Below are 72,089 nucleotides of genomic sequence, written 5' to 3'. Positions count from 1 at the left end.
AAATGATTGGCAATTTCAAAATATTGTCAACGACCCTTATTCCTTTTTTCCACAATTTGATCCAGAACCCCTACCTAATCCACCAATGAGTAACGAAAATATGGCGGAACTTCGTCATTATGGTGAAGAATTGATGGATGCAGGAAATAGAATCAGGGAGATAGGGGGACAAATTGCCTGGAAATATGATGAAAGGGAAATGCGTTTTTAGAACGACAAGTGGCGAGAGATAGGAAGGTGGTAAAACTATAGTTGTGTAATAGTAAAAGTAAATAGTAAAATCAGTCTGTAACATAACTACGAATAAAACCCTGTAAAATATTTGTGTGTAGTGATGCATACTATAACCGATATAAAATGGAATCGAGAAATCGATAGTTTTGACTATACGTGTATTGTAAATTGTCTGATTGTTTGTGTATAATTGCTATTTATCAAATACTAATAAAAATTATATATATATTATCAGATGGCAAATATTGGTAATGAACCAGTAAATGAGGTTAATCAATCAGAGCAACATCCAGGGGATCAATATATGACTAGACAAGATATTGAAAATATTGTTGCTCAAGGGATAGCCAATGCTATTACAGCATTCGTTGCTGCTGTAAAAAGTCCAATCGAACCGCAACATATCGTTCCTAGTAAACGTACTTCTGAAGATAACTTCAGTAATAGTATAAACGGGGGCAATAATCATGTTAATCATGATAATGAATCCCAGCACACGCCGCTCCCTAAGAAACAGAAAACTGCAACACCTGGTTGCACTTTCAAAGAATTCCTTGCTTGTAAACCCACTGAATTTGCAGGCAATGAAGGGGCAACTGCATCACTGCGTTGGTTAGAGAAAGCCGAAGCAGTAATTGCAATCAGTAAGTGTGCCAAAGATGATCAGGTCATGTACGCATCAAATCTGTTTAAAGAAGGAGCACTCGAATGGTGGAACACAGTGCTACAAGCAAAAGGAAGAAGGGTGGCCTATACGATGAAATGGGAAGAATTTAAGAATCTTGTCGAAAGAAAATTCTGTCCCGAATACGAAAAGGAACAAATGGCAAACAAGTTCCTGAGTCATCGTATGATAGGCGTCGACTGTCGAGAATATACTTCGACATTCTTTGAATATGCTAGAGTGGTACCAACACTGGCTTCGCCAGAACCGGTACTCATTTCTCGCTATATTTGGGGATTAATTAGCGAAATTCGCAATATCGTTAAGGCTGCGAGACCTCGCACTATTGACGATGCTGTAGAATTAGCTAACACCCTGACTGATGAATTGATACGCACAAGAGATGAAGACAGGAAGAAAGAACTAGCTCAGAAAATTACCCAAGGATTTAGGGTGGGTAATAATAGTAATTTCAAGAAAAGAGGAGCAGGGCAATCTTCAACTTTGCCATTCTGCAAAATTTGCAAAAAGAAACATTTTGGAAAATGTAACAAACTTTGCAATTTTTGCAAAACGATAGGACATCGTGAAGAGAACTGCAGAAAGAAATCCATAATTTGTTACAATTGTGGAGAAGCCGGACATTTCAAAACAGAATGTCCTAAGTTAGTTAAACCAGTAGACAACAAAACCAAGGCGACCGAAGGAGCTACTAAGAAGAATGCCAGAGCATTCCAGCTAACCACTCAAGAAGCAGAGCTCATCCCGGATGTGATAGCCGGTACGTTTTTAGTTCACGACATTTATGCAAAAGTATTGTTTGACTCTGGTGCAAACCAAAGTTTTATAAATACTTCATTCTGCCAAGCTCTTAAGTTACCCTTAACTACCATTAGGCAGATTTTTACAGTTGAAACCGCAGATGGGAATTCAGTAAAAAATCAATCAGGTTTTGCAAAAAGTAGGAATAGAACTTGCAGGTCATAAATTTGTTGCAAACCTATTACCTATGAAATTAGCTGAATTTGATGTTGTGTTAGGAATGGATTGGTTAATAGCCAACCATGCTCAAATCATTTGTGATAAAAACTCTATAGAAATTCAATCATCTACTGGAGAAGTAATCATGATTACAGGAGATAAACCTCGAAAGCCACTAAAGTTCATATCAGTAATGAAAGTTGCTAATTATGAACGAAAACAAGGAATAGTATATATGATTTCAGTAATCATTAGTACTAAAAGTAAAGAACTTAAGGAAATTCCTGTAGTCTCAGAATACCCAGATATATTTCCAGAAGATTTACCTGGGTTACCACCAGATAGGGAGGTAGAATTTAGGATTCATCTAATTCCAGGAACTACACCGATAGCCAAGGCACCCTATCGATTAGCTCCTACCGAAATGCTAGAATTGAAAAAGCAATTAGATGAATTACTAAGCAAAGGATTTATACAACCTAGTTCATCCCCTTGGGGTGCACCAGTGTTGTTTGTGAAAAAGAAAGATGGATCGATGAGAATGTGTATCGATTATAGAGAGCTAAATAAGGTTACAATTAAGAATCGATACCCATTACCTAGGATTGATGATCTTTTTGATCAATTACAAGGCGCTAGGTACTTTTCTAAGATAGACTTGCGCTCCGGATATCATCAATTAAAGGTTCAAGAAGAAGACATACCTAAAACTGCTTTTAGAACTAGGTATGGACACTATGAGTTTACAGTCATGCCCTTTGGGTTAACTAATGCACCTGCAGCATTCATGGACATGATGAACAGGATCTGTAAACCATATTTGGATAAATTTGTAATTGTTTTCATAGACGATATACTTATTTATTCAAAAAGTCAGGACGAACGTTGTCGGCACTTGCATGCACTCTTAACTTTGTTAAGAAAAGAGAAATTGTATGCCAAATTTTCAAAGTGTGAATTTTGGCTACAAGAAGTGCAATTCTTAGGACACATGGTGAATCATGAAGGTATTCACGTAGATCCTGCTAAGATAGAAGCAATTACCAATTGGAAGGTTCCACAAACCGCAATGGAAATTAGAAGTTTTATAGGTTTAGCCGGATATTATAGACGGTTTATTAAGGATTTTTCCAAAATAGCTGTACCATTAACTAAGCTAACCTGTAAAGCCATTAAGTTTGAATGGGGACCTAAACAAGAAGAAGCCTTTAGAATCTTGAAGCAAAAATTAACCAATGCACCAATCTTAGCCTTACCAAAAGGAACAGAAGATTTTGAAGTATATTGTGATGCTTCAAAATTAGGATTTGGATGTGTGTTAATGCAACGCAAGAAGGTAATTGCATATGCTTCCAGACAATTGAAGAAGCACGAGGAAAACTATACGACTCATGATTTAGAATTAGGAGCTATAGTTTTTGCCCTTAAGATATGGAGACATTATCTGTATGGAAGTAAGTTTACTGTTTATACAGATCATAAAAGTTTAAGGTATATATTTGGGCAAAAAGAGTTAAATATGAGGCAAAGAAGATGGATGGAAATCCTGAGTGATTACGACTGTGATATTCAATATCACGAAGGAAAGGCAAACGTAGTCGCAGATGCCTTAAGTCGTAAGGATCATGAGAAGCAAAGGCGAGTCCGTGCTCTTAGAATAAATCTACAAGTAGATTTAATGGAACAATTGAAGGAAATTCAGGAAACGGAAATCAAGGACGATGCCGAAGGAATGAAAGGTTACCTAAAAGAATTGGAACAAGGAAATGATGGAATTTGGAAATTCCACAAAAGCAGAATTTGGGTACCTAAACAGGGAAATTTAAGATCAAAGATTTTAGAAGAAGCTCATAAATCTAGGTATACTGTACATCCAGGAAACAATAAGATGTACCAAGATTTAAGAAAGAATTTCTGGTGGATAGGAATGAAAAAGGATATAGCCGAATACGTATCTAAATGTCTAACTTGTTCACAAGTTAAAGCCGAACACCAGAAACCTTCAGGTCTACTACGACAATTGGAAATGCCTGTATGGAAATGGGAACTCATAACAATGGACTTTGTTACTAAGTTACCCAAAACCAGAAAAGGTAATGATGCTATTTGGGTAATTGTGGATCGATTAACCAAATCTGCTCATTTTCTACCTATGAAAGAAACTTTTAGCATGGAAAGGTTAGCCAAGCTGTATGTGGATGAAATAGTATCCTTGCATGGAGTCCCACTCTCCATTGTATCGGATAGAGATAGTCGTTTCACTTCCCGTTTCTGGACAAGCTTCCAAGAAGCAATGGGAACCCGACTCAATCTAAGTACTGCATATCATCCACAAACAGACGGACAAAGTGAAAGGACGATCCAAACTCTAGAAGACATGCTCCGAGCATGTGTAATTGACTTTGGTGGTAATTGGGATAACCATTTACCATTAATCGAATTCTCCTATAACAATAGTTATCACTCAAGCATCGAAGCCGCTCCATTCGAAGCACTGTATGGACGCAAGTGCAGAACTCCCGTATGTTGGGCAGAAATAGGAGAAAGTCAATTATCAGGTCCAGAAATCGTGCAAGAAACCACAGACAAGATAAGGAAAGATTGAAAACAGCTAGAGATCGTCAGAAAAGCTATGCAGACAATCGCCGCAAGCCACTAGAATTCCAGATAGGAGACAAAGTACTTTTGAAAGTATCTCCTTGGAAAGGAGTAGTACGATTCGGTAAGAAAGGAAAACTGAGTCCAAGATATGTTGGACCATTCCCAGTAATCCAACGAATAGGACCAGTAGCTTATCGCTTACAACTACCAGAAGAACTAGCTGGAGTACATGATGTATTTCATGTATCTAATCTCAAGAAATGTCTATCAGACGAATCCCTGGTAGTACCTCTTCAAGATGTAGAGGTAAATGAAAAGCTGAAATTCATAGAGAAACCTTTACAAATAGAAGACCGGAAGGTCAAGTTTCTTAAACACAAGCGACTAGTACTGGTAAAAGTCAAATGGAATTCGAAGAGGGGACCAGAATATACTTGGGAACTGGAGTCAGAAATGAAGCGGAAATACCCTCATCTATTTTCATGAATCTCGAGGACGAGATTTTTCTTAAGCTGGGGAGGATGTAACAATTCTCATTAAAATCCATAAATTAGGATGATAATTAGTCAATAAGGAAACCCTAATTAAGACACCCAAGTAATTCTGCACTAACCCTAAAAATTTTCAGAACAATCGGAATCAGGATCAGGGTCCCTAAAACTCAAGGGGAGTAAACCCTAGTGATAATTATCCTTATGTCTCGTTGTACAGATTGAATTTCGAATTTAGAGTGAGTCATACAAGCTAGTCCCGAACCCAGCTAGTCTATGTAATTAGACTGCACCCTTTACGGACCGTAAAGGGAAAAGCCATACGGTCCGTAAGCCAGTCTCAAAAATAACTATAAATAGCAGACATTGGCACTAGCTTACAGAAGTTGAAACGACGCAAAAATACTCTCTGTACGTCGAATTGGAGCTATAATATTACAATTAAACACACACAAGTATCAAAGTGCTGCCGCAAAACAGGGTAATCACTCGATCGCTATTACGATTCATTTTCCGACTGATCAATATATCCAATGGATGTTTAAGTGCCGCCCACATAGGGTTATACTTTGTCGTTCGTCGTTAAATCGATGGATGTTTAAGTATTGCACTTTGTCGTTCGTTGTGAGAATTTGATCTCGTGAGTTATCGTAACTGCTGTATTGGTCACTAACCCGGTTTTGTGTGCATTATTATTTAAATTAGGTTCACAAGGCTAATCCATATTCTGTCCGTGTTAAACCTGCAATGTGAGTCATTCTCTTTTTATCAAATGTTTTACAATACTCCAAATTATTTTCAGAATTATAATTACAGTGATTAAGTTTATGTAATCACCAAATTACAGGCAGTATGTGGGGTATTGTGCACATTACTACTGTTTTAATCACATTAGGTGGGCGAACCTAAAAATAAGTGATATACGTCATTCATTGGGGCAGCCAATGGTGATATGACCATAGTCACAGATCCGGTCGAGTGACAAATACTGTGGGTAGTTGGTAGATACCAGAAACATATGTAAAAACTCTTAATACTGTAAATTATAATAAATTAGTCATTTTAGTAAACTGAATGATTCACTCAGTATTTCCCCGCTGACAAAACCTTTTTCAAACATGTTTCAGGTGATCTATTGTAATTCAGGAAAAGTGTTGGGGAGCATTTCAAGCTTAAGAAAGTGGCTCATTATAAAATAAAGAAATATGTTTTGTAAAAAATAAAGATTTCTCAGTAAAATCTTGTTATTATAAATTATCGGGGTTTTATCCCGAGTTGTGAAATAAAATAATCGGGAAAAGTTTTTAGCTTTAAAACGATCCTGACGATAAAAAAATTCCGCTGCTAAAATCACATAAATAAATATCACGGGATTTCTGTCCCGCGGCTCCTGAAACGGGTCAAACCGGGTCGGGGGCCGTGACAGAAATGGACCTTTCATGAAACAACCATCCACACCCAGCAACGGTCTTCCAATCATCTTAAATCCTCTCATCATAGAGGCAAAACAAACATAAATCCTTCGAAACTGCCTTGTAGGACTACCTGAGTTCCCACATGGCTCCACATCAATTTTAATTGTACTACATGGGTTGGATTTTAGAAGTTCATCACAGTATGACCTTAGCAGGCCATACTGTTATTGGTAATCACCATAAATTCTCGTAGTTGCTATCCTCTTGGCTCTGAAGACCTTATGTAGTGATATTTCTAGCTGATGCTTCTGAAGCAGTTGACTTGAATTGCATGAATTGGCATGTCTGGATTGCTTTCAATCATAGGTTGGATCTCTCTGGCAATCGAACTCATTGTGTACAAAGAAACGACCCTTGTTGTCAAACAATTATGTTGATTATGAATGGTCTTCACACACCACTTATCCTTGGCTGTATGCCTTGAGATGTGAACTGCCCAAGGGCAGGTGGGCTTGGTATGCCTTTTAAGGTGCTTGTATTTTTGCCCTACTTTGCTGCATTTACTATTTTGCCCCTCATCTCCTTTTTTTTACAGGACCAAGTAGTGGTGGATTACTTCCAAAACATACTACCCTATACCTTAACAATTCGTTTTTTAGAATAAACACATCCCCCCTTGCCATAAGAGCATAATCTTTCACCATCTGATTCATCTTATTTTTGTCATCAATAAGCTGACCAACAAAGAATGGCAGATCATTTGGTCCTTTTAAACCACCCTTGTTTCTCCTCTTTATCTTCCTGGCAACCTTATCTCTAAGGCTTGAATTGCCATCACACCCACTTTCAAAGTCCTCCAGATCTACAGGCAGATGACCTTCTTCGCTTCTCTCATCATCATGTCCCCATCACTTGAACCATCCAGTTCTTCCCTAGTAAATTCAACATTAGCCCTGAACCTCTGCATATCCACCTCTATTTCATAAACCAAATTATCTTCCTCAATATACTCATAATCATGATCACTTTCTTCACTCTCTTCATTATGTTCTTCAATTTCTCCCTCATCTTCATTCAGACTATGATTCTGATTATTTATTATAAATGATGCTAGAACAATTGCTTTACATGGCCCTACAGGAACTTCACTTGACTCAATCAAGATTGTTGACCTCTGGTGTTCAACATACATGTCTATCATGTGTACTCCTTGACGCACATGATCAAAGATAGGCTCTAAGTCAACATCACATTTTAATGTCCTAAGACCAAAATCCAAAGAACAGTAGGGTTCCTTGTAATGAATGCAGAAAAAGAGACCATCATTGTATCCTAATTTCTTAACCATCTCCTCTAAAACATCCGTATTCAACACTCGAAAATCTACATGATCAATGTAGTTCATCTTCCCACCAAAGTATTTTCTATTTGGGTTTTCTACAAAATTACCTCCATGGTGAAATTTTATGGTAAATTGAGTTTGGGTTTCACCTGTAAACAATCATTAATAACAAATTAACACAGAAGAGGTTCAAATTTTACCTAATTCAGACCCTGTGAGCTTGCATGTCACTTACGGTACATTTCATCCGGTTTGAAATACTGATCTTCAGCTCTAACCTTCCATAATCGAAGATCCATGCTCGTAACAGAGTTCCAATCGACTGTAATTCTTCAAGAATGCCTGATCGCCAAAGAACAGCTCTTGATTTTAGAGGTAGGTTAAGTTGAGGGTTTCAAAGTGATGAAATGGGGATTATATGAGGTTGTAGGTCAAGATTATAGTGATTTTACCTTTCCGCCCTTTGACCATTAAAAGAAAACGTTGATATGTGACGGAAACATGGTCCAGGGGGTAAAAGTGCGACATAATATCAACGTTGGGGGGGGGGAGGGAAATTGCAACTATTTCGTTAGGGGGTCAGAGTGCCAATTGGCCTAAACCCCAGGGGGTAAAATTGCAGTTTACTCTAATAATAATAATAATAATAATAATAATAAGGCAAATTGGATTTAAATAATCCTAACTCACTGTTATTGGCCAATAATAATCCCAACTCATTTAACCACCAATAATAATCCGAACTATTCACTTTTGTTTGTAAAATACTCCCAGTTAAAAAACACTAACTAGGTTAAAAAATTGCTGACGTGGCATGCCACGTCAGCAATTTTGCTGACGTGACAGTTGATGTGGCATTTTTGATGACGTGGCAGCTGACGTGGCTGTCTATATGGCATTTTTGATGACGTGGCATGGCATGCCACATAAGCAATTTTTTAACCTAGTTAGTGTTTTTTTAACTAGGATTATTTTACAAACAAAAGTGAATAGTTCGGATTATTATTGGTGATTAAATGAGTTGGGATTATTATTGGCCAATAACAGTGAGTTGGGATTATTTAAATCCAATTTGCCTAATAATAATAATAATAATAATAATAATAATAATAATTAATAATTAAAGATGTACGTTACATTGTTTTTGAGACCTGGGCGGCTGGGCAACATATATTTTTTTGAATGGCAACAAGAAGGAAAAAGGAAACAACAAACCCAAACAAAACAAGTTAAAAAAAACTACGAAACAATCAAACATTACAATCAAAATATCTCCAATCGTTCCATTTCGGCACCTCGATATTTGATCTACCTTTCATCCACTGGTACGAAATTTCTTTGACGTCTTTGATAACCTTGTGTACCACACCATTCTTGTTATTAAAAAGTTTTGCGTTCCGCGCTTGCCATATTAGCCATATCATGAGAAGATAAATAGCATGAGACAACCTTTTCTTTTTCGTCGACCAAGGAGCATCATTTACACTGTGAAGCATCTCCCTCACTTAGCCCGCACTTGAACATCCTTGAATCTTCAGCCATCTATGAACTTGCTCCCAAATATCCCTTGCAAACTAACAATTCACTAAATGATGGTCCGAAGTCTCATCCACCAAACCGGCGATCTTACACGTTACAGATTGAGAACAACACCTCTAGCTCTTAATGCAACATATTAAACATAAAGATTTCTGTGTTTTATTGATATGAATTAGCAGAATACATAAGGAGTATAAATAGAGATAATTACAGGTAAATATGGAAATCTCTATTCTAAAGCTAAGCATAAATCTTGGCTAACGTTATTCTAATTATCATAAGTCTCAGCTGATTGTTAGGGCTGATTATTAGTCTAATATCCCCCGCAAGTTGAGGGCGGGGAACGACTTGCAACTTGGACCGTAAGAACTGGAACCACTGAGAAGATAACGGCTTGGTGAAGACGTCAGCGATCTGATCATTAGTAGTTATGAATTTGACATGCAGATTACCCTGAGCCACCTGTTCACGAACAAAGTGATAGTCCACTTCAACATGTTTTGTGCGAGCATGAAAAACTGGATTAGCCGAAAGGTAGGTGGCTCCTAAGTTGTCACACCAAAGAGTGGGGGAGTAATTTTTAGCAATACCAAGTTCATGAAGAAGGGCCTTTAACCAAATCAATTCTGCAACTGTATCAGCAAGGGCTTTGTATTCTGATTCAGTAGATGAGCGAGACACAAGGTGTCACACCCCCAAAATCCACCCGCGGAGTACCACCGCTTGGAGGCGTGACATGACCAGGATCAAGCCACCAATCATATCGAACACAGCGTTTAATATTAAAAGTAGTTAATGTAATTCATCACGACATGATTGATGTTCAACAAAACGTAAATTAAGTAGCGGAAGCATATTATGAAAACCCAAAGTAATGTTCAAGTGTTTAAACGTTCAACGCGGCATTCACGAATCTTTGCCCACAACGACCTGCTCCTCCCTGTGCAAGCTCCATAAGTACCTAAGGTCCTGCAAGGCATGCAGCAGAGAGTCAACAACTAGTTGAGCGAGTTCACAGTAAACAGTTCAGTAATAGTAATAGGAAAGTAAGCCTTTTGTTCGTTTGTTAAGTCATGTATCGTATTAGTTCATATCGCGGCCCTCTAGGCATGTGTGCGATGACTGGGGAAAGTTCCCAAGTATTCTAGACTAGGTATGTTTGTATCGCGGCCACCCTGGCATGTATGCGAAGTTTAGAGTATAGTTCGCGGCCTTCCTAGGCATGTGTGCGAAGATTAGTCATATTATCGCGGCCAACCCTGGCGTGTGTGCGAAGATCAGTTCAATTTAGTACCATTAGTCTAGTTGTATCTTATCAATAACCCTTCCTCACCCGAGGACCATATAACTAAGTTCCATGTGCTAGGTAATCACAAATAAATAATCCAACCCATTCCCACCCTGGGAACCCATGCCTTGGCTGTGTGAACTCACCTTGGTTTGCTCGGCAGATATTTCACTTGTTAAAAATTCTTTAGTCAATCACGTCCTATTATAGTTACCATGTTTCGTTAGGTTCGTATACGAGTATTTCACATATTGGCACACATTACAGATCAAACAACATACAAGGTACCACACATCACATAAGTACATGTATTTAACACATGGCATATAACTCGTAACATCACATATAAGTACATGGACCGTTTATAATTTATAACATAGTAATATATATTACAATCTAATCACATATTCCATGTGTGCGGTCCAATCAATATAACCTACAATTCGGACTCAGGAGTGTTCGGTCCGTGCAGCCCAATAATAGTGTGCTACTCAATAAAAAATGGTTCAAACAATTCGATCAAGGCACAAACACTTATTTTTAGTATCCTAAATAAATCAACCAAATATGAAACAGTTTGTTTTGAGGGCATTCTTAAAACTCGATCAAACATGTGTTTGTATTTTTCATCAAAACAGACCATCGGCCTTAATATTAAATGATATATTACTATATCTTTTATCCGTTCATAAACACCAATGTAAACAAGCAGCACTCACAATCATCTAGAAAATAAGGAATACCAAGGCATTTACTACATCTTTTAAGTGTATACAGCAACAACTTTCATGTCCTAAACAACCAAATAAACAATGGCAAGTATGCACCCAAGATTAATGACACCATCATTTTAACAATTCACGTCAAATAATATCCTAAATTTTACAACAGTTAATCCAAGATATATCATCATACATATACGTCTATCAATAGTTTCCGGATAACCACTTAATCGCGGCACATGAGCATTCATACTCGATTTACTTATAATATTAAACTTAGTTCACATTTAACCGTTTTCATATACACACAACCACATACTCATACCGAAACACGAAATCGAACCGGAATTTGCATGTATCGCTGTACATGTTTGGCTATTAATAGTTGCATGAAAAACACTCAATTATAGACACATAAACATTCATAGTTCGTTCATATATGCTCAGCGCCGTTAATCCGTTTCATGCCTACACCTACATGAAATCTACGGCTATGTTTACACGTATAATCCGATCAACAAGTTCATATAGTTTCATATATATGTCAATATGTCATCGAACATGTGTAGTTTATATGCATATCATTGTATAAATAACAATCAACAGTTTCACATAGTTTTCATATGTTCACTAAAACATAAGCATAAAACGACTAAGATCTGACCGAAACCGAGACAACGCATTCGAAAACGAAGTGACGAATTTGTGGGACTTACCGGCGATCGGTGACGGAGGAGTGTGGCGGAGGAGTGGTGATGATCTCCGGTTGCCGAGGGAGGGAGAGAGACGTTCGTGAAGGTGAAGGAAGCTACCGTCGATCGCCGTAGGGTTTGCGTGTTATCCATGAAGGTGACTCTTATGAACATATATACATATCATATTCAACCGTCGCTCGCTCGGTGATTGTGATCGACTAAAAGAAAAAAGAATGGCAGATCCCAATTATATGGACTAGGGTTTGTGATAAGAAGTATTATATAATAATACATATGCAAGTTACGTAAAGCCTTAATAGGATTTAGTGGGGTTGGGCCAATAATAGAAAAGAAAAAAATAGATAAAGGAATTGTGGGCTTGGGGTTAAGGGCCGTAAATGGCTGTTCACAAAACACAAAACAAGTGTAGTCAAAGATTTGCTTTGCTGTGACTTTCATTAATATTTTTATATTATGTTTTTCTTTTTTTTAATTAACTAATAATAAGAATATAATTAATGCACTAATAGTAAAATATAATTAATCAACTAATATAATGTATAATGATCATGCTCTGGTTCGGGACTCATAAGTTCCGGGTTACATGAGTTATGCCATGGTTCAAACGGTTCGAGTCGGTTCAACACGATAGGAATTTGGTTTCGACTATTCGTTTGCACATTATAAATTAAATAAGTACAAAAAAAATTTCATCGAATGAGATCATTATATAAATTGAAATATAAATGCAAAACTAATGTTTTTTTTTCCTCGAGAATTCGGGTTGTCACATCATCCCAAAGTTGAAAGAAATTTCGTCCCGAAATTCAGCACGTAGTTACTGAGGAAGCTAGTTAGGTTGTGTGGTTTTTCCTGGGGTGTCACATCATCCCCTACTTGAAAGAATTTTCGTCCCGAAAATTGTTCTAAAATAATGGCTTGAAGTGAGTTCCGACGAACTCGATCTATAGATACCTTACAACGCTTGGGGGGGGGCTAATATTGTGATCGGTGGAAATCATGGTATGGTTGTTAGCGTTTTGTTATATCAGTTGCCAATCAAAGAAACAGAGAATTAATGAGGTTTGTACGAGGAATCGAGCGAAAACAGGGGTCCATTAATAACCGAAGGATTCGACCAGCTAATCTATTCTCTAGAAATAATTTCCAGTAGTGGTGCATGGCGGCATGGCACAACAGGGAAGTTCGTTACATCGCGGTCGCGCGAGTGTATCATTTGTCCAAAACAGAGTTTGGTGGGTAAGGTTGCGAGTTGCAAAACGACGAACGCGTGTAACTGTGACTGCTTTGTTTCTGGTGACGACGACCGTCGAAGATGATAAGGTTCGTCAACAGGGATGCATGGGTATAGTCCTACTAAACCCGAGTTCGTTTGAGCAAGGTCTGGTCTTCGTGAATGTTGACGTACAATCCGAATATACGGAGGGTCAGATGGCGACGTCATTTCGAGATAAGCGTATGAATAGATAGAACACCTAAACAATGGTCGTAGTGGGGTGACGAGGGAACAGAAAAGAATTTACCACCACTTGTCAAATTTCAAATAAACATTCGGGTGTCATATAGAACGCATCAGGGTTAATAGACCGCATGCTACCATGCTACATAAACATAAACAACATATCATGCAAAAGTAATCTAGCAAGTAGGCAATATAAACTTAAATCATACCACCTAAAGTGTTAAGCCTTGCACGTGGAGTGAAGCGTCGTTGTGGATCGTTGAGCACTGTACAGGTTATAGTCTGGTTTTATATCAAAAAGATTTTTCCCCTTTTTTAAAACCAAGTTCACTATAACCAATGGCTCTGATACCAATCTGTCACACCCCCAAAATCCACCCGCGGAGTACCACCGCTTGGAGGCGTGACATGACCAGGATCAAGCCACCAATCATATCGAACACAGCGTTTAATATTAAAAGTAGTTAATGTAATTCATCACGACATGATTGATGTTCAACAAAACGTAAATTAAGTAGCGGAAGCATATTATGAAAACCCAAAGTAATGTTCAAGTGTTTAAACGTTCAACGCGGCATTCACGAATCTTTGCCCACAACGACCTGCTCCTCCCTGTGCAAGCTCCATAAGTACCTAAGGTCCTGCAAGGCATGCAGCAGAGAGTCAACAACTAGTTGAGCGAGTTCACAGTAAACAGTTCAGTAATAGTAATAGGAAAGTAAGCCTTTTGTTCGTTTGTTAAGTCATGTATCGTATTAGTTCATATCGCGGCCCTCTAGGCATGTGTGCGATGACTGGGGAAAGTTCCCAAGTATTCTAGACTAGGTATGTTTGTATCGCGGCCACCCTGGCATGTATGCGAAGTTTAGAGTATAGTTCGCGGCCTTCCTAGGCATGTGTGCGAAGATTAGTCATATTATCGCGGCCAACCCTGGCGTGTGTGCGAAGATCAGTTCAATTTAGTACCATTAGTCTAGTTGTATCTTATCAATAACCCTTCCTCACCCGAGGACCATATAACTAAGTTCCATGTGCTAGGTAATCACAAATAAATAATCCAACCCATTCCCACCCTGGGAACCCATGCCTTGGCTGTGTGAACTCACCTTGGTTTGCTCGGCAGATATTTCACTTGTTAAAAATTCTTTAGTCAATCACGTCCTATTATAGTTACCATGTTTCGTTAGGTTCGTATACGAGTATTTCACATATTGGCACACATTACAGATCAAACAACATACAAGGTACCACACATCACATAAGTACATGTATTTAACACATGGCATATAACTCGTAACATCACATATAAGTACATGGACCGTTTATAATTTATAACATAGTAATATATATTACAATCTAATCACATATTCCATGTGTGCGGTCCAATCAATATAACCTACAATTCGGACTCAGGAGTGTTCGGTCCGTGCAGCCCAATAATAGTGTGCTACTCAATAAAAAATGGTTCAAACAATTCGATCAAGGCACAAACACTTATTTTTAGTATCCTAAATAAATCAACCAAATATGAAACAGTTTGTTTTGAGGGCATTCTTAAAACTCGATCAAACATGTGTTTGTATTTTTCATCAAAACAGACCATCGGCCTTAATATTAAATGATATATTACTATATCTTTTATCCGTTCATAAACACCAATGTAAACAAGCAGCACTCACAATCATCTAGAAAATAAGGAATACCAAGGCATTTACTACATCTTTTAAGTGTATACAGCAACAACTTTCATGTCCTAAACAACCAAATAAACAATGGCAAGTATGCACCCAAGATTAATGACACCATCATTTTAACAATTCACGTCAAATAATATCCTAAATTTTACAACAGTTAATCCAAGATATATCATCATACATATACGTCTATCAATAGTTTCCGGATAACCACTTAATCGCGGCACATGAGCATTCATACTCGATTTACTTATAATATTAAACTTAGTTCACATTTAACCGTTTTCATATACACACAACCACATACTCATACCGAAACACGAAATCGAACCGGAATTTGCATGTATCGCTGTACATGTTTGGCTATTAATAGTTGCATGAAAAACACTCAATTATAGACACATAAACATTCATAGTTCGTTCATATATGCTCAGCGCCGTTAATCCGTTTCATGCCTACACCTACATGAAATCTACGGCTATGTTTACACGTATAATCCGATCAACAAGTTCATATAGTTTCATATATATGTCAATATGTCATCGAACATGTGTAGTTTATATGCATATCATTGTATAAATAACAATCAACAGTTTCACATAGTTTTCATATGTTCACTAAAACATAAGCATAAAACGACTAAGATCTGACCGAAACCGAGACAACGCATTCGAAAACGAAGTGACGAATTTGTGGGACTTACCGGCGATCGGTGACGGAGGAGTGTGGCGGAGGAGTGGTGATGATCTCCGGTTGCCGAGGGAGGGAGAGAGACGTTCGTGAAGGTGAAGGAAGCTACCGTCGATCGCCGTAGGGTTTGCGTGTTATCCATGAAGGTGACTCTTATGAACATATATACATATCATATTCAACCGTCGCTCGCTCGGTGATTGTGATCGACTAAAAGAAAAAAGAATGGCAGATCCCAATTATATGGACTAGGGTTTGTGATAAGAAGTATTATATAATAATACATATGCAAGTTACGTAAAGCCTTAATAGGATTTAGTGGGGTTGGGCCAATAATAGAAAAGAAAAAAATAGATAAAGGAATTGTGGGCTTGGGGTTAAGGGCCGTAAATGGCTGTTCACAAAACACAAAACAAGTGTAGTCAAAGATTTGCTTTGCTGTGACTTTCATTAATATTTTTATATTATGTTTTTCTTTTTTTTAATTAACTAATAATAAGAATATAATTAATGCACTAATAGTAAAATATAATTAATCAACTAATATAATGTATAATGATCATGCTCTGGTTCGGGACTCATAAGTTCCGGGTTACATGAGTTATGCCATGGTTCAAACGGTTCGAGTCGGTTCAACACGATAGGAATTTGGTTTCGACTATTCGTTTGCACATTATAAATTAAATAAGTACAAAAAAATTTCATCGAATGAGATCATTATATAAATTGAAATATAAATGCAAAACTAATGTTTTTTTTTCCTCGAGAATTCGGGTTGTCACATCATCCCAAAGTTGAAAGAAATTTCGTCCCGAAATTCAGCACGTAGTTACTGAGGAAGCTAGTTAGGTTGTGTGGTTTTTCCTGGGGTGTCACACAAGGCGTTGTTTTCGGGCTATCCAGGAAACAAGATTCGATCAAAGATAGATAGCAAACCCCCCCCCCCCCCCGTGGACCGACGGTCAACGGGACACCCGGGCCAATCAGAGTCAGAATATGCATGTACCGAGTTGGTCCAGTGAACATCAGTAAAGGCATGAAGAATAGAGCCCGAGTCGTGACGAATACGTAAACCCAAGTCAGTGGTCCCCTTTAGGTATCTCAGGATTCGTTTGACTGCTGTCCAATGGTTCTCAGTGGGTGCATGCATAAACTGGCAGACTTTGTTGACAGAGAAGGCAATATCAGGACGGGTCAAAGTAGCATACTGCAAGGCTCCAACAACCTGACGATACTTGGTCGGGTCAGGCATCAAGGGACTGTCATCAGGCATAAGAACCTGAGATGTACTCATAGGTGAATTGACCGGTTTGCAGTCAGATAACCATGAACGCTGTAAAGTATCCCAGATGTATTTCTTTTGAGATAGGATAAGATCAAGACCATGGTGAATGACTTCAATGCCCCAAAAATAATGAAGAGAGCCCAAATCTTTTACAGCGAACGAAGAGCTTAGACTCTGAATGATGTGATCAATGGCCTGGTTGTTGTTCCCAGTGATAATGATATCATCAACATAGACCAAAACATAAATAATTGTACCTATGGAACCAGGCCCGAGGAGCTTGTTTGAGTCCGTATAGAGACTTATAAAGGAGACAAACATGACGTGGCTTGGAGGGATCAACAAAGCCCTGTGGCTGTCTCATGTAAACCGTTTCTTGAAGATCACCATGCAGGAATGCATTCTGAACATCCAATTGGCATAGGGCCCATTTGTGAGTGACATCCAGAGATAAAACAACTCGAATGGTAGTAGCCTTAACTACTGGACTGAAAGTCTCATGATAGTCAACCCAGCCTGTTGATGAAACCCTTTGGCTACAAGACGAGCTTTGTAGCCACTCACTTTGCCTTGTGCATCCCTCTTTAACCTGTACACCCACTTACAATCAACCACATTAGAATTATCAACATAAGGAACCAATGACCACGTCTCGTTTTTATTAAGTGCATGAAACTCTTCATTCATGGCATGACGCCACTCCGGAGACTTGTTAGTGACGGTAAAGGAAGTGGGTTCAGTGAGTTGATCAGGGGAAGTGGTGGTGTAATAGGGTGATGGGTTATTCGGTTCGGACGCTTTGGGCAGGGCCGGCCGAAGGGTAAGCCAAATGAGGCTTGGGCCTTGGGCCACCAAAACTATAGGGCCTCCACAATTTGATACAACCACAGTCCATTTATAAAAGATTTAGGGTGTGGGTTATCAATAGATTGATGGTTGGTAGTGCACTGGTTTTGTGTATATATGGATGGTGGTGAGACCCGGGTTCGAATCCCTGGTTCAGAAATTTTTTTCGTTGTTTTTATATTTTAACACAATCTTTTAAATAATTACACTTGGGCCCTTCACGTTTAACTTTCAATTACATACATTTTTTTTTGGGAAACGGCCACAAGATTTTACTTCGCCTTAGGCCACCAAAATGGTTGAGCCGGCCCTAGCTTTGGGTTAGGACGAAGATGAGCCGGGCGAGGTCGAGTGGGAGAGTCGGGTTGGGCAGATTGGTTAGCATTAATAGGTGGATTCGGGGCTGATGTGGTCGGTTCTGCTGGACCCGGTTCAGAAGAGGAATCGAAGGGTGTGGGCTGGACTGGGTCAGCTGGTTGGGGAGGCATAGGTGTAGGAGCAGAAGGGGGCTGGTTAGTGTTTGGGCTAGAAACTGTGGAAGTAGGGTTGTTTTCGGAGTTGGATAGGTTAGGTGGTGGGGTCGGGAAGATGGAAGTGTAGGATGGGGGAGGTGGGGCAGGTGGTGGTGGTATACGAGATGGAAGAATATGTTCATTAAAACGAACATGACGTGCGACATAGACACGTTCGGAGACCGGGTCAAAACACCGGTAACCATGATGGTCTGGGCTATAGCCAACAAAGATGCATGGAGTGGAGCGGAAGTCAATTTTGTGATGATTGTAAGGACGAAGATATGGAAAACATTGGCAACCAAAAACCCGAAGGAAGGAGTAATCAGGTTTATGTTTGAAAACATGTTGATAGGGAGACATGTTAGAGGACACCCGAGAAGGTAGGCGGTTTATGAGATAGGTAGCAGTGTCAAAAGCAAACCGCCAAAATCATAGTGGAAGATTGGAGTGGGCTAGAAGTGCAAGCCCAGTTTCCACAACATGACGATGACGACGTTCAACAATTCCGTTTTGCTCGCTTGTGTGAGGGCATGAACGACGATGAATGATGCCAAGCGAGTTAAAAAATGGAGTTAGATTCCGAAATTCACCACCCCAATCAGTTTGCACACTTTTTAGTTTAGTATTAAATTGACGTTCGACCATGTGTAAAAATTGTTTAAAAGTTGTGTAAACATCAGACTTGTGTGCTAATGGATAAAACCACATATAGCGAGAGTGATGATCAACACATAAAAGGAAAAAAACGATAACCATCAAGAGATAAAGTAGGTGAGGGACCCCAAACATCACAATAAACTAGATCCAAAATATTATTGCTTCGAAAAGTAGAAAGTTTTAAAGACAGTTTGGATGATTTTCCTAACTGACATGAAGTACATAAGCAGGATGATAATTTGGTGGAAACCAGTAAAGAACAACTAGAAATAAGTGACTGAAAAACACGAAGATGTGGGTGTCCAAGACAATGGTGCCAAATGGTGGAGGACTCTTTTGTTGCTGTGAAGGCGACTTTAGGAAGAGACTTGAATGTAGGAAGGCGGATGGAATAAAGGCCTTGTTCACTTGGTCCCATTAGAAGGATAGTGCGTGTAGACTCGTCCTTCACAACAAAAAAAGAAGCATGAAACTCAAAGAAAACATCATTATCTGAGCAAAATTTTTGAACGGAAAGGAGATTTTGTTTTAGGGCAGGAACATGAAGAATATTAGAGATATTAAAGGTTTTGTGTGGGGTGTAAATTTTTGAAGAACCAATATGAAAGATGGGAAGGGGTGTACCGTCGCCAACGTGGAGAGAATCATTACCTTGATAAGCTTCAGAGTTGTCAAGACTTGCTAAATCCAGGGAGGCATGATCATTGGCTCCAGTGTCGGGCTTCCAGATGACATCATATTGTGAGCTGGTATCCGAAAAGGCAGCAAAGTTGGCCTGAGAAGGCTGCCTAGAGGGACCAGCTTGATTGGGGCATTGAGTTGGTAAGTGAGCGATCCCGCACCTGTTACAATGGCCAAAAACAGTGTTTTGTGTAGCAGCCCAAGAAAATTGTCTATTGTTACCAGAATTGTCACGGCCCCGATTTGAATTTGCACGTGAGTTGCCACGATAAGTACCACGTCGATTGCCACGATTGTTGTTGTAAGACCGTGGGGTAAAGTAAGCTTGGGGTTGTGGGCTGAAGGCTGGGGACAGCTGGTTGGTGTTAGGAGCAGGCTGTAGTTGATAACCAAGTTGAGCAGCAAGCAGTTGAAGATTTTGGAGTTGAGATTGGATGTTGTTAATGGTGGGAAGTTGTTTTGTGGTGCTGTTGTAAGCCTGTGGTATTAGGGAGGGTTGTGGTTCTTGGTTTTTAGTAATCATGTAATCATGGTCGGTCAATAAACCATATAATTCGTTAAACTGAACAGGTGGATTACGAGCCAGCAGATTACCTTTTAAGCTATTGTACTCCTCCCGAAGACCCGCAATAGTAAGCATCACCACATCTTTGTCTTTCTGGGGCTCCCCGATGTTAGCCAATGCTGTTGCATATTCTTGAGCACGAGTTAATTAGTCAACAGCTTTCTCATCGCCTTTCATGGCTATTTTCAATAGTCAGGTCTTCAAGGTATACTCATGTGAGGCGGTTTGAGGCGCGTAGGCGCGTTCCAGAGACAGCCAAACGTCTTTAGAAGTAGTGCCCTGGACATGTTGGAAGGAGGCTTCAGACACGGTTGAGATGATAAGCATGCGGACATGGGCGTCATTTGCAATCCACCGGGTGTAGTTCGGGTTATCAGCAGCAGCCGCATCAGCGGAAACTTTGGGTGATGGGTAGGGTATGGAACCATCGATGTAGCCAAACAGAGAATTGGAGACAAAGAATGGTTCGATCATTGCTTTCCAATAGCCATTATTTGAGGGTGAGAGGGTAAAGGCGAACTTGTGAGAGTTGTGAATGGTCTTTTCTTAGGTGGTAAAGAGGGCAAGGGTGGCCATAATGAAGACTGGAATGGGTGTCGCTGCTGTTCAAAGAGAGAGTTTGTTGAGTAGATGGCCGGAGATATTACTCACGGCTGTACAGCTGCTATCCGGCGGTGGCCAGAAAAAAAAAGAGGCAGCAGCTAGGGTCAGAGACAGGCTCTTGATGCCATATTAAACATAAAGACTTCTGTGTTTTATTGATATGAATTAGCAGAATACATAAGGAGTATAAATAGAGATGATTACAAGTAAATATGGAAATCTCTATTCTAAAGCTAAGCATAAATCTTGGCTAACGTTATTCTAATTATCATAAGTCTCAGCTGATTGTTAGGGCTGATTGTTAGGGCTAATTATTAGTCTAATACAACACTAGTTGGAATCTTCCCATTGACTGCCCTCAAAGCAAACATATTACTCTTTTGAGTTGCCTAGTTATTCCACACAATATTCCACACAAAGTCGTTGGCTGGTTCGTTTATATCTATTTGCTTTGCAACATTATATAATTGTGTTAAGTTGAGCACATGGACTATTTTTTTGTGTTAAGTAGAGCATTGGTATTAAAAAAAAGGATATTGGTCTCTAATAATCTCTACTAGATGTTATTGGCAATTGGTAGTCCCATCTTTTTTATTTCCCCTGAGAGTCCCATCTTTCAACTATTTTTCCTCCATCGATCCTCAGTTAAAAAAAACTTAACGAAGTTAAATTTTTTCCGAATTACAAACTGACGCTTTAGGGCTTTTGATCAGAACGATGATACGCATCTATTGATGTAAAACTTACATCGAAACGGTGCTCCAAACGACTTGATTTTTGTTAATTGGAAGTTTAAACACCCGAATTGAAGCACCATTTTCGTCGTTTAGAGCACAATTTCAAGGTAAGTTTTACATCATTCGACCCGTATCCTCGTTCTGATCAAAAGCCCTAAAACGTCAGTTTGTAATTCGTAAAAAAAACTTAACTCCGTTAAGTTTTTTTAAATGAGGACCGGTGGAGGAAAAATTGTTGAAATGTAGGACTGTCATGTGGAATAAAAAAGATAGGACTGCCAATAGCCAATGATGTGTAGTAAGGATTATTAGAGACCAATATCCCTTAAAAAACTGATTTTCAGCAAAATTTTCTTTTGGGAATCAGGTTCTTGAAAAATGGTAAATACATTTTTTAACTTGATACACAACTATTTTTTTTTCAAAGAAATACACTAATTAAAATGATGCACCAAATTCATTTTATATTTTTTAGGATAAAAAGCCTTTTTTTTATCATAATCCATATATAATATAATATGAATATGTTCATTATTATGATATCATGTGCATTTATTATTGTCTTGATTTGGACTTTGGCCTATTGTTTTGTCTTCTTATTAACTCGTTTGGACTCTGGCCTTTTTTTTATCACAAGCATGAAGCATGTCATGATTTCTCTACCATAATAAACTACGCATTGCGGCGGATGTTATCGCGAGCATTCGATGGGTATTGGTTCGATTTGTTATACTACATGTATGATACATGCATTCGGTATAGAAATCAATGCTTATTTTACGTCGATCAAAAACAATAAAAACGAACGCGGTTACTGCACCGATGATCGAACAGTATCAATCGGTTTATATCGTTGTGGTACCGGTACTAATATTCACTTATCCCCGAAGATAGAGTTGCATAAATGAAATATTATAGAAACTGAAAACCATAAAAATAAATACGGATACCGATATCGATGTTCGATATGATACGATAACAATTTCGTTGTAATTACACTATTAATTTGGTGAAATGATAGTCTTATTTATGATTGATAACATTCTCTTGTTATATAATAATAATACAAAAGAAAAAATATATTATATATACTTTGAAAGAAAACTAATAATAAAATACTATTAAAATAGTTACTATTCACGAGAAGTCAGTATTCATATATAACTAGTGAGATTTTCTCGCGCTTTACGGCGGCAATTTGATCGGGATCTGTTTAATTCGTTAACGTACCGACACTCACTATTGCAATAAAAAGAGGAAACCTTACATCGATTGAAAACAATAAATACGAATATCGATACCACTACTGATGTTGTTCAGTTGATATCCGTTCGGTGAGTTCTATGTTTATTTTTTCCAACGCTGCTATAGAAATTTTATTGAAAATGAAATTGTGCCGCTATAATACGAAATCGAACTCAAACTGACTAAACAACATATTCGATACTGGTATTTTTATTATTGTTTTTGCTTTCTATAAAATGACAATGTATCGCTACCATACCGTACCGAACGAGCCAAACAACATCGGTACTGGTATATATTCATTTTTATAGTTTCCTATTTAATAACTGATATCGTGCCTGTAGTGAACCAAACGAACATCATTTGTTTTGGTACCGGTATTTATTTTTATTATTTTCTCTTTCGATAAACTGACATCGTATCGCTACCCAACTATGCCGTACCAAACAAGCAAACAACATCGCTACCGATACATGTGTTCATTTTTATGGTTTCCAGCAGGGCCGGCCCTGAGAATTCATGTGCCCTGTTTAACGAGAAATATAAATGCAAACTAGTTTTTTATATAACTATTAGCAAAATCATGGTATTCGTATAGTTTCGTTATTATTATTTTATATTTATATATAAAATTATGTAAAAATAGTTAATTTAACATTACTTTAATTAGTATCCTAAAGAATTTAATCAGTGATGATTATTTATTTTATATCAAGTTATTAAATAAATTAATAAGCAAAACATAAACGGTTGATATACTTGTTGAAGTTTTACACCTCAGATTTTTTTAATTGTGGTAAAAATCTCTAAGCAACCGTTCACTGTGTTTAAGTTATATATGTTATGGGCTTTAGCCTAAAATATAAAAAGGCCCAATATGATCCATATTAGATTGTAGGTTTTCCTTTTCTTCTCCATGAAAATATGCAGAGCCGCTTCTCTGCTTTTCTCCCGGAGCCGCCATTGACAGATTTTTCCAGCTTCATTTTTCTCTTCTCTCATCATTTTAACTAGGGTATGCTCTTTAAAAAAATATATAACATATATATCAGATTTTTATAGAAAAAAATTGTGCCCTTCGGAAGCTCGGGCCCTGGCTGGTGGTCCTCCCCGCCCACCCCGAGGGCCGGCCCTGGTTTCCAGTTTCGAATGTTTTTTATTTATTCAACTATGTTTGCGATGATAAATGAATATCGGTACCAGTAGCATGGCAATTTGAACATATCAATACCATTCGTACAACATTGGCCCGATACCAGTGTTCATTTTTATCGTTTTTGGTCGATGTAAAACACACATTAATTTCTATACCGAGTGCATGTATCGTACTGATACTGTAACAAACCGAACCGATACTGATCCAATGCTCGCGAAACGTACCATCGGGTGTTTAAAAAATAAACGTAGCTGCAGATTTTAGATATATTTTAACAACTTAAAATCATATTGAATAATAAATATAAATAATATTAAAAAAAGATTAACTTGAAATCAAATTGAATAATAATTAAAATACTACTAAAAAATAAAAACAAATACTTACAAAATAGAATGCACTATTTATGAACTCTTTGTATTAATATACACAAATACATACATAATATAATATAATAATAATAATATAATAATATAATATAATATAATATAATATAATATAATATAATATAATATAACATAACATAACATAACATAACATAACATAACATAACATAACATAACATAACATAACATAATACATACAAGTTGGAAGTTTACAAATCTTTAGAGGTTTGATTTTACTTTTTAAACTGCATTTCAAAATCTACATTTTATTGATGTCAGTAGACGGTATCCTACGTTATGTCGAATAAAAGAAGACATAAGTCAAAAAGGCATGTGCCCCAGTAGCATCGGTGAATTCTCCTCAATCAAAAAAGATGAGGGTTCAAATTGTGAGTATTTAGGTTGCTTTTAGGTGGTGTAGAAATAAGTGTGTGTATGTGTGTTGCAGTTCTTGACGAGAAAAAAAAAAAAAAAAAAAAACTAAGACATAACCTAGTTTAACCCGCAATAGAAGGGATGGTCACTTAATTCCTCTCCACCAACTGTGGATATATTATTTATTCATGTTGTCTGTAGGACTTGAACTCAAGACTCCTCGTCCTAAGGTGTTTAAAGGTTTTGCTTTTACCAATTGACCACCACCCATTGTTACTGCGAACATATTACTATATTCTACATCCACATATGTGTATGACTTGAGATGTGTAATTGCTTTGACTGTTAAAATGCTTGCGTGTGTGTCGCGGTTCTTGAAGAAAAAAAAAATATACATAGCCTAGTTTAACCCACAATAGATGGGATCATTTATACATCCGCATATGTGTATGACTTGAGATGTGTAATTGATTTGATCGTTAAAGTGTTCATAATGTTAGCATAATAAGTTCTTGAGCTTCTAATGTATTGGGCTTTCACTAGCCTAAATAGCATTTCCTATTTATTACGTGTTGTCTATTGTTTTTTAACTTCTTCATTTCTCCACTAATAAATAAACCCTAGTTGTATTATCTCTATATCGTTGTTAATCCACACATGAGACGTTGGTTCTGTAGACATTCTAACATTTAACATGTTCTCGTGTTTACAGACCTCCTCCTAATTCGGATGATAAAGGACAGTACAACACTATCATCGAGATGACTCGGAAAAGTTTGTTCCTCCTTGTTACTCCCTAAAATGTATGACTTTTGTTGTATAGCAATGTCTATGATTATGCCATGTGAACATATACAATCTTTTTAAGTTTGTTTCTTTGTTCACTAAAATCAATGGCGGATCCAGCCTCTGTTTTGTGGGTTCACATGAACCCACTCAGTATGGAAAAAATTAGTGATAATCTTGTATGATATGGAAAAATTTAGTGAAAGTCTACCAAAACGAATCCACTAGAAAAAGTTTCTGGATCCGCCATTGACTAAGTTCAAAAAAGAAAAAAGGAGTCATCTATGTAAAAAGGATAACTGAAAATATTGGACAGTCTTTTAAAATGGAGCGTATACACTTTACCAAAGTACTCTCGAAACAAACAATATTTTATGTCCTCATTTTCATCAAATCTGGGATATTTGTCCTTAGCGTCGACAGTCTATAAATTTTATAAGAGTTTAACAACTAAAAAGTATATATAATTATAAGGTTTATAAAGGTTTTTGCAGACATAAAGTGTTCCTAAAAACTAAATTAATGATAAATTAACATGCCTGAAGAGGATTTGAATTGGACTGACCCGAGATCAGATGATTAAGTATATTCGGTTTGGTTCTCTTTCTTTATTTTGAGGTAAAAATAAATAAATTTTGAAAGCTTTGTGATATGTTGTATGGAAATGTTTAAATTATGTTGTCATGTTCTATATTTGAATTTGAATTGTACATGGTTTATAAGTTAATTTTTTTGGAACGGCAGTTTATAAGTTACTGATAAAACATCTAAAACAACTTAGCAAAAAAAAAAAAAAAAAAGGTCATATTCGGTGCTGGCCCAACCCGAGATCAATCCAACCTGGAAGGCCTAGACCAACCCAATGCACACCTCTAGTTAAAGGATATTGGATTTAAATAACCCTAATTTTCATTAATTGGCTGATAGCATTCCCAACTTTTGATTTGGACTACACCACTCCCAACTTTCAAATTATTGGCCAATAGCACTCCGATACTAACCCAGTTAGTTTTTTGTAGATATGGCACTTGTGTGTTAATGTGGCATCTGACGTGAAATTTTTTGTTGATGTGGCATCTTACTTGGCTTTTTGATAACGTGGCAACTGATGCGGCACTGGTTTAGTGACGTGGTAGCTGATGTCAGCAAACTGGTTAGTGTTGGGTTAGTTTGTGAGTGTTATCGGCCAATAAGTTGAAAGTTGGGAGTGGTGTGGTGCAAATCGAAAGTTAGGAGTGCGATCAGTTGGTTAAAGTTGGTGTTATTTAAATCTAATATCCCTCTAATTAATAAAATTGAAAAAGATTTTAATAGTTTTGAAATTATATAAAGAGATTAAATGAAATTATATAAAGAGATTAGATAGGTAGTTATTATGTCATTTATCATTAATTATTTTTTAGTTACCTTAACAAATTTACAATCCAAACAAGATAATAGAAAAGAGTCGAATATGAAATTCATTTTATTCTATCAACTATCAACACAAAATAGAATATTCAATTCCTCCAAATTTGTTACTCCTTTAATTAATCTTCATTAATCATTTCCTTAAACTTGAAGCAATGTGCTTTAATATACAATAAAAAGGCGTAAAATCATGGTATAATAGCTTAAAAACAAAGATAAGAAATTAAAAACACTTTTACAAGAAGATATGTTGAATGCATAATATGCTTTGATGAGCATTTATTAGTTTGAATTCAACTTCGAATGGTCTCATTCACTTCGAATATTGTTCTAGAGTTGTTTTCCTATTTAAAGAAGTAGAGGATATAACATTAATGTAGTATTCTACTTCCAATGGTTATATTAGACGATAAAGCAGAAATACAAGTATAAAGAAAATATGAGAAACAATCTCATATATTTTCTTGAACTTTAGGTATAAAATAATTTTAACAATGTATAAAATATATATTCTATATACTAATAATCACAATTGTGAAGAGTACTAATACAGTAATACTTAATTGTTCTATTTGACTTACAAGGTTATAATATTTTTGTTTTTAGTTAATTTACATTTTTAACTCTTGAATTTAATAGAGTTATCGTATGCCGCCTAAATAGTTATGCTTCTTTTTTAAAGTTGATTTACGTTTATACCCTTAAACTTTAATAGATTTAATTATAACTTAAATTTTAATAGAGTTATCATACATTGAAATTTAATAAAGTTCGTTTTTTCCTTTTTTAAACAAATATTTGTTCTTTTATCCTTTTTATAAGTTTAACTCTTTTTTATTATAATTAAGACTACCTTTTAACTTTATACATGTTTACTTAATCGTGTTGTTTGCTTATTTTTATTGTCGTATAGTTTAAAGCCTACATGGTCTATATTTACCTTTTAATATACCAAGTTACAAATTTAACTATTTTTTTTATTTACCTTATATAGTTAAAGCTAATTTTAGACTCTAGACACGTTTACCTAACCGTGTTGATTGCTTATTTTTACCGTCGTTTTGTTTAAAGCTTGCATTGTCTATAATATATCATTGATATATCAAGTAACAAATACATCCTCGCCAGCGTAGCTACGATCCCGCTGCGAAGCGCGAGCTCCATTACTAGTTATAACACAATTTTGAAAAACATGAATAGTAACTCTATCATTCAGTTTATTGCACGTGTAATACGGATTGTATAGTTATTTTTCTCGAATAAAACCCAAACTCAACCGCGTCTAGATGGTTGTCGTCCCAAACCTCCACAAAGTAGTTTTGAACGTGTGTCTTGAGGATCGATCTCTAACACTCCGATTGAATGTTTGATCTAGTATCACGTGCGGAATTCGTGTACTAGAGTAGATTGAACACGAAGAAGTAATTAAACTATGATTTCTATTGATTATAGAACGTTACAGAACCACGAAATCAAACTGACAGAGTTTCCCCTCTAAGTCAGCAAAGTTACAAATGACAAGACCCTACATTAGTATTTATAGAAACAGTAGATCCATATGAGATTAACAACGGATGGATCTAGGTTCGTACGAACCTACAACTACGGATGAACAACTTGTAGCGGAACACCATTAACTAATTCGTATGGATGCGCATGTTTTGGTTCGTACGAATGCACATTATCTGATTAACCCTAGATCAGCGCATGTTGTGTTGATCCGTGCGGATGAACTTTAGTCCATCCGTGCGAACCTACTCTTTACACTAGAACATTATATTTTACACTTTGATCCCTAGTCTTGAACATTTGCTCAGCTACGATACGTTATTGACGCAAGCAATAGACATATGCACTCACAAGTTTCGCGTTTAATTCTTGGAGGTTCCTCCCTTCTTCATTTTTTTATGGTTATATTTGTTGTTAGTATTTTCACTTTTATTATTTTATTTACTATTTATGTTTAACAAGATCACAACCCTTAACCTGATATGTCACATCAAAGTAACGACCCTATGGTTTCCAGGAACTCACATCCACCAATCTAAGTGAAAACGCACATGCATGGTATCCTCGGAGCTTGGTGGCTAGATCTTTAAACCGCCATTTGCAACCTACGGATGATCTCTAGGTCGCCAGAGAACGGTATTGAAGCCCTACTACCGCCGCCGTCGGCGTCCACTTCCCGTCGATCCACCTTCTCCACCACTCTTTTTCTGATCACCTCTCTCTCTCCCTCTCCCTCTCTCTCTCTCTCCCTCTCTCTCTCTCTTGTGATCGACTTTCGTTTCTCTATTATCTCTATATATGTTTCTTTTATGTAAACCATAATTAATAGGACATAGTATTTTTAATAGATAAAGACAGAGATAGAAAAGACAGTTGTAAAGAATAGATCATGACAAGTGCAGAGAAAGACAAGTGTAAACAACGCCTGTCATGCAACCATAAGTTCAAAACTGACGGCCCAGATCTATAAAAATCACTATTCATTAAGTTTGTGTTTTAATATAGGGTAGTGTAATGTAATTGTTGTTATTATTATTTTTAGAGTGATTTTTAAGTCCCTGATTTAACAGTTTTAATTTTCTGGGTTCAACTGACTAATAATCGCACCAATTAGGGCTGTAAACTAGCCGAGCTCGGCTCAAACTCAATTCGAGCTGGCTCGAGTGGAGCTCGAATTACAAATCGAGCTCAGATTTAAGGCTCGAGCTCGACTCGATTAAAATTCGAGCTAGCTCGGCTCGGCTAGATCTAGCTCAAACTAACAAAGAACCGCAAAATTTACTACTTAAAAAGCACTAAAAATGAATCTTTTCATAGAGTAAGAGTCATAATTGCAATTTAATTTAACCAAATAGCTAAATATGTAAGTATAAATAGTTAGCTCCTTTTATACATTTTCTTTACCTTCTTTTATAAGGGAGATACTCCCTCAGTTTTTGTTTTCTGCACGATGTGGGACAAAAAAAAATGAAGGATGTAAACCTTATCGAGTCGGCTCACGAACCGAGCCTGGCCAAGCTCGAGCTCGGATCGTTTACAAACCGAGCCGAACCGAGATGTCTCGTTTATAACTGAGCCAATTTCGAGCCGAGCTTTTTTCAAACTTTTTTCGAGCGAGCTGCGAGCCACGAGTTTTTTAAACACCCCTAGCACCAATTTGAGTCTAATTGACTACCTTTGGTAGATTTTCTTGGTTAATCTTTTTATCACAGGCAAGTTGGATTTAAATAATCTAATCTAACTGTCTTTGACCAATAATAATCCCAACTGAGTTTATTCCAGCCAGTGGTCCAACCATTTTTCATTTTGTTTATATAATGGTCCGCCGTTAAAAATAACTTAACGAAGTTAGTTTTTTTCCGAATTACAAACCGATGTTTAGAGCTTTTGATCAAAACAAGGATACGAGTTAATTGATGTAAAACTTACCTCGAAACGGTGCTCCACGACTTGATTTTTGTTAATTGGAAGTTTAAACACCCAAATTGAAGCATCATTTTCGTCGTTTGGAGCACTGTTTCAAGGTAAATTTTACATCAATCGACTCGTATTCTCGTTCTGATCAAAAGCCCTAAAACACCAGTTTGTAATTCGAAGAAAAAAAACCTAACTATGTTGTGGTTTTTATAATGGCGGGCCATTATACAAACTAAATGAAAAAGGTTGGACCACTGTCGGGAATAAACTCAGTTAGGATTATTATTGGCCAAAAACAGCCGGATTTGATTATTTAAATCCAATTTGCCTTTATGAAATGGCTATAATACTCTTATCATCCCCGTCACCAGCCACCACCTTCGCTCATCTTATCTAGGGTTTCTTCCCATTCTCTTCAACCCCAACAATTTCATCTCTTCCAATTTTTCCCTAATTTCACCAAATTATTTTGTTATGTTTCAAACAAATCTTCTCAAGTAGCCTCGAATAACAATAGAAACAACGAGAGCGGATGGTGTAACCTTCTTCTTTCTCCCTCAAACACAAACCATCATACCATCACACCACCGTTGTCCACCGACGGCACCGACTCAACAACACACCACCATCTCCAAACCACCTACCACCACATTCTACAACCGAGGACACCACCAACGTAAACCACCACCATCATTACCATAAGGCATAAATCATCATTGTCTCTTACCACCATTATCATCCACAACCATCTTACCACCACCATTATTACACCATAAGGCATAAATCATCATTACCACTGAAATCTACCATGCATTCACCATCACCTCTTAATCACAATCACCACGTACACCTATACCTAGTTATGATCCTACTTCAACAAACACCAATACCAACATTGATCCCAACATCCACCGTAAACCACCAGCATTCGCCAACTGAAAAACGACCTTCATCACCACTTACACACTACCGCAATTGCCAATCCCCATTCACTCGCCATTGAACATCTCCACCACCATCATATATCCACCCCCTATCGGAAGCTGTTGCAACCCTTAAGTGGGTCAACCTCTAAATAGAAGTACATAGGGATAGATAGAAACAAATATAACTTTCTGCAAAATTTCTTCTACTTTTCATAACTCAAATGGTTCTTAAATACATACATGTGACTGATAAAAAGGGAAACGTGCAACGTGGGCCACTAAAACATAAAAATAGAATAACTATAATTAAACGTGCATGCATAAGGAAATAATAAATATACTAAAATAACTGCATTGAAGACGTGGGTGTAATGCATGAGTTGCAGCTTTTTTTCGGATTTATAATACTTGACCCGTATCAATTCTCCCCTCCTCAAAAACGGGCTTGTCCTCAAGACCGAGCCAAGGTGGACCGGTATCCGCTTGCATGAACAGAAATTTAGGAGGTTGACAACGGTAACCTGGTTGATAACGTCCGTCGCAGTTAAAACAAAGACCCGCAGCTCGGCGTGTCTGCATTTCAGCGACCGTAAGCTTCTTGATGGGTAGTGGTTGTGCCGAAGTGGAAGGAGCACCCAACAAGGACTGGGTTTGGGTTGGTTCGGTTGACAAAGGTGGCGAGCCCGAACGGTTTGTGTCAAAAAGACCGGCGTTAATTTTATCTTCTAGAAGCTTAGCAATCGAGTAGGCATCATTGAGGGTTCGAGGGTGATGTAAGGTGAGTTCAGATTGAATTTCTTGTTTGAAACCCGAGATAAAACAATTCTTCAAGACTTCCGGTGTCAAGCCGACAACACGGTTGCTAATCTTCTCAAACTCAGCTTGATAAGCAATCACCGAGGTTGTTTGGTGAAGCTTAAACAATGTAGCCTGGTGGTTTTCATAAGTGGAAGGGCCGAACCGGAGTTCAAGGGCCCGCAAAAATTCCAGCCAAGTACCCAACAGGTGGTTATTGTGCAAATGTTTGTACCATGATAATGCTTCACCAACGAAATAGAAACAGACAATTGCGAGGCGTTGGTTGACCGGAACATTATAGAACGTAAAATAGTTCTCTGCTTGAAAGACCCAGTCAAGTGGGTTGGAGCCGTCAAATGTTGGAAGGTGAATTTTGGGTGTTCTTATGGCGGAGTTGATCGGTGGAGGGTTGTTCGGCGGAGGGTTGTTCGGCGGTGGATTGTTCGGCGAAGGGTTGTTTGGCGGGGTTGTGGTGTTCGGTGGTGGCTGTGATGGGGGAACAAGACTAGCGACGGCGACGGCTGTGTCGGTTGGAAGTTTGGAGATTGCCTCGGTGAGGGCTGCTAAGGCAGTGTTGAGGGTGGTGTGGAGTGCAGCAAATTGAGTGGTCATATGGGTGGTAGTGGCATCGAGCCGGTCAAAGATCGGTTGAGAAACTTCATGAGTGGTTGAGGTGGAAGTATCTTTTTTTTGGAGCCATGTGTGAGTTCAAGAATGAAAGCACCAATGTTGCAACCCTTTAGTGGGTCAACCTCTAAATAGAAATAGAGAGGGATAGATAGAAACAAATATAACTTTTTTGCAAATTTTCTTCTACTTTTTATAACTCAAATGGTTCTTAAATACATACATGCAAACTGATAAAAAGGGAAACGTGCAATGTGGGCCACTAAAACATAAAAATAGAATAACTATAATTAAACGTGCATGCATAAGGAAATAATAAATATACTAAAATAACTGCATTGAAGACGTGGGTGTAATGCATGAGTTGCAGCTTTTTTTCGGATTTATGATACTTGACCCGTATCAGAAGCCCTAATCACCCACCACACCAAAACCAAAAACTCCGGCTATAGATCACCACTGCTCTAGCATTTCAACTTCCATCTTACAAACCTCGGTTTTCTGATATGAAGCAGATCCATGAAGAGGGGATGGTGCAATCTGCAAGATAAAGTAAGAGATCAGATAGATATAGAGCGGGAGTATTATATATATATATATATATATATATATATATATATATAGTAACAAAGAGAGGGTACCGTAGAGAGAAAGAGAAAGCAAGCACCGAAGAGAGAGGGATGAGGGTGGGGTTATATATAAAATATATTTTTTTTTTGCTTTAGTAATAATAATTATGGTCATTTCAGAAAATCTAACAGAAATAATCAATTGGACTAAGGGGGTGTTTGGTGTTACGTTTTCAAAATAGATTATGCGTTTTCAAAACTGCGTTTTGAAGAAGCATGTAGGTACATGCTTCTCCAAAACTGCGTTTTGGAGGCAGATAATCACTTTTTCGTCCGAACACTTTTTTAGATTATTTATGTTTTACAAACGCAATAATCAAATAATCACTTCAAAACATGATCCTTAACACCCTCTAAGATAATTACAATTAAAAAAATTAGATGCTTAGATAGTTAATAATTTGAAAATAGACTTAAGTAGCTAGAATTACCAAAACGCAGAAACTCAAAAAAGAATTTACTCTTTATTTTTCCATAACCATCGATGCAAAACACATGTTCATATGTTCTTAGACTTGCTACCACTTTACCACTTGGTTAAACAAGACACGTTTTGCGTAATTAAACCAAGTTCTCTTGTAAACATATATTTTATTTTTTAGAAGTATTTGATTTTAATAATCTCAACTATTCGTCGTTGGCCACCAACAGTTCTAACTTCAAAATTAATCCCTGGCAATCCCAACTGTTAACATATTGGCATCCATTGAACCCTGACTAAAGAAACCCTAATGGCGTTAGCTGTCGGTCGTTGAAAAAACGTTTTTTCCGTAAAAAAGTTCCTAAAGGTCTGATCTAAGGTTACAAAGAGGTTTGGGACGAAAATGTTAAGTTTTCCGGCCAAAAAGGAGTTTTCCAGCGTCTTCAATAATTGGGGCTTTTACTAGAAAAAGGTTTCTAAAGGTCCGATCTAAGATTACAAAGAGGTTTCGGTCGAAAATGTTGAGTTTTCTGGCGACCTCAATAATTGGGGCTTTTACTAGAAAAAGGGTTTCTAAAGGTCCGATCTAAGATTACAAAGAGGTTTGGGACGAAAATGTTGAGTTTTCTGTCGACCTCAATAATTTGGGCTTTTATTAGAAAAAAGTTCCTAAAGGTCCGAACTAATGTTACTTTTGGGACGAAAAGATTGAGTTTTCCGGCAAAAAACGTTTTTCCACGACCAGCGTTAGGATTCTGTTAGTTAAGGTCCATTTGAGACCAGTATTTTAATAGTTAAGACTGTCAATAATTACTTTTAAAATTAAATCTATTGACGGCTAACAACGAATATACAAACTAAACTTGTAGCTGCCGCACGCAAGGGTAAATAGCTAAAGTCGTCATCGTTTTTAAAAATATAAATATATTTAAAAAGTCACATTTATTGTGATGGAGTTTTTCTAGTAAATAAAAGTTAAAATGATAACATGAAGCCAAATCTAAATTCAAAACAAGACAAGAACAAACATTTGAAACCATTGTTTGTGCAATCAATCCCCTTAGCTGTTAAACACAATCCCAATATTTATTTCAATCTCAACCGTCCCACAATTCACACAATTGAATGAAACCTGGGATTTCAAGTTTACACAGATCTTCATTTCATTAAATGCATTCGATCTGTCTCATCTATTAAAAACCCAATCTTGATGTGCCATTACAACAAAACCCTTAATTGCTCATGGGTTTCTTGATCTTGGGTTATAGGTACTGAAATATTATCATCTGGGGTTTGCTGTTCTTGGTTAGTTCTTGCTTCTTAGCTATCTTTATGAGTATTTTGCTTTCTGGGTATGTTTAATTTGATGAATTTGATGTGGGTTTGGTGATTAAAAATGTGAAAATGGGTTTGTTTCATCTGGGTGGAAAAAAGATTGGATCTTTCTTAGGGTTTTGACCAAAATTTATGGTTTTATGAGTTATTTGCTTTCTGGGTGTGTTTAATTTAATGAATTTGATGTCGGTTTGATTATTAAAGAGGTGAAAATGGTCTTATTTCATCTGGGTGGGAAAAAAATTCAGATTTTTTTTTTGGGTTTTGACCAGAATTTCTGGTTTTATGAGGATTTTTTTTTTTTTTTTTGCTTTCTGGGTAGGTTTGATTTGATGAATTTCATGTGGGTTTGGTGATTAAAGAGGTGAAAATGGTTTATTTCATTTGGGTGGAAAAAAAAGATAGGATTTTTTTAGGGTTGTGACCAGAATTTCTGATGTTGTTTGTTAACTGTTGTGTTGAACAGGTTGTTAAAATCTTTTACATTTGTATATGATAGTTCATAGTTAACCTAGTATGTCATATATGTTGCAGTTGTGTTGAATAGGTTGTTAAAATCTTATACATTTGTATATAATAGTTAACTTAGTATGTCATATATGTAAATTTCTTCTGTTCATGCTTGCAATTAAGATCTTTTTAATGAAATAAAAACGAAATGTTCAAATATAGCAAGAATGTAACGATTTTGTTATAATTACAACTGTCAGAAGCGAGTCAAACGGCACCCGACAGCAAAAGTATGGCTCCGGGAGGTAACGTTTACGAGGATGTAACCGAATCATGCACTGATTACGGTGTCAAAAGCAGCCTCAGATCGTGCGGTTCTGCCAGTGGTAGGCTCGGAATGACGTCAAACAGCGGTGTGCATGAGCTGCTTAAGTGTCCGGTGTGCGTAACCGTAATGTACCCACCCATTCATCAGGTATACATATCATAACCAATGCTAATGTGAATACGAATATTAAATACTGTTTATGGATTGTGTTGTAATAAGATCTTTTTACGCAGTGTCCAAACGGTCACACGATCTGTGTCGTTTGTAAAACGAAAGTGCAAAATGTTTGCCCGATGTGTCGTGAAGAGCTCGGAAATATACGGTGTTTAGCTTTGGAGAAAGTTGCGGAGTCGATTGAGCTGCCTTGCAAGTACAGTTGTTACGGGTGCCAAGATATTTTACCGTATCATAGCAGAATCAGGCATGAGAAGAACTGCAAGCACCGGGGGTATAATTGTCCTTACGCAGGTGTGGAATGTCCCGTCACCGGTAATATACCGTTCATTGTGGCGCATCTCAAAGCCGATCACAATGTTGATATGCACGATGGATGTAGTTTCAATCACCGTTATGTGAAGCCGAATCCTCATGAAATTGAGAATGCTACTTGGATGTTAACCGTAAGATCTCTCTTATCGTATATTTACATATATACACACGTATTAGAAATAGCAACATATTTTTCTTCGCAGTAAAGTACACAGATGGTCCCTGTGGTTTACCAAAATTTTGGATTTGGTCCCTAGCTTTTCAAAAGTACACGGATAGTCCCTGTGTTGCACTTCGTAACGCATTTAGTCCCCAGCCAGTACATCTAAAGGTTTCAGCAGGTCCAAGTTAGAGGCTAAATGTGTAACAAAGTGCAAACCACAAGGACCATCCATGTTTCGAAAAAAGTTTGGGACTAAAAGCATTACAAAGTGCAAAACGTAGGGACCATCCGTGTACTTTTGGAAAGCTAGGGACCAAATCCAAAAGTTTGGTAAACCACAGGGACCATCCGTGTACTTTACTCTTTTTCTTCGTTTTGGCGATCATAGTAACAATAAGTATTATCTGGATGCAGGTTTTCAACTGCTTTGGGTACCAATTTTGCTTGCATTTCGAAGCGTTTCATCTGGGAACAACGCCAGTCTACATGGCGTTTTTGCGTTTCATGGGGGATGAAAACGACGCGAATAAATTCAGCTACAGCCTCGAGGTTGGAGGAAATGGAAGGAAAATGAAATGGCAAGGAATCCCGAGAAGCATTCGCGACAGTCACAAAACGGTTCGTGACAGTCTTGACGGGCTGATTATAACGAGGAATGTAGCGTTGTTCTTTTCTGGTGGAGATGGCCAGGAGTTGAAGCTCAAAGTGTCGGGCCGGATATGGAAAGAACAGTGTTAAAAGTTGGAATCTGAAACTTCATCACCGCGTTATTCGACATGTGATTTGTATACAACAAAGTTACATCTAACACAACAAACCCTTGTTGGATGTGGTACTATGTGGTCTTTGATTGTACTTTTTGTATGCTAAGTAAATTTGATGTACACAAATCACTAAAGAAAATGTTTAGCTTAAAGTAGGCAAGATGATGATGTTTGACCTGAGAGTTCATTACTTAGAGAGGATGGGGCGCCCCGTGATCATTGATTGTTCACGCGTGGAAGCTAATGAAACACCGCCGCCACTGCCTTTTATCACGCGTGAAGAATAAAACGTGTGGCCATGAACACGTGTTGTTTTGTTGTTTTGTGAATGATTTTGATGATGGAGATGAGTGTGTGGTGACTGATGGACATTTCCACTAAAATCCATCACCAGTGATGGAATAATGCTCGATGACATGGCGGAAATTGATTGGATGTTGTGAGTGATGAGTGTCTGGTGAGTGATGGGCGCCCCTACCCCCTTAATGCAATGCATTTGTCATGCATTTATATAAGTATACCGATTTAGGAACGTATTTTTTTCTTATTAGGCCTTGGGTTGTAACACCACCATGCGTTAAAGATGCCATGTGGAGTTAAGGGCGTTAAATACCACTCCTCCATAGGCGTTTCAGAGTGTTGAAAGAGTCAGCGTGTTAACAAGGATGAAAAATTCTTGGGTGGGTCCTTAACATATACACAATCAATTTAATATTTATTTTAGAGGGGTGTTAATGGAGGGAGACCATTTTTTCGAGGGGCGTGAAGGGCGTTATGGATGATGCAGGTGTTAAAGACGCCTACGTGGAATGAAGGGGCATAGTATACCTAATGACCTTAGATAGTTGTACTTATTAAGAAAATGTCTTGGTTAGGTAGTTATACTTGTAATGTTGTGATTAGGTAGTTTTGCGAATAGAAAATACTTTTTAATTGGTATGACTAAAAATGCGCCATCTATGTTATCTAAATCTGATTATGTAACCTCAGTTTCGTCTTGGCCTCAGTATTAGTCATGCATGTGTACTCGTTTATTTGTTACTACTATGGTTTTCTCAACATGCGTTTTCTTCTGATTACTATTATTACTATCTTGTTGGATTTCTTATGCCACACTATTATTTTGGATGCTATGCTCTACATGTCAAGAAAGATTTTTGGAGTTGGGGTCTCAGCGAGAGCAACCTCTCTGTATCCTGGAATAGAGGAAAGGCTCGTCTCTATCCTACCAATAGCTTATCTATGAGTGTGATTTTACTTGGTACTTTTGTTCGTTTGTTTGGCTGTCGTGTCCTAGGTGAGTCCCAACCCTGTCCCTCTTGTAACACTTCAGGAAATATGATGGCTGCATGCGTGAATATGCTTCATGGGATTGTCAATCACCTTCTCGAATGTGTTTTCTCCATCGCATAAGACGTGTTTGAGGCATCGTTTACAAAACCAAGGCTTTACCATTTCCTTAACTATCTCTGGTCAATTATCGTCTCTTTAACAATATTAGCTCACCGTAATTCTTCTAGTATTGAATCCGGCTGTTGTAGGTCTTTGATTTAGTTCTTAACCTTAAAACATGTTTTGAAAGTGATTTCAATCTGGCTCGGATGATTTAATATGGTTCGTAGGCAGTTTGAGTGACTGTTTAACAACTCCTGAATGGGTAAATGCTTAACCAGTAAGAGATCTAAACCATTAAGTACCGAACCAGTAAGAGGTATGAAACATTAAGAAGAAATATAATGCTTTAGCATTCAGAGACAAATTCAGATAAGACGTCTGTGACAACCCTCATAATTACAGGTATCCGTACAATTAATTAATATTAAATTTATGCTTAATGACTGTGCTTAATTACAACTGATGATATAAACTGCTTTATGATTTCTGTATCATACATACATGTGCATCACATTTCATACTGTCACACCATTTATTACATACAAACTTTAGTGACATACTTGATGCACAAAGCACAGTTAGCACAGTGAGCGGATAACTCAGAAATATACTGACAGTGCCAGTACATAGACAGACAATGTTTTGAGGCCCAGTATGAGCCAGAGACAAGGTACTACACTAGTATGGAGTGTAGGGAAGTGAGGACCATAAAACTGCGTCACTAGGTGATAGTTTAGGTGCCGGAAAGTGCCTAAAACCCACTCAAAGTGCAGAATTCTGCATTTATCATCAAAATTCAGCATTTTAACATGCTAGTAATGTGCAAAAACATGGCAAAATGGTCCTGTATGCTTTCCTAAGTGTCGGGAATTAAAAGTGTCACAAAAGGTTACATAAAAGACACTATACGGTATACCTTGACACTTTAACGGATCGGTATCTAACCGAACAACCGGACATTACGCGGAACACTAAAATATTGCAAAAAGCATTGTTTTTATTTTTCTGAGCTAGTATTGGTTCCCGAACACTTAAACATATTACATAATACATGAAACACTTAAACACAAGACACTTTTACCTTAACCTTCCACTAATTACCTTTTACCATCTAAAATTTACAATTTACCCCCCCCCCCTTGGTAACTTACGGCCCACACTAGTGGCCCCACCACAAGATCACTTAAATCTCTACTAAATCTTCCATAATATTCATTTAGATCTTGATGTGATCTTGAGTGTACTTAAGGGAACATAGGGACCTTTGGACAAAAGAATCATGAGATTATAAGATCACCATCTTCCTCACTTATCACAACACTTCAACCCTTCTCTCTTCTTCCCCTCATTAAGCTCGGCCGAACATACCCCTACATACACCACCATTTTTCGATCATCAAGCATCCATTCCAAGGCCTTCTCAAGGTGTAACAAGGTGATTTAGGAGGCTCGGTGTTCACGGATCTTGGAGGACCTCTCTTGTGTGCTATTATCCGCTCAATCTTCATCTTGTTCTTCCCTAGCTTTAAGCTAGTTGTAAGATCCTTATAAACTCTTGTTTACTTCATATTTTAGTGGTTAAAAGTTGTTGTTTAATGATTAACACAAGAACACTAATGAACATACACATAAATCATGAACATAAAGCTTTACATAAGATGAAAAGTTGATGAAACATGATGTAATATTGTGAGAATGATGTTGTTTTGAATATGTTGATGATTGCTTGTTGATCTCTTGATAATATGATGTTGATCATCATATTGAACTTGTTAGATTATGATTAAAAACATGATTTAACAAGTTAGGAGATAATTATGTCTCTACATAAAATAATCATCTTCTAATAAAGATATGAACTTGATAATAAGATGACTTCTTGAAATATAAGTAAACAAAGTGAATGGATGATCATATGGATCCGAGATTTACAAATGAGGTTCCAAACAAACCAAGTTCAAAAGACAATTTTTGAAAGATCATGACTTTTCTTGCACTTACGCCATTTTTTGGAAATGAAATAAGTATGGAGACACTAGAAAAACAAGAAGATGTTATGGATAAACATTTTTGAAAATTTTGTTTACAAGTTGTAAACACCAAATATTTTCAAGAATGAGATTTTAAATGAAGTAAACACACGTTGGAGGGTAACTAAACCCACTAAACACTTTACCAAGTTACTACGCGTTTTTATGAAAGATCAAGTTCATGTTACTATGTAAAGTGTATTGTTTTTACACTTGGTAAGTATAAGATGTTTAGGGTATGACTGTTGATTGTTTGAATGATTTTTGGAAAAGAAAATGATATGCTAAATAACATGGACACCCCCATTTACAAAGGAAACTATGGCGAAATTTTCCAAAAATTCCAACACTTAGAAAATATTTTCTAGACAAGTGTTTACTAGTATATTTTAAACTATGTTTTTCAAATATAAATCTCGCCATAATTTTTGTAACAAAAATACAAAGTATCGGAGGTTGATTTTTTGTAATAAAATGGGTAAATATATATATTTTATATTAAGACACTTGTGTGGATATTTGTTTATTTTGTGGAATAGTTATATTATTTTAGGGTAAAATAATATAACTTACAAATTACCATGACATTTACAACTCCAAAATAATACAAAAAATTACAAGGAATAAATATTTAAGTTACACACTTGATATTGTGGAACCGAACGCTAAAACGTAACTTATGAAATATTCCGGAAAATACTTTTACAAATATATTTTTGGTAAATATTGTTTGGATACAAGAAGTGAAAATATATTATTTTTGGAAAAATATATATTTTCTTGGGAGTACATTATTATTTTGGACAAATAAGTTATATATATTTTCTAAGTGAGACTTAAAAATATATTTCGGAACTACAATACACATGTATAAATACCGCCATCCTTGGGAAGGAAATACGAAGTTAAAATACTTGAGAAGTATTAATACAAGATATTGATTAAACAATTATTCCAAAAATTAAATATAATTTAAAGTTAAAATAATTATTATTTTAACAAATAATTATAACTTGGAATAATATTCGGAGAGATAAGAAACGCAACTCAAAACGTTAAACTCTAAGCCAAGGCACGACCCGTTCGTCTAATAGACGTTAGTACGTTGTAGGTTGTCGTGTAGCTGACAGAGTTTGAGTTACGAGCAGAAGACGCACTACTGTGAGTTCATGTCCCCCTTTTCTTTTAACTGTTTTCAGTTTTGTACTTCGGGGGTGAAATACATGTTACAATTATTACAAACGTTTATTACATGGTATAACTAGCTTAAGGAGGGTTTACTACTAGATCATGTGAAGGGTGGGTACGACACTTAAGGCCATTAATCCTCGTCATAGGACCGAGGGACATGAGTGATAGATCTATTTGGGTGTAGCGAGCCCACACCCATGGGGACCATGGTGGCCCATAGTGGTGACTATGTCTTCCAGCCGGAGGCCCGGTACAAATTTGCTAGGTTTGAGTTTTCCTGCACCATTTCACACATATCAATGGTCTTGCAAACCATTGGTGATCTCTTTTTCCTTAATTGCTACATACCAGGGACTTTCATGCATACACACATACTTTAAAGGTTTATACATACTCACATACACATGAACTCGCTCAACTTTTGTTGATTTTTCAAACTACATGTATTTCAGGGAACTAGTAGATATGGCGGGATGTGTCAAGCTGCGTTTGAATAAAAGATGTTATCCAGGGTTGTTGAGTTTAGAGGGTGTATTCCTTTCCTGGACGGGATACATAATTCTAAACTCAAGTTTTATTCAAGTACTTTTGTTGAGTCTTTATGAACTCGTTTAAACACGTCATGGTTTGTAACTTAATTCGGTATTTGATGTTTTCAAACAACGGTTTTGTGGTAGTTTCTAAACTTTATTTGTAACACCCCCAAAATTCCACCTGCGGAAACCCCGCGAGGCGTGTTACGCATCAGAGTTCGAGCCACCAATCACATTGAACCAATGATAAATATTTAAACAAGTCATGACATTAATTACTAGAATAAGATGTCAACATGATATCAATTCTCAAAAGTTGTGTAGCGGAAGCATATAATAAATTATCTAGCAAATGTTTCGTAATAACACTTAAACCAATGTATCAATATAAGATAATCCGAAAGCCTCGATCCATGACCACTCCAGCACTCCCAGATAGCAAGTCCATGTTCCAAAGTTAACGACCTACAAGCATGCAAACAAGTGTGTCAGACTACGCTGGTGAGTTCAAGGTTTTGTTAACGTGTTTTGTTACCATATGTATGTTAATGCGATTCAACGTTGCGATACGATGTTGCTCATGCTAGATACCCTAGGGAGTGTGCCCATATGTATCCGGGGAGTGTGCCCCTTAACAACCCCAATGCTCCTAACCGAGCATTGGTAATGATCGATCCCATGTACAATAACCAAGACCCAATTTAATTGTTTACCCAGAGTTTCCCTTCCAAATGTTTACCAGTTGTCCCAAACCACCGGGACGCATGCTAGAGAAATGCAATGAACTCACCTTGGTTTGCTCGGCAGATTATACCAAAGTTACTTGAATTAAGAGTGGTCAATCACGTCCTAACAGGGTTACCATTACGAGTCAGGTTTGGTTCAAGTAAAGCACGTATGGTTACACAGAGTTAACACGTTACAAACACGAATGGATCATGGCAACATTTAACAGTCAAGCAACACATTCAACTTGTGCAATTTATATGTCCAATGGTAATCGGCCCAAATAGATAAACAGTCCAAACATATACGGCCCAAAGTGAAATTGTATAACTTGTGCGATCCGCTGGATTTGTGCGATCGGACTGGCCCAGCCCAATCACCGTCCGGCCCAAACAGTCAACATATATGCGACCTTGTGCGATCCAAGCAGACTTGTGCGATCTGCTTGGGTTGTACGATCTGAATTTGGACTTGTTCGGCCCAATAACACACGCAGTCCAATATCGGTTCAACTAACTAACCCATGTTTGACTTGTGCGACCCGGTTTCCCTTGTGCGATCCGGACAGCTTGTACGTGTGATCTTGTGCGAATAAGCTCCTTGTGCGAGTGGACCTCTTGTACGGTCAAGAGGTCTTGTGCGACCAATTCAAACATTCCAATAATCAAGCAATTCGGTTACAACCAATTTATCAATTTCAAGGTTTCCATGTTTGCATCAATCGATTAACAACGTCTATTCTAGACATCATCGATCAAAACGGTTTTTATCTCAACTTTTCGTATGAACCCTAATCCGATTCGTATGAACAACATCGCAACATATTCAATCAAACAAGCATTCTAGCATCCAATTCACATGAATCCTAACCGAGTCACAAACAAGAATAATAATCATAACACTAAAACATATTAGCATGCATCATGAATCATTAACATTCATAACAAGACGATTTCATGAACCCTATCATTAAATCTATATGTGGGCCGATTAGCAAGAATATCAATCATGTCTACAACTCTAACCATCATATCAAACATGAATCACAATAACATGTAACAAAACATAGGGCACTAACCGTTTCAGGGAATGATCCGAATCCTATGAACTTCGATGAGGAGGGTGTTTGGCTGCCTTCGGTTCGTGAGAGGGAGAGAGAGAGCTAGGGTTTTTGTGACTTGTGTGTTTTGGTAAAATATGAGATGGTTACAACATCTCATGTGTTAATCGATTTAGGGGGGTGGGCCGACCCACACTTGGGCTGCCCTTTTGATCCGGGTGCAAGCAATACGGCCCAATGGCCTTGTGTGTTCGAGTGTGTGTGTTGTGCGGTTGGTTCATTATACACATACATACATAGCACACATCCACATAACAACATATCATGTATTCATCAATCATATTATTCACATAATCAGTCAAGTTCATAAAGTAATCAGTCAAGTTCATAAAGTCGTGTCGTGTTCACAAATGTTATACAAAGATAGGCTCAGATTGCGTATTGTCACAGTATCCCCAACTAAAAAGAAATTTCGTCCCGAAATTTGGTATGCACTTACTAACGTAAGCTATATTGTTCACTAGTTTTCCTGAGGTGTCACATTATTAATGGATAAATCTCGTGCTTTTATCATATAGCATTGTTATGATTGTTGCTATGGTATTAAGAAGTCACACCAAATAACCACGCTTCCGCAAAAGTCAGGGTGTGACAACGTCTTAGCCATTCAAACTCAGTATAATGCTTAACCATTCAGAGGCAAATGTCTTAAGTATTCAGATATATGCTCGCGAAACAAACAGTCTGAACCATTAAGTGCTGAACCAGCAAGAGGTCTGAACCATTAAGAGCCGAAACAAACAGCTCCTGAGATTTGGTTCATAACGCTTGTACCATGAAACATATCCTAAAATAAACATTCATGTGATTTATGATTTTCCAAGAGAACCAACACATTTGATGATAAATGACTCAAAAAATCCAATAATATACAAATGTAACTTACACTACAAGTCTACAAGAGTACATCTCTACAAGCATCCAATCCCCATCTTTTCAAGTAAAAAATGGCCCAAAAAGGCATGTAAAAACACAAACACAAAAACTCTTCAGGGATTGTTTGGTAGAGGTAGTCAAACAGGTCAGAATTAGTTTTCAGTTGGTCAAACATGTTAAATAACCATACACAACAACACTATTCAAGACAGTTTCAGCTCTGACCAATCTTTCTTAAAATTTCTCCATGACTCAGATGTTTACACACCTGTGCAGGATATAAGAAAATCATGAGCAGAAAACATTTCAAAAAGAGGCGTCAACAACTACATACAGATTCATATATCTATATAATTATGTTTTACAAACAACAAACATGAGACTGATTTAGATCCTCAAATCATTTCTTACACAAAGTTACTAAAAAAGACGGATTCCGTCCAATATATTATATTATCAAACCACATACCATGGTTTATCATGACACGGTTCTTCCATAGCACACGCACGCAAGATACAAGTTCTTCGCCCACTTCTCCTGCTTATTTCAAAACCACATCGTTAAAAACCGTCGAATAATCCGTCTAATCGTGTCTACAATACGTTGCTACTTTGACCAACAACAGTGTTGTAAGAATCGCTAGGCACTAGTCGGCCGATGGAGGTACTGATTAATCATTAATCGGATTGGGATTTTATATGTAACTTTCAGTTTATGTATATATATACACACATTTTTATGTATTTTTTTAAGTAGACATGTTTTTACACCTTTGACCCATATTTTCAAATAGATACGATTGATTGCCGGAATTTACAGGTTTTGGTCAAGAATCTGACCAAAATTTGGTCGTAGTCTTTAGAGTGCCACCGATTTTTGGCCAATTAGGACTGGATTTGACCATTGTTGACCGTCGCCTAGGCCGATTAGATAAAAATTATTCGGTGAACTTCCGACTAGCGATTAATAGGCGACTAATCGGGATTTTACAACCATGACCAACAGTCAAATATATTTATCAATAGTGAAAGAACCGACCTTAACGTGTGTGCTTGGAAACTGTGATGTGCGCAAAGTTTCTTGTGTTTCATCACCGGGCTTGCGGCGGGGCACACTCAAAATAAGTGCGGTTTGGTCCCACGTGGCGGCAGTTGATGTAATACGGTAACCGTTATCCCACCGCCTATGTATGCCCTCACTTGGATAAAGAAAATCAAGCTCCACCACCTACAAAACACAACCGTTACTCACAAACAGTTTATACGATGTTCCAAGTGTACGCTTGTTCGAAAAAAGAATCTGTACGAATGTTACCTGGTCGCTAAAGCCAGCATTGCGAGACATTACGATACCCCAACGGTTACCCGCGGTTGCCATGGAGGTCACGTGAAACCCTTCCCTCCATTTTTTGTTTATCCATTTGAACGGGAACGAGTCGCTAACTTTGTAAGATTGTTGAGAATACGGGGTCCCTGCAGAGATCAAATGTTATTTATAAGAGTAAACTTCCGTTTTGCTCCCTGTGGTTTGGTCATTTTAACGGTTTTGCCCCAAACCTTTAAAAATAGCCATTTTACTCCCTGATCTATGAAGCTTATATCTATTTCACTCCCCGCCTCTAACGTCATCCAAATCAACTGTTAAATCCTGGTCACATGCCCCTCACATGAGGGGCATTTTAGTCTTTTCCCATCCTCTATTATTTTATTATTAATTATATGTATATAACAAAAGCAATTATCCCCTTCCATTCCATCCCTGTATCTCTCCTTGTACTGTAACAACCTACAACCTACACCCACACCATCAGACATCATCCAACCCACCGAACAACAACCACCACCCCCTTCCACCATCTCCACCCGACAACTACCACCACCACCCTCCACCATTTCCACTGACAACCACTACCATCACGCTGTATCAGCCCCACCCGAGAACCACCTTGAAACAGCCCCACCCGACCAACACCTCCCCCTGACCGCCACTATCTTGCACCGCCCTCACACGCTCCGGCGGCCTCCTTAACTGCTCGAAAGTCCTTTAAATGCAGATCTAAAACCAGATTTCAACAGACTCCACCGTCACCACCGTTCCGTGTTCCTCTCTCTGTCTCTCATATTTCTCTCATTCGGTCCCTCTCTCTTTCTGTATACATATTTTGTTGGTATTTTTCTGAATTAAACAAAGAATGAGAGAGAAATAGGAGTTTGAAATATGGGGGTTTTGAAATTTGGGGGTTTTGATGATACGAGTTAGGGTTTGATTCTAGGGTTTGTTTTAAAAGGTGAAACCTTTTGATGAAAAGGTGGTTGACTTGGAGAGAGAAGGAGAAAGAGAGCAGGTGTAGTGGGTGGTGATGGTGATGGCGGCAGATGTAGGTGGGGTGGCGATGATGATTCCGGTTTTGGGGCTAGGGAAGTGATTCTTGGCGGTGGTGATGATTGACGGTGGCAGAAGAAGAGTTGGCGGTGGCGATGATTGCCACGAGGCACTTGCCGGAGAAGATGGTGAATATAGTATACAGATGATAAAGTGGATGAAGAAGATGGTGAATCACATATGATAATTATGTTAATAAATATTCTCTTTTATTTTTATTTTTCTTATAAATAAAAAAAGATGTTAAAATTATGGAAAAGACTAAAATGTCCCTCATGTGAGAGGCATGTGACCAGGATTTAACAGTTGATTTGGATGGCGTTAGGGACGAGGAGTGAAATAGAGAGAAGCTTCATAGATCAGGGAGTAAAATGGCTATTTTTAAAGGTTTGGGGCAAAACCGTTAAAGTGACCAAACCACAGGGAGCAAAACGGAAGTTTACTCTATTTATAATCAACAGACGACAATTCGGTGCATCAAATGGACCCTTTTGTAAAAATTATAGAAAATGATAAACGAACCTTTTGACATCACCACAAGAGAGCTTCCGTTATTAGCACCGGCAATGGAACTGATATAGTAGTTCTTCTCCCATTGTTCCATAATCCATTCCTACAACAAAAACGAAAAAAAAAAATAACTTGGTGCTTTCAGATGCTTGTGGCTGCGGGATCTTTAAAAAAGAAGGATTAACGGTGCTAAACAGGTTGTGTTCACTGGTTCAACCCGACTCGAACCCGAAAACTTTAGATCAACCAGAACACGAAAATCGTGTCATACATATGACCCCAAATATTCGCGGATTGACCCGAACATGACCCGTTCAAGCCGATTTTTTTAAAACTTTTTTTCTGCAAATTACTATATTAAAATTAAAATTTACTAAAAGAAAACACAAATGTATATAATACAATTACATTTAAATTATAAAATCTTATGTCAATTTCTCTTCTTAAGTTATAATTATGGCATAAAATACATACCCAATTTAATTTATGACAAAAAACATATTCTAAAAAAAATATCATATAATATAATATAATATAAATGGGTTAAACGAGTCAGCTCGCCAACCCGACTGGGTTGACTCGAACCCGACCCGTTTAGCTAAACGGGTTCGTGGGTTCAACCTGAAACTAACCTGGCACGTTTAGTCTAAACCCAAACCCGCAAATATCCTGTTAGATCTCTGTCGTGTTTTCGGGTGGTGTCAGAAATGGCACCCCTAAGGACGCAGAATTTACCTTGTGTAAGAAGAAAGGTGACAGCTCGTAAACTTGGCTAGTAAAACCGGTCCCGGCATCCATTATCAGGGCCCATAAGTTGGAACAAGATGCCACGGAGCTTATAAGTAAACCATCCGCATTTCCTCTCTCAACATGCTGGCTTAATCGTGCATCCGCAACATTGTAATGATACCTAACAAAGAATAAACAAGATATAACTATATAAGAGATCGTGTGGTTATAAATTTTTTTTACATGTGATACTAGAGAAAAGGTAAATAAATACAAAAGTACAAAACAATCAACCTCTGTTTCATTGGTAGCCTGGCGTTATAAATCGAAATCCACTGTGTTGCGGGAACTCCTATCCGGATTTTCTTTGTAGGTTGTCCTTCGTCGTCGTCATCAAGATTCAATCTTCCCCGTTTTTGACCAACTTGAAATATAATCTAAAGTAAACAAAATGCATAATCACTTATTCACTTAAATATTTGATAACTCTTTTACGTACATAGGCTGCAAATGAACCGAGCGAACACGAACACGAACACCAACAAGACCTTGTTCGTGTTCGTTTGTTAAGGAAATATATGTTTGTTCATGAACACTTACCGAACGAGATTTTATGTTAGTGTCCGTTCGTTAAGGAAATGAACATGTTTGTGTTTGTTTGTTAATTTTAGGTAACGAACGCAAAAGAACGTTCATGAACACAAACTAATGTTCGTGAACACAAATGGAAACAAACAAACAAACACAAACAAGCGTTCATGAAAATATATATAACACACTGATACTTATTAAATATTCTATTTTTCGGAATTTGAAGTATTTAAAAAAAAAAAGAAAACCAAAAACACTAATGAACAAACGTGGCCTGTGTTCATGTTCGTTTATTTAACTTAATGAACAAAATTTCATGTTCGTGCATTTACTAAACGAACGAACACAAACGAACTTCCCGCTGAACGTTCAGTTCGTTTGCAGCCCACTGTAACACTGTTATAATGATATACAATAATAAATTACCTTTTGAGCACCATCGGTGTTAATAGGCCTAATGGCAGGATTAGGACCAATTAGCCCCTCGAACAAAGAAATGAGCTTTGAATAGTTTGGCTCTTCGTCAAACTTCATATTCACAACTATCTCCAAAAATTGCCTTACGGGTGCAGGGCAAAAACAACACAACACTTCGGGAGATGTGCTCATTTTCTTCTTACATACTAGAAATGATTTATTGTCACCCTAACAAACATCACATAATATTAATATAGTAAATAGCTGATAAAAATCTCATGTGCTAATATAAATATATATGGAAGGATTAAATGAGAACTAGCTTGAGTTGCGAGAACTTTTTGATTTGAAAGTTTTTTGAAAAAAAAAATTGACAAATTCTTTTATGAAACTTTTTCAAAAAAAATATCGTATTCGACTTCTTACGTCGATGTAAAACAAATTTGTTTTAGTTAGATGTTAATCTACGTTTGTGCAAATTTTGGTTGATAAACTCACACGGCTCGCGGTTCTCACAAATCTTAAGGAGTTCTCAACTGAACTTATTCCTATATGTATGTGTGTGTATAGGGTAAGGTTAACGTACAATAGCCCCTTAATGTGTGAAGGTACACGACTTCATTTTTAAAATACGCTCGTTATAATACATAATTATGCATGGGTTGGATTAAACACTAATTACGCATGTTATGTGCATAATTACGCAGGGTTAACCCTAATTACACACGTTATTTGCATAATTACGCACGTTATATTGGTGGCCGCGTACCGTCACACGTTAAGAGCCTTTCGAATTTAAACCTTTCACTATATATACACACACATATATATAACAAAAAAATTACCTGATACCCTTGCCATGGCAGCCTACCACGGTGAAGGAAAATAAGTGTATACGCAAGAGATTCAAGATCGTCTCTTCTACTAGCGGTCCTTCCGAGATGTGCATGCACACTAGCATATCTAACGGTCCCTCTGTAATCAAATAACGGTGAATATTATGTGTGTTGCTTAAGTGAAACTATATCAGAATTGTGTAACTGATAACATGAAATGATGAAGTTCACCTGAACATGTCTGGCCGTTGATCATAGTCAACATGTTGACCATTACCACTCTCTCGCCACTTTGTTGCTGCATTTAACGTAACGGTGAAGCCATTAAAGAAGAAAACGTGATGTTAACAAAAAGTTGTAATCTTGTACAAGTGAATGAGATTTCTTACCGAGCCCCAAGTCGACAAGAAATAATTTCTTTTCTTGAGATGTTGACGGTTGGCCGAGTAAAAAGTTCTCTGGCTTTACATCACCGTGGACGTAACTAAAAAACAGAAGTTATTTAACATAATGGCACGAAAGAAAAAAACAAAATATATTTCGTTGATATGACTTATGAGTATGTGAAAAATCTCAACTGGGGCTACAAACGAACCGAACGTTCAGCGAACAATTCGTGAATTATTCGGCGGGAAGTTCATTTGTGTTCTCGTTTGTTTAATAAATGAAGGAACATGAGCAAAGGTCCCGTTCGTTCATTTATGCTCGTAAACGTTCGATAGTTCATTAGCGTTTTTAGTTTTTATATTTTGTTTATATACTTCAAAATTCCGACAAATAAAATATTTAATCAGTATCAATGTATTATATATTCTGTTCGTGAACGCTTGTTTGTGTTCGTTTGTTTCCATTTGTGCTCATGAATGTCCGTTTGCATTCACGGCCTAAAATTAACAAACGAAGACGAACACGTTCATTTTCTTAACGAACGAACACGAACATAAAATCTCGTTGGGTAAGTGTTCATGATCAGTTCGTGAACACACATACTTTCTTAACAAACGAACACGAAGAAGGACTTGTTCGTGTTCGTTCGGTTCGTTTGCAACCGTAATCTAAACTTGCAAATCGACAGCTATAAAAGAGTCACATAAAATACCCTCTTGCATGCATCTTGTCCAAAATTGACAAAGCCTCCACAGCTATACACGATACCATTTCAGATGACATCCTGTAAATTCGACAAGTCAACAAACAAAATACACAGGTCAAAGCAAAAGGAGGAGGGGGGTCTTTTAACGAATGCGACAAGCTTAAGGACTTACGATTGCCCTGAAGAATTCCATACATCCCATAAACTAGGTCCAAGCATGTCCATGACCTGGAAGAATGAGAAAGACGTAAAGACAACAAATTATTATAACGTTGCATTGCTTTTAAATTCATAGTACATGTGCAAAAGAAAGTCGACTTCATACCATTACATAGTACTCTCCTTGTTTTCCTTTATAATGTACTTTAGGCACACCGTGACTGCCACCTAGAGTGCTGTTTGACCGAAAGAAACATCAACGTTACCAATTTCGAATAAAAACTACATTTAACATGACTATGATAGAACGAAACACAAACACAAACACGTACTTGTAAACTTGCCACTCGTACGGAGGACCATAACTGCAGCCTTTGCTATTTCTGTGCTCAAATTTAAGAGCTACCTCTGTGGCACCGGGACCGGATATTCGTTCGGTTCCACCGGAAACACGACGACCTACAAATACCTGACCGAACCCACCTTTGCCTAACTTCCGCTCAACCTTATATAGTGGCGATCCGCCTACTTGAACCTAAAAGTCAACCAATAAAACGATACAAGAAATATTCAGACAGCTTGACGATTAAAACTCCACGAGTCCGTTATAAAACTTGACTTGTAGGTTCACATTAAATCAGCATTCACTAACATCAACTGCAATCTGAATGCCTAATTAAATTAACTAAATTTCCTTAACAACACAAAGCATCTATCTTTACATAACAACTATAAACAGACATCCAAAATCATTTCATCTAAATCAAACATTTTAAACATTTCAAACATATAAAATAGAATAAAGTTAGAAAATTTATATACCCTATCAGGAAAAGGTGCAGTATTCCCCTCTTCTTCCTGACCAGTAACCTTATTAGCACTCAAACCACCACTACCATCCGCCATCGCTTCTTCTTCTTCTTCCTCTTCCTCTGACTTCACAACAACAATCACCGGAGCTGGTTCCGGTGCCGGAGCTAAACCTAACCCTAAACCTAAACCTAAACCCTCGTTTTCCCCCCTTTTCTTCTTATTCTTCTGTCGTTTCACCTCAACGACCGTAGCTGCAGCCTCACGCGCCGCCGCAGCTCGCGTCTTGACGCAAGTAGCTAGCAAAGGTTCTGGCGGTGGTGGGTTTGTTCTGGTTTTGTCGAGGACTACTGGAGAGGCGCGTGCACGGCGGAGACCACTGCGCAGCTCCGGCATTCTTTATCCATGAAAAAGGCACATGAAATGAAACCCTAAATGATAATCGGAGGTTGATCGCTGATTGTTGAAGAAAGGGAGTGGATTTGGATAATATAGATACAGGAGGATTGGTGTATGTATGTATTTTTAGGTCAATGACAGAGGAGAAAGAAGGGGTGGAGACGGTTGTTTGTTCGTCATTCTTTCTTTCAAGATATTTTGCTTTTAAGATATTTTGCTGTCTTAGTACAAATATTTTTTATTTTATTTTATTTTATTTATACCCTGGTTTTTAGGATTTTTCCTTTTTTTTTTTTTTAACTACAAGGCTAGTTGTAATGGGGTAACACTACGGTGATGTGGGCGTTACCCAACGTTGAATACTACCCAAGGGGAATTATGCACCGCGTGAGGTCGGTAACATAAGGTGGGTGCTTACCAATAGTCAACCAATCAAATTTATTATTTTCTTTCTATTTTTTAAATTTATGTGTTAATGGATATTCTTAGACGATCAGAGATCTCGGCAAAGAAAGAGGCATCGGTTAATTTTCTTAGAGACCTGGCGGAAGGGAGGTCCACCTTACGCCCGGCTGACGTGCTAGTTTTTGGTTGGGAGGACGGGAAACATGCTTGTGTCGATCTCACAGGTGTATCCCCCTAGCCGGGTTCCAGGAAAATGGGTTTGTGGCGGGCAAGCGGTACTGAAAGCAGAGTCAAAGAAAGTGGAAAAGCACGCGAAAGCTTGTGAGGATAATCAGCATGCCATCGTCCCCCTGGCGTTTGACACGTTCGGCTCCTTGACGCCAGAGGCGGTTCGGTTCTTGGCTAGAGTTCAGCGTGTGGTCCACAGCAACTTTTCGACCCCCAGGGCCGAGGCTTTGTTTTTAGTAGATTAGGGTTTTCTATTCAGAAGGGGATGACGGCGCAATTTGTTGCTCGTCTACCTGCTATCCTTATGTAATTTGCTCTGGTGTTTGGAATAAAATATATTGTTTTATTAAAAAAATTATATAATTTTAATATTATTTTAGTAGTAGTAAAAACTTGTGAAATCATTATGAGTGAAAAAAAAGTGAGTGAGAGTTCATGCATACGTGACAGTGATGTGTCATTCACTTTATTATATTACGGTAAAAACAAATGAACCTATTACAAATAGCCTAATATTAATTATTATTATTATTTTCAAAATTACTTGTAGTTACAAAATTCATTGGCTCATTTTTCACATTTTTTTAAAAATTTTTAGAGCTTGGGGATGGATGACGTTTGAATTGTGATAGCTTTTTTTTTTTTTTTACCTTTATTAGCTTTCAAAAATGAGACGTTTACTACTTTTAAAAATGGTAACCTTCAACTTAGGATTGAATGCAAGTATTTTGTTTGATTTTGATTCGACTATGGTTTTTTACGGCTTTTGTTGGTTTTGATTATTTTATGTGTATAGGGTTTTTGTTTGTAAATTACACCTCCATTGAAATATGGTAGTAACGTTTGATCTGATTATATTTGGTTTATTGCTAAAGACAAACTTTAATGCAAGTATTTTGTTTGATTTTGCGTTAGGCTATGATTTTATGTAATGAATTATGTTATTTCCAATTATTTGTGTGTGTTTTTGTTTGTAGATTACACTTCCATGTCGATTGTGGTAGTTAAATTTGTAGATTATGTTTTTAGATTATCATGTTTCTCTGTTAAAAAAAAAAAAAAAAAAAAAAAAAAAACCTTTACTTTCTTTTATGCATTAGACGAGTTTACTTTTTAACGAGGGATCAGGGAAGAGTAAAGAAATGTATACACATTTGGAAGATGAGCTTCCACGTCGCTAATAATTCATGCTTTAAAATTTATCTAAAAGATATAAATCTTTAGGGATAGGTTCAATGGAGAACCTTAAAAAAGTGAGATAGCTACTACTTAGGAAACATATACAACCCTGTAACAGGAGGCCAACGATACAACAAAGATTAGAGATTACTGAAACTTTATCATGTCTCTCAATCTAGATTCGTCACCTTAGCTCTCGCCTTTATCCGCAGAAACGACATTGCCTTTATTTCGCCGATGCATCACGAGACAGTTGCTAATTTATTGTTGAAGATGCAATCGTTCCTCATTTTCCAGAGTACCCAACACGTCGTCACTAGGATTACTAGAATCGCCTTTTTATTAGCTTTTGCCACATTGTATTGACTGATATACTCACTCCAACATACTTAGGCCATGTGTAGTCATAAAGCCCCTTTGTGGGCGTTATGCGACACGTGTCGTGCCACGTTACACAGGGGGTTTATGGGGCGTTATATCACTAGAGCTCGTAGTCATAAAGCCCCTACCTCATCATTACTCAATTAATTAATAACCCCTTCAATTATACATACATATGTATGTATATATGTGTGTGAGTGGGAGTGGGGGGAAAGGTTTGCAAATCCTTCACGCCGTTATGGACATAGCGCTGGCATCAAGATGAAGCCCCATAGCGCCGCCTGTCGTGGTGTGGCAGGCGCTATAGCCCAAAAAACCCTCTTTCCCGCCCCACTACGTACGACCTTAGGAGATATCTCAATAAAGGTATGTTGAACCATTGGAATATCACTGTCCATATAGTGTTCGTAAATTCACAAGAGATAATTAAATGGTTTGTCGTTTCCCTCACCTTAGAACACAACACACACACATTCAAAGGTAGCGCTACTCTTCTATCAATGATGGCCTCCCTTGTCGGAATTCGGTTCAACACCACCCTCCATAAAAAGTAGTTTACTTCCTTTGATAACACTTTTGTTTCTGGTATAAGTGCCATGGAGTCAAGTTATTTACGAAAGTGTCACGGCCCTTGTAACACCCCGTGTTTTCGAATGTCAAAGTCAAAGTCAAAGTCCAAGTCAACGTTGACTTTCTTTGACTATAATTAGTCTATTTTATGTTTTATTTGTATTATGTGGAGTAAGTGCTGTAATCAAGAAAGAATCGAAGTAATCGAATGTTTGATCGACGCGAACCGACTTACGACTGTGAATGGTAGGAAGTAACAATGCGATAAAGTTAATAAACCAGTAATCAAACCGATCTAACTATCATCGAACTCGAATCTCGAATTACGTGAACTCTGATTGTTGTTATACGTGTGTGTGCCTTATGTGTTACCTGTGCGTGCTTACTTTATGTTTTGTGTGGTATTCAATCGAATCAATCGAAACTCGAATCGAAACTCGAATCTCAAATCGAATGCAATCAAAATCGAATTACGACGAATGGTAACATAAGGATAGGGTGAAATATAGATGATTGTATGTTAGATATAGTAGTTGGGACTGAAAGTAATTTGAATAGGGAACTCCATCGTACTCGTATCATCTTCAATCGAAATCGAAATATCGAAAATCGTCGCACCGAACACTCGAACCAGGCTGTTGATCGATCAGGCTGCCAGCCGATCGAACAGCCCAGCCGATCGGACAGACTGTCCGATCGAGCAGGTTGTCCATCGGGATGCCAGCCGATCGGCCAGCCCTTTCCTCTTTTGGAGCCTATAAATAGGGTTGTCATTGTCATTCTTTCCACTTTTGGAAAGCTTTGACCGACCAACTCGTGCTCCCCCTTCTTTTCTCAGATTTCTTCCGATTCCGGTAAGTTTTCATCCTAAATCTTGTACTTTCTTGATCAAAACATGCTCCTACACCTTTCTATCTTTCAAATCTTGATTTCTAACCGTGAAATCACCAAGATCTAAGCATTCTTGGATGATGTCATCATGGTGTTCTTTAAGAACATCATGCTACCCACCATGAATAGCTCGGATCTAACCGATTTCCACATAACAAGCTAAGATCTATCAAAGATCTAAGCATTTACATGATGTGAAGGATTGGAAGAAGGAATCCCAACTTTCTTTCAACTCTTTTACACTCAATGCCTTCAAACTGATAGAAACGGGGCTTGAGTCAACTCACTAATCATTTCAATGGTGGTGTGATTCAAGATCTGGGTTCTATCTACGAGGTTCACCGACTTCGGGATTAAATGTGAAACCGCAGTTCCGAACCGTTCACCGGCCGGACTTGGGTGATTCCTGTCCGAGCAGGAGGAACAAGTAAGGACAAAGGTTTCCTGGTTAAGCTCGTTGTCAAACTACCTCGACATAACGTCAAATAATCAGAACAGCCAAGTGTTAGACGAACACGCCGACCAGGTCAGGATGCTGGCCGAACGGTTAGGTTGTTCGAACGAACAGCCCAACCGATCGGACATGCCAGCCGATCGACCAGGCCAGCCGATCGGCTAGTATATGGTCCCACACTTTGACAATTTCATGAAGTATAGTATTGAACGATATGATGTTCGATCGAACAGCCGTTTGTCAACATTACTCCTCGGATCATGAGATACTATGCTTCAACACTTAGTCGATTTTCAATTCGTTGGACGTATAGGAATGCCACCCGATCGAGCATGCTGTTCGATCGAGTATGCTGTTCGATTGAGTGACATCCCGCTAAGGACTACTACTGAAATTCCTAACCGATCGGTTAAGCCGGCCGATTGAACAGACCGTTCGATCGATCGACCCGAAAGGTAAGAACACTTCAGTGTTTTCAAATACTACAACAAAAACTTCAAAAGTTCAAATCCTCACACACAAACACATCTCACTTAAAGGAAGAAACAATCCACTCGAGCAGTCCAGCCGATCGAGCCTACCGGTCGATCGAACGGACTGTCCGAACGGATTGTCTAGCCGAACGAACAACCCGTTCGATCGAACCTACTGTTCGATCGACCAGGCTGTTCGACTCACTTACACTCATTTCCCTTCTACGTGTTACTCATCGTCATACTATCAAACTATTCAGGCTAACCCCACTCTCAAGCGCTCCCTTCAATCCATCAATCAACCACTGTGAGTATACTCGATCCCTTTTTGCTTTTAGCACTTTTGGGTGTTACATGCGTTACTTATCAAAAATCGCTATCGAACACACTACTCAATTATTTGAACGCTAACCAATATGCATGTATTACGTGACTAAATGAATGCTTGTTGATTGTGTTTACACGTGGAATGTTATCTACCTGCCTTAACGACATAGTACTATAGTTTGGACTCAGCACCCGTTCACACGGGGTTGTTAAGGACAGTTACTTGCATGGATTACGGTGGTAATCATGTATTGCGAACCGTCTCGGACGGTCAACCCGCAGTCATTGGTATCGATAGGTCCATGTCGATAATTAACATGCTTCGTTTTCCTCTGTGTACGTGCTGGTTATGCGTAAACTATTCGAACTCTATATTCTATTATCAAACTTGTATGCTCACCTTTACATTATATGTATTGACTTTATTTTAACGTATGTGACAGGTGTTTAAGATGTTTGCTTGCTAGGAAAGCGAGGCTAGAATAAAGCTCTAGAGGCCCCCAACAAATAGTTGTCTGTCAGGAAAGAGCAACTAGAGCATAGTTGTCTGTAGATCTTATCAGGCTGGGTCTTTAGGAGCATTTGAACAATATTTATTTGTCTTATTTAAATCTGAGTTGTCGGAACAGAATATTTGACTAGTTGTTATCTGTAATAATTTGTTTGTTATTTGGGACACGGTATGGGACGTGTTAATTTAGACTAAATAGTGATGATAATTGTTATGGAAACTTCTGGACAATATGTTTCGCTCAGTGCCATGCCCCGATGATTCCGCCATCGGTTGGGGTGTGACAGATTGGTATCAGAGCCATAACTATAGGGAATTAGGCTAGACACGACCTAGTCCGGGTCGCTGTCTTAGAGACCTAGACTGTAGTTAGGAACCAACAAACCGAGTTTAGGTGCTACATCCTGCTATTCCTCGCTATCACTGCACTCGAATTCTCAAATAAAATCAAACGATTTAGTCAAGATTAGGTGTGAAAGCCGCAAACTCTCGACTAAATTGTTTGATCAGTGCTGATTTTATCAATTTATCAATGATTTCCTCATTATTTTCCATAACGAACGAGGAGAATTATACCAAATCAGGAGTGAAATCCATATTTTGATAAATAAACTCCTCAAGTTTTACTAAAACAAGGAAGAAATTGCTAAGCCAGGGGTGAAATCCGAACTTTGGTAACTTATTCCAACTTTTACTCATCTTACCAAAGCCTCGACGGACTCCAACGACCTGAACTCACGAGTATGACCTAGGGAATACGTGTTGAATGCCAAGAATCGAGGTAGGAACGCGATCCCGAAAGTCGGAAAGTGACGACAAGTCTATTGTGAATAGTCGAATCGCTTCGGGTAGTCAATGTCTAGTAGCCGCAGACAGTCCATTTCCTCGATTTTACGTGTTTCGATTCTGAGCCCGCAACTGCCGACTCTGATAATTCGTCGATTTTTATGTGTTTTATGTGTATTTACCTGTTTATGTGTCTAATTTTGATGTTCGCCCGATTTTTGCTATTACTTCGATCAACACACACGATCCGTATTGCTATCCTATCTCAAAACGCTAACAAGTCGTTGAAATTCTAGACCATACTATGATACGATATACGCTATACTGTACTCGACATGCTATAGGATTATGCGATACTACCCAATATGCTATACACGAACGACTCGTGAGCTTTGAATGATAAGTTTCTGTATTCTGACTGCCTCTGTGATTGAGGCCCTATGTGCTTATGTGCCTCTGTGTTTATGTGCCTCTGTGTTTATGTGTCTTTGTGCTCTACGTGCCTATGTGCTTCTGTGATTCCGTGAATTTGTGGTTATGTGCCTACGTGTTTATGTGATGCATGATTCGACGTATTTCTAAGCTTTAGTGAGTAGTAGACGTGTGAGGTGAGATTCGAATTGTTGTGTCTGAGACATACGACGATGTCTGTTGCAGACCATGTCGTCATATGGACACCGAACCCCACTTACTCGCCAAGAGAAGAGAGACAGGCGTCTCGCTACTATCATCGCCAAGAGTGTGGCAAAAGCTGTGAGCGATGTCTTTGAAAACGCCAGCAAGTCATCTGAGGAGTCGCGAATCGATGCTCCTAAGGATGCCAACAAGACTGGTTTCAGCTTCAAACAGTTTAAAGCATGCGGACCCAAAGAATTCACCGGAGAAGATGGCCCTACCGCCATGTTTCAATGGTTCGATTCAGTTGAAGTCACTCTGCGCCAAAGCGGCTGTCCTGAGAATCTCCGCACCCTCAATGCTAAAGGCGTCTTCCAGTCCCGAGCTCTAGACTGGTGGACGGCCGAACAAAACAAGCGCGGAAATGATGCAGCTTATGAGTTGACTTGGGAGGAGTTAAAGGCTATTATGATGGACGAATTTTGCCCTCCCCATGAACGCCAAAAGCTGGAGGATGAGTTTTGGAACATCAAGCAGAAGGATGGAGACAACGCTGCTTTAACTGCACGCTTTAAACAGCTCAACATCATTTGTGCCGATCAAGTCAAGACGTCAGACATGGCCATCAAGAAGTATATTCGAGCTCTATCCGATTGTGTTGCCGATTTCGTTCATGCTGCCAAGCCATCATCGATCGAAGAGACCTACCTGCTTGCCGCTGAGATCAATGACAAGCGGGTAAAGTCTGGTTTTTGGGATAAGCATACCAAGTCGCTGCACCAAGCCACCGCCACATCAAACGTCGACACCACCACTGCTCAACCCTCCAAGTCATCAAGAAGAAAGAAGAAAAACAACAACAACAGCTCCAGCAACAAGAACTGTGCTGTGACAACGACTGCTGCCCCTCTGCAAGCCGTACTTGCTCAACAGCAGTCTCACCACCGACAAGCTCCAGTGATAAATGCGCCGCCAACTAAGCGCGCTTACACAGGTCCCCACCCACTCTGCCCAACATGCTCATACCATCACCCGGTGGGAATCGCCTGTCGTTTCTGCGCCCACTGCAACCTCTACGGGCATTTCACTGCGAACTGCCGCTACGGACCCCGTCAAGCCCCAGTTCAAGCCGCCGCTCATCAAGCTCTACTTCCAGCCCCTCAAGGCCAACCTGCAGCTCAAGCACCCGCGGTCAATGCTCGAGTCTGCTTTGCATGTGGTGATCCTAACCACTTTGCAAACATGTGCCCAAACCGGGTTGTGAAACAGGAACCCCAGCAGCAACAGCAGCCTCAGCAGCAACAGCAAGCAGCCCATGCCAGAACCTTCAACATCAACGCCCGTCAAGCCCAGGCTGACAACAACGTGGTCAATGGTACGTTCCTTGTGAATGGTATTTACGCATCATGTTTGTGTGATACTGGAGCCGATAACTGCTTTGTGTCGTTTGAATTCGAGAAGCTCCTTAGTCGTAAGCGTTCTTATCTCCCCTCGTCCTTCGAAGTCGAAGTTGCTACTGGAAGAACCGTCGCTGTTAACTCTGTTCTTCGTGATTGTACGCTAGAGCTCAACAATCACATCTTCCCAATCGACCTTATCCCCATGCAACTCGAAAGTTTTGACGTCATAGTAGGCATGGACTTTCTTCGCGAAAACCATGCTGAAGTTGTGTGCTTTGAAAAGATGATTCGATTCTCACTCGCGAATAGTGATCTGTTGTGTGTGTACGGTGAAACAGCTTCAAAAGGCCTCAAACTCATGTCATGCGTCCAAGCTAGCAAGTATCTCCGCAAGGAATACAGCGCTTTCTTGGCCAACATTGTAGTAGCGGAGAAGGAAAAGAAAAAGAAGGTTGAAGTCAAAGACGTTCCAGTGGTTCGTGAATTTCCTCAGGTGTTCCCTGATGATCTTCCTGGACTACCGCCAAGTCGTGATATCGACTTTCGTATCGACCTTATTCCTGGAGCTAACCCTGTTGCCAAAGCCCCTTATCGACTCGCACCATCCGAAATGAGGGAACTCTCGAACCAACTCCAGGAGTTACTTGAAAAAGGCTTCATTCACCCGAGCACCTCTCCTTGGGGCGCGCTAGTCCTTTTCGTCAAAAAAAAGGATGGGTCGTTCAGGATGTGCATCGACTATCGGGAATTGAATAAGCTGACCATCAAGAACCGTTACCCTTTGCCTCGAATCGATGACTTATTTGATCAGCTGCAAGGTGCCAAGTGTTTCTCGAAGATCGATCTACGTTCAGGCTATCATCAGTTGCGCATCCAAGAGGAAGATATACCCAAAACAGCCTTTCGCACTCGATACAGCCACTATGAGTTCGTTGTTATGCCTTTTGGTCTAACCAACGTGCCCGCGGTTTTTATGGACCTGATGAATCGCGTGTGTAAACCTTATCTTGATCGTTTCGTCATCGTGTTCATCGACGATGTCTTGATTTATTCCAAGTCGAAAGCTGAACACGCGCAACATCTACGTTTGGTTCTCGAGTTACTCTAGGGGAACCAACTCTACGCCAAGTTCTCCAAGTGCGAATTCTGGTTGGAGGATGTTCAATTTCTGGGTCACATCGTGAATAGTCAAGGTATTCATGTCGATCCCGCGAATATTGAAGTAGTCAAAAGCTGGATTACGCCAAAGAACCCGTCTGAAGTCCGATCATTCCTTGGATTAGCGGGCTATTATCGACGATTTATCGAAGGATTCTCTAAGATCGACGTGCCGCTTATCGCTCTCACCCATAAAGACAGGTCTTTTGTTTGGGGAACAGAACAAGAGTCTGCTTTTCAAACCCTTAAGCGCAAGCTCTGCAATGCTCCTGTTCTCACATTGCCGGACGGAAACGACGATTTCATTGTCTACTGTGATGCTTCCAACCTTGGTCTTGGATGTGTTCTCATGCAACGAGACAAGGTTATAGCTTACGCATCTCGTCAGCTCAAAATCCACGAGAAGAACTATACAACCCACGATCTCGAGCTAGGCGCAGTTGTTTTTGAATTAAAGATTTGGCGACACTACCTGTATGGTACCAAGTGTACGATCTTCACCGATCACAGGAGTTTACAACACATCTTTAATCAGAAAGAACTTAATATGCGTCAAAGCCGATGGGTAGAACTTCTTAACGATTACGACTGTGAGATTCGTTATCACCCGGGTAAGGCAAATGTTGTAGCCGACGCACTCAGCAGATGGAGTTATTTGCTCAGTATTCGCAATACCCAAGCCCAGCACAATCTCGAAGCTCTCATCCGCGAAACCCAGCATGCTTGTTTTAATGAACGCACTTTGAAGAAGGAGAAAATCTATCACGATGGAGCTCATCTTGTAAGCAAAGCAGATGGGATTTTCTATTATCTGGACCGAATTTGGATCCCCAGGCGGACCGATTTGCGAAAGATTATAATGAATGAAGCTCACAAATCCCGATACTCTATTCATCCCGGTGCCGATAAAATGTACCAGGACCTTTGTTACAAGTACTGGTGGCCGGGTATGAAGCGGGATATCGCCCTCTATGTTGGAAGTTGCCTGACTTGTGCGAGAGTTAAGGTTGAACATCAACGACCTTCTGGCTTACTCGAACAACCTCCAATCCCCATATGGAAGTGGGAGAGTATAGCTATGGATTTTATAACCAAACTTCCGCCCACGCCATCAGGTCACGACAGCATTTGGGTGATAGTGGATCGTCTGACCAAATCAGCCCACTTTTTGCCAATACGGGAAGACTACAAGGCAGAACGACTAGCTCGAATCTACACCGACGAGATCATTTGTAATCATGGTACGCCTCGTGACATCATTTCAGACCGTGACGCTCGGTTTACTTCGCGATTGTGGGAAATGTTTCAAGCGGCCCTTGTTACGTCGCTTAACCTGAGTACTGCATTCCATCCTCAAACTGACGGACAGACTGAAAGAACGATCCGTGCTCTTGAAGACATGCTCCGCGCGTGTGTCATTGACTTCGGTGGTAGTTGGAACAAATACCTACCGCTAGTCGAATTCTCGTACAACAACAGCTATCATGCCAGCATACAAATGGCACCATTCGAGACTTTATATGGAAGAAGATGTCGTTCGCCTATTGTATGGCACGAGATCGGTCATTCGCAATTAACCGGTCCCGAGTTACTTCAAGAAACGACTGACAAAATCCTCCAGATTTGCGACAACTTGGCAAAGGCCAGGGATAGACAGAAAAGTTACGCCGATAGAAGACGCAAGCCCCTTGAATTTGACGTTGGCGACTACGTACTCCTAAAGGTATCACCTTGGAAGGGTGTAGTCAGATTCGGCAAGAAAGGGAAACTAGCGCCTCGATATGTTGGACCTTTTAAGATTCTGGAAAAGATCAGAAAAGTCGCCTACAAACTCGAACTACCGGAGGAACTCAGTAACGTCCACCCGACTTTCCATGTGTCGAACCTCCGAAAATGCCTAGCTGACCATGATCTGATTGTACCTCTCGACGATCTCCAGGTCAACGAAGCGCTACACTTCGTGGAAAAGCCTGTCGAAATCATGGATCGCCAAACCAAGCAACTCAGACGCTCGCGCATCCCTATCGTGAAAGTCCGATGGGAGGGCAAACGGGGCGCGGAGTTCACTTGGGAACTCGAAAGCGACATGAAGGCCAAGTACCCGCAGTTGTTCAAATAAAGATCTGAAGCGTCAAATTGATAATTCACGGTGCTGTGCAGCTTCGAGCCTAATTTCGGGACGAAATTCTCGAAACAAGGGGAGGCTGTAACACCCCGTGTTTTCGAATGTCAAAGTCAAAGTCCAAGTCAACGTTGACTTTCTTTGACTATAATTAGTCTATTTTATGTTTTATTTGTATTATGTGGAGTAAGTGCTGTAATCAAGAAAGAATCGAAGTAATCGAATGTTTGATCGACGCGAACCGATTTACGACTGTGAATGGTAGGAAGTAACAATGCGATAAAGTTAATCAACCAGTAATCAAACCGATCTAACTATCATCGAACTCGAATCTCGAATTACGTGAACTCTGATTGTTGTTATACGTGTGTGTGCCTTATGTGTTACCTGTGCGTGCTTACTTTATGTTTTGTGTGGTATTCAATCGAATCAATCGAAACTCGAATCTCAAATCGAATGCAATCAAAATCGAATTACGACGAATGGTAACGTAAGGATAGGGTGAAATATAGATGATTGTATGTTAGATATAGTAGTTGGGACTGAAAGTAATTTGAATAGGGAACTCCATCGTACTCGTATCGTCTTCAATCGAAATCGAAATATCAAAAATCGTCGCACCGAACACTCGAACCAGGCTGTTGATCGATCAGGCTGCCAGCCGATCGAACAGCCCAGCCGATCGGACAGACTTTCCGATAGAGCAGGCTGTCCGATCGGGATGCCAGCCGATCGGCCAGCCCTTTCCTCTTTTGGAGCCTATAAATAGGGCTGTCATTGTCATTCTTTCCACTTTTGGAAAGCTCTGACCGACCAGCTCGTGCTCCCCTTTCTTTTCTCAGATTTCTTCCGATTCCGGTAAGTTTTCATCCTAAATCTTGTACTTTCTTGATCAAAACATGCTCCTACACCTTTCTATCTTTCAAATCTTGATTTCTAACCGTGAAATCACCAAGATCTAAGCATTCTTGGATGATGTCATCATGGTGTTCTTCAAGAACATCATGCTTTGGCTTCAACCTACCATGAATAGCTCGGATCTAACCGATTTCCACATAAACAAGCTAAGATCTATCAAAGATCTAAGCATTTACATGATGTGAAGGATTGGAAGAAGGAATCCCAACTTTCTTTCAACTCTTTTACACTCAATGCCTTCAAACCGATAGAAACGGGGCTTGAGTCAACTCACTAATCATTTCAATGGTGGTGTGATTCAAGATCCGGGTTCTATCTACGAGGTTCACCGATTTCAGGATTAAACGTGAAACCGCAGTTCCGAACCGTTCACGGGCCGGACTTGGGTGATTCCTGTCCGAGCAGGAGGAACAAGTAAGGACAAAGGTTTCCTGGTTAAGCTCGTTGTCAAACTACCTCGACATAACGTCAAATAATCAGAACAACCAAGTGTTAGACGAATAGGCCGACCAGGTCAGGATGCTGGCCGAACGGTTAGGTTGTTCGAACGAACAGCCCAACCGATCGGACATGCCAGCCGATCGACCAGGCCAGCCGATCGGCTAGTATATGGTCCCACACTTTGACAATTTCATGAAGTATAGTATTGAACGAGATGATGTTCGATCGAACAGCCGTTTGTCAACATTACTCCTCGGATCATGAGATACTATGCTTCAACACTTAGTCGATTTTCAATTCGTTGGACGTATAGGAATGCCACCCGATCGAGCATGCTGTTCGATCGAGTATGTTGTTCGATTGAGTGACATCCCGCTGAGGACTACTACTGAAATTCCTAACCGGTCGGTTAAGCCGGCCGATCGAACAGACCGTTCGATCGATCGACCCGAAAGGTAAGAACACTTCAGTGTTTTCAAATACTACAACGAAAACTTCAAAAGTTCAAATCCTCACACACAAACACATCTCACTCAAAGGAAGAAACAATCCACTCGAACAATCCAGCCGATCGAGCCTACCGGCCGATCGAACGGACTGTCCGAACGGATTGTCTAGCCGAACGAACAACCCGTTCGATCAAACCTACTGTTTGATCGACCAGGCTGTTCGACTCAGTTACACTCATTTCCCTTCTACGTGTTACTCATCGTCATACTATCAAACTATTCAGGCTAACCCCACTCTCAAGCGCTCCCTTCAATCCATCAATCAACCGCTGTGAGTATACTCGATCCCTTTTTGCTTTTAGCACTTTTGGGTGTTACATACGTTACTTATCAAAAATCACTATCGAACACAGTACTCAATTATTTGAACGCTAACCAATATGCATGTATTACGTGACTAAATGAATGCTTGTTGATTGTGTTTACACGTGGAATGTTGTCTACCTGCCTTAACGACATAGTACTATAGTTTGGACTCAGCACCCGTTCACACGGGGGTTGTTAAGGAGAATAACTTGGATTACGGTGGTAATCATGTATTGCGAACCGTCTCGGACGGTCAACCCGCAGTCATTGGTATCGATAGGTCCATGTCGAAAATTAACATGCTTCGTTTTCCTCTGTGTACGTGCTGGTTATGCGTAAACTATTCGAACTCTATATGCTATTATCAAACTTGTATGCTCACCTTTACATTATTTGTATTGACTTTATTTTAACGTATGTGACAGGTGTTTAAGATGTTTGCTTGCTAGGAAAGCGAGGCTAGAATAAAGCTCTAGAGGCCCCCAACAAATAGTTGTCTGTCAGGAAAGAGCAACTAGAGCATAGTTGTCTGTAGATCTTGTCAGGCTGGGTCTTTAGGAGCATTTGAACAATATTTATTTGTCTTATTTAAATCTGAGTTGTCGGAACAGAATAATTGACTAGTTGTTATCTGTAATAATTTGTTTGTTATTTGGGACACGGTATGGGACGTGTTAATTTAGACTAAATAGTGATGATAATTGTTATGGAAACTTCTGGACAATTTGTTTCGCTCAGTGCCATGCCCCGACGATTCCGCCATCGGTTGGGGTGTGACAGCCCTAGCCCCGTTTTGACCTGGTCAAAAGCCGCGGGACAGGAAACCCGTGGTATTTAATTTAGGCGACAGTAGAAGTCTTTAATACAGGATCTTTTAATACTAAAAATGCCCGTTTACTTTATTACATAATTTAGGGATAAAACCCTGTACTTTACAATAAAGTGATTTCACTGGGAAATCTTTATTTTACAAAACATGTTTCTCTATTTACTTATATTGAGCCACTTCCTTAAGCTTGTAGTGCTTCACGGCACTTTTCCTGGTTTACAACAGATCACCTGAAACATGTTTGAAAAAGGTTTCGTCAGCGGGGAAATACTGAGTGAATCATTCATTTTGTCTGAAACGATATTATTGTTATAATTTACAGTATTAAGAGCGATTACAATGTTTCTACATGTCAACCATATACCCACGGTATTTGTCACTCGACCACCCATTGGCTATCTCGTTGTCCAATGGTGTTTGTGACTATGGTCATGTCACCCCTTGGCTATCTCGTTGTCCAATGGTGATGAATTAACAAGTAATGTATACAAAACCCCACATACCGGTTGTAATGAAGACTACAAAAACTTAATCCCTGTAATTATAACTTTTAAAATAGTTTGGAGTTTTGTAAAGCATAATTGATAAAAAGAGAATGACTCACATTGCAGATTTAGGCGGGCGAAGTTTAATCTACTGATTAGCCTGTTTAACCTAATTTAAATAACAATGCACACGAACTGGGTTAGTAACTAATACAGCATTTACGACAATTCACGAGACTAAACCCTCACAACAAATGACAAAGTGCGATACTTAAACATCCATTAAATTAACGACGAATGACAAAGTATAAACCCAATTTGAGCAGCACTTAAACATTCGTTGGATAGTTTCAATCGATCGGACGTTGAATCGTAATAGCGATCGAGTTATTACCCTGTTTATCGCGGTAGCGTTTAGTGATTCGTGTGTGTTTGTAGTAATTAAACGATATCTCAGCGTCTATTTGGAATTTGATCGTCGAACCAACATCAGAATTCAAGTGCCAACCCCCTCTATTTATACTGGAATTTTGGTTCCCCCGCGTGTCGCGACAGGGAACACTGATCCTGTCACGTGTCGCGACGGGTTCACTTCTAGCATAGGGTGGCCACGTTCATGGGTAGCTCAGCTGAGTTGGTCGTTCGACTAAATTCGATTTCTACAACAAGTTATTTAGATAATTGTTAGCTAGGGTTTACCCCCCCCCCCTGAGTTTTAGGGGCCCTGATCCTAATTCTGATTGTTTTGAAAATTTTAGGGTTTATGCAGGATTACTTGGGTTTCTCAATTAGGGTTTCCTATTGGACAATTAACATAACAAGTAATTATTTTAGTGAGAGTTGTTACAGAAAGTCACCTACTTTAAATTATGAGCATGTGCCATTCGTTTGCCACAACCATGAATCTGTTTTGTCTTTAAACACGCAGTTGTTAAGCAGTCTAGTTGAACGCATATTTGCCACTCTGCTAGGACGCTCGGTTGCATCGCATGAACATTGTCACCCCACAATCATGTTATGGCGTGTCCTGTAGGTATGTGTCTTTGTCTAACGATGCAGAATTTGTCAGCAGCTTGTGTGAAGAGATCCAAGAATGATTCCTTCAACGCAGTGGCGAAGCTTGAATTTTTCGGTCGGGGGGGGGGGGGGGGGGGGGCGAAAACGTATATACCCACAAATTTCTATATGAAAACTACATATATAACACTACTGAGCGAAAAATTCGGGGCGGGGGGGGGGGGGGGCAGGCGCCCTTCCCCGCCCCTCTTATCCTTCGCCCCTGCTTCAACGTGAAGTTGCCCGGCCACTTGTCGAGCCAAAATAAGCACTTATCCCCTGAACTAACCGAAACTATTAACCTATTTTGAGTATCCACTTGAATCTACCCATTGCACCCAACTTTTATAATATTCTTCCAGACCTCATCGAAACTACATTTAACTAAAATACTTGAGTAACCTCTAACCCCATGGTGTATTGCATTTATCACCTTGACCCAAAGTTGTGAGGTTTTTTTTTTTTTTTTTTTTTTTTTTTTTTTTTTTTTTTTTTTTAAATCCCACATGCCCTAAACCCTAAATATAAACAAAATTTAAGAAAATAATGTTAGTTAAATTACATAGATAGATATAAAGAAATGATTCGACTCTCTAAGTTAAAAGTGGCAGTTTGATGAAAAAAATGTTATTCGTTTTTTAACAACTTATGATAGGTCTATAGCGTGATTTGACGCTACGTGTTGCATATTATTATGGCACTTAAGATTTGGTCAATGTCATAATCCCCAAAACACTAAAAAATTGTTTTATTGAAATTGATAAACAAAAAATATAAAAGATAAGGATAAATAATTATACTTAAAAATGTCACTACGCGAGTGTTATCTTAACTCGAGTAATTCACTATGTTGTAAAGCAAGTTTCGTTGTGGCTTCAGATCAGAAATCATATACAACCCCCACTCGATTGTTATGACCCTAAATGAGAATAATTCAGAGGAACATACATATCGTGTGCTTAGGTTGTGGAAATATCTTCATTAAATTTTGTAACTATTTCGTTTATAGTAAGACCTGTCAAGGCCCCCGCGCCCGGTTTGACCTGGTCCAGGGGCCGCGGGACAGAAACCTGTGGTACAGCGGAAGTCTAGCAGGATCGTTTAAACTTGAAAATGCCCGAGTATTATTTATTTCATAATTCGGGATAAACCCCGTAATTTACAGTAGAGGAATTTCATAGGAATTCCCTTATTTTACAAAACATGTTTATTTATTTATTTATTTATTTATTTATTTATTTATTTGAGCCACTACTTCAAGCTTGGGAGTGCTCCGTAGCACTTATTCTTGATTCACAGTAGGTCACCTAAAACATATTTTAAAAATACTTTGTTAGCGAGGAAATACTGAGTGAATCATTCATTTTGATAAAATGACACATAGTTATAAATTACAGCATAAGAGCGATTACAATGGCATTTATCTTATTTTTATCTGGCCTTGCCACCCGTGTGACGATGGTCATACCACTATTGGGTCCAGTCACCCAAGTAGTGACGTTTTGTCACTGTTAGGATTTATTAGCCTAACCGTGAGAAATTAGTAATGTGCACAATACCCCACTAGCCAGTGATTCAAGATCACCACGACTTAATCCCTGTAATTATAACCTTTGAAAATAATTTGAGGTATTGTAAAACAGTTGATAAAAAGAGAATGACTCACATTGCAAGTTTAACGGGTAGAGTTTTAGGCTACTGATTAGCCTGATTAACCTAATTCAAATAACAATGCACACGAAAACTAGGTCAGTAACTAATACAGCATTTATGATAACTCACGAGATGAACACCCTCACAACGAATGACAAAGTGCGATACTTAACATCCATCAAGTTTACGACGAATGACAAAGTATAACCCTAATGTGGGCAGCACTTAAACATCCATTGGATTAGGTTCAATCGATCGGACATTAAATCGTAGCAGCGATCGAGTTATTACCCTGTTTGTCGCGGCAGCGTTTCGTAATCGTGTGTTTTTATAGTAGACAGTGTATAATTCAACGTATAATTCGAAATTTTACGTCGAAGCAAGCAGATTGTTCAAGTCCCACACCCCCTGATTTATACCCGAAATTGGACCCCACCCGCGAGTCGCGAAGGGTTCCTCTACCCATGTCGCGAGTCGCGGGGCATGCCCCCTTAGCCTAGGGTAGCCTTGTCACTAGTATAGCCCTGGTGAGTCGACGTACAACGAAAATTCAATTTAGACAGCGTATTCTGAAGATAATTATCAATTAGAGTTTAACCCCCTTGAGTTTTAGGGGCCCTGATCCTGATTCTGAATGTTCTGAAAATTTTAGGGTTTATGCAGGATTTCTTGGGGGTCTCAATTAGGGTTTCCTAGTGAACAAAATATCAAATAATATAATAATAAATAATGATTTTGGTGAGAGTTGTTACAAGACCCCCCCGTAGTGGGGCGTTTTTTTTAATTAAAAAAAACGCTTAAAAACGCCCCACCCCCATTACATAGGGCGTTGTTTGGCTTGGTTTTTGAAAAAAAAAATTGAATTGGCGTTTTATATAAAACGCTGAAATGTGCATTGGGGAAAGATTTGACCGTTGCCAACGGTCATTTCTTTAATATTTTTTTTAAATTCCAAAATTTACCCACTATATATATACTACCCACTTTTTCCTATTTTTATAAAAAAAACTCACACTTTCTCTCCTACTTCTTCTATATTTTATACAAACATGCATCCATTCCGACCCCCCTTTGGTGTCCCCGCAAGACCCATGAACCCGAACACAACCCAACCGCAACACACGTTTAACCTTCAAGAAATGGACCCGAGC

At 38.7% G+C, this 72,089-nt stretch overlaps 2 protein-coding genes across 4 annotated transcripts; one reads left to right on the top strand and one right to left on the bottom strand.

The window, feature by feature from the left end:
* Positions 1-34,871: 34,871 nt before the first annotated feature.
* On the top strand, positions 34,872-37,630 carry LOC110868470 (E3 ubiquitin-protein ligase SINAT2). Of its 2 annotated transcripts, none has more exons than XM_022117631.1 (4): positions 34,872-35,219; positions 35,960-36,174; positions 36,261-36,647; positions 37,094-37,630. In XM_022117631.1, exons 2-4 carry the CDS (start codon positions 35,992-35,994, stop codon positions 37,415-37,417), a joined length of 894 nt encoding a protein of 297 aa, XP_021973323.1. In that variant the 5' UTR covers positions 34,872-35,219; positions 35,960-35,991; the 3' UTR covers positions 37,418-37,630. The 2 variants fall into 2 exon arrangements, with proteins under 2 accessions (XP_021973323.1, XP_021973324.1); XM_022117632.2 differs by having other exon boundaries at positions 34,917-35,182.
* A 7,775-nt stretch (positions 37,631-45,405) lies between these two features.
* LOC110868469 (casein kinase 1-like protein HD16) lies at positions 45,406-53,426 on the bottom strand. 2 transcript variants are annotated; one of them, XM_022117630.2, is made up of 16 exons: positions 52,855-53,426; positions 52,365-52,567; positions 52,199-52,268; positions 52,046-52,101; positions 51,880-51,951; positions 51,170-51,264; positions 51,012-51,078; positions 50,790-50,919; positions 49,954-50,172; positions 49,231-49,373; positions 48,943-49,117; positions 48,220-48,310; positions 46,630-46,787; positions 46,354-46,542; positions 45,784-45,852; positions 45,406-45,582 (listed from the first exon to the last, which is right to left on the bottom strand). In XM_022117630.2, the coding sequence occupies exons 1-15, from the start codon at positions 53,236-53,238 to the stop codon at positions 45,793-45,795; spliced, it is 2,112 nt and encodes a 703-aa protein (XP_021973322.1). In that variant the 5' UTR covers positions 53,239-53,426; the 3' UTR covers positions 45,406-45,582; positions 45,784-45,792. The 2 variants fall into 2 exon arrangements, with proteins under 2 accessions (XP_021973322.1, XP_021973321.1); XM_022117629.2 differs by lacking the exon at positions 45,406-45,582 and having other exon boundaries at positions 45,619-45,852.
* Between the last annotated feature and the right edge of the window lie 18,663 nt (positions 53,427-72,089).

Source organism: Helianthus annuus, chromosome 7, assembly GCF_002127325.2.
Source record: "Helianthus annuus cultivar XRQ/B chromosome 7, HanXRQr2.0-SUNRISE, whole genome shotgun sequence".
Classification (NCBI taxonomy): Eukaryota; Viridiplantae; Streptophyta; class Magnoliopsida; order Asterales; family Asteraceae; genus Helianthus; species Helianthus annuus.
This window is presented reverse-complemented; position numbering and strand designations above follow the sequence as displayed.

Coding starts and splice junctions, on each gene's coding strand:
- LOC110868469 (XM_022117630.2), bottom strand. CDS start 53,238: ATGCCGGAGCTGCGCAGTGGTCTCCGCCGTGCACGCGCCTCTCCAGTA. Junction 51,952..52,045: donor TGGAATTCTTCAGGGCAATC/GTAAGTCCTTAA, acceptor TCGAATTTACAG/GATGTCATCTGAAATGGTAT. Junction 48,311..48,942: donor CACCTTTCTTCTTACACAAG/GTAAATTCTGCG, acceptor TTTTTGTTGTAG/GAATGGATTATGGAACAATG.
- LOC110868470 (XM_022117631.1), top strand. CDS start 35,992: ATGGCTCCGGGAGGTAACGTTTACGAGGATGTAACCGAATCATGCACT. Junction 36,175..36,260: donor TGTACCCACCCATTCATCAG/GTATACATATCA, acceptor CTTTTTACGCAG/TGTCCAAACGGTCACACGAT. Junction 36,648..37,093: donor ATGCTACTTGGATGTTAACC/GTAAGATCTCTC, acceptor ATCTGGATGCAG/GTTTTCAACTGCTTTGGGTA.